Source organism: Ambystoma mexicanum, chromosome 2q (assembly GCF_040938575.1).
Source record: "Ambystoma mexicanum isolate Mex_15411 chromosome 2q, UKY_AmexF1_1, whole genome shotgun sequence".
NCBI classification, from domain to species: Eukaryota; Metazoa; Chordata; class Amphibia; order Caudata; family Ambystomatidae; genus Ambystoma; species Ambystoma mexicanum.
This window is the reverse complement of record NC_090924.1, coordinates 360,553,842-360,625,930: the sequence shown is the minus strand read 5'-3', so window position 1 is coordinate 360,625,930 and position 72,089 is coordinate 360,553,842.

Genomic DNA, 72,089 nt, shown 5'->3' with positions numbered 1-72,089 from the left:
AGTGGGGGCCTGGTGGAGGGTGCCCTGCAATGCTGGGGGGTGGGGGTGATGGGAGACATGAGTGGGGGCCTGGTGGAGGGTGCCCCTGGATGCTGGGGGGTGGGGGTGCTGGGGGCCATGAGTGGGGGCCTGGTGGAGGGTGCCCCTGGATGCTGGGGGGTGGGGGTACAGGGGGCCATGAGTGGGGGCCTGGTGGAGGGTGCCCCTGCACTGCTGGGGGGTGGGGGTGGTGGGTGACATGAGTTGGACATGAGTGGGGGCCTGGTGGAGGGTGCCCTGCAATGTTGGGGGGGTGATGGGAGACATGAGTGGGGGCCTGGTGGAGGGTGCCCTGCACTGCTGGGGGGTGGGGGTGGTGGGAGACATGAGTGGGGGCCTGGTGGAGGGTGCCCCTGGATGCTGGGGGGTGGGGGTGCAGGGGGACATGAGTGGGGGCCTGGTGGAGGGTGCCCCTGCACTGCTGGGGGGTGGGGGTGGTGGGAGACATGAGTTGGACATGAGTGGGGGCCTGGTGGAGGGTGCCCTGCAATGCTGGGGGGTGGGGTGATGGGAGACATGAGTGGGGGCCTGGTGGAGGGTGCCCTGCAATGCTGGGGGGTGGGGGTGATGGGAGACATGAGTGGGGGCCTGGTGGAGGGTGCCCTGCACTGCTGGGGGTGGGGGTGGTGGGAGACATGAGTGGGGGCCTTGTGGAGGGTGCCCCTGGATGCTGGGGGGTGGGGGTGTAGGGGGACATGAGTGGGGGCCTGGTGGAGGGTGCCCCTGCACTGCTGGGGGATGGGGGTGGTGGGAGACATGAGTTGGACATGAGTGGGGGCCTGGTGGAGGGTGCCCTGCAATGCTGGGGGGTTGGGGTGGTGGGAGAAATGAGTTGGACATGAGTGGGGGCCTGGTGGAGGGTGCCCCTGTACTGCTGGGGGGTGGGGGTGGTGGGAGACATGAGTTGGACATGAGTGGGGGCCTGGTGGAGGGTGCCCCTGGATGCTGGGGGTTGGTCGTGGGGGGAGACATGAGTGGGGGCCTGGTGGAGGGTGCCCTGCAATGCTGGCGGGTGGGGGTGGTGGGAGACATGAGTGGGGGCCTGGTGGTGCTGCCCCTGCACTGCTAGGGGGTGGGGTGGTGGGAGACATGAGTGGGGGCCTGGTGGAGGGGGCCCATGGATGCTGGGGGGTGGGGGTGCAGGGGGACATGAGTTGGACATGAGTGGGGGCCTGGTGGAGGGTGCCCTGCACTGCTGGGGGGTGGGGGTGATGGGAGACATGAGTGGGGGCCTGGTGGAGGGTGCCCCTGGATGCTGGGGGGTGGGGGTGCAGGGGGCCATGAGTGGGGGCCTGGTGGAGAGTGCCCCTGGATGCTGGGGGGTGGGGGTGCAGGGGGCCATGAGTGGGGGCCTGGTGGAGGGTGCCCCTGGATGCTGGGGGGTGGGGGTGATAGGGGACATGAGTGGGGGCCTGGTGGAGGGTGCCCCACAGTGCTGGGGGGTGGGGGTGCTGGGTGACATGAGCAGGTGTGCAGGGTAGTCCCCTGTGGTGTCGGCTGCCTGCAGGGTCCGTGGAGGGTGTACAGGGAATACCTGGGAGCACACAGCCAAATTGCGTGTAGAATTTCCCACGTACCCCTGAAATACACGTACCCAGCCAAATCGCGTGTGGGAATTCCCGCGCACCCCTGAAATCCACGTACCCTGCCAAATCGCGTGTGAGACTTCCGGCGCACCCCTGAGATCCACGTACCCAGCCAAGTCGCGATGTGGGAATTCCCGCGCACGTACTCGGCCAAATCGCGTGTGGAACTTCCCGCGCACCCCTGAAATCCACGTACCCTGCTAAATGGCGTGTGAGACTTCCCGCGCACCCCTGAGATCCACAAACCCAGCCAAATCGCGTGTGGAAATTCCCGCGCACGTACCCGGCCAAATCGCGTGTGGAACTTCCCACGCACCCCTGAAATCCACGTACCCTGCCAAATCGCGTGTGAGACTTCCTGCGCACCCCTGAGATCCACGTACCCAGCCAAGTCACGTGTGGAAATTCCTGCGCACGTACCCGGCCAAATCGCATGTGGAACTTCCCGCGCACCCCTGAAATCCACGTACCCTGCCAAATCGCGTGTGAAACTTCCCGCGCACCCCGGAATACACGCACACGTTATTTTTCAGTCAGCGGGTGTCCGTGTTTGTGGGTACCCCTTTGCACGTCATTTGTCCTGGAGGGCCACAGTATAGGACATTCATCATAGCTGTATATAGGTGCTATTTGTTGGCGCACCTTTTGGCGCACATTTATTACAGGCGCAGAGACGCTACCGCCTGCTTTCTTGTGGCGGTCGTGTTTGTGCCTGTGCCCTGGTTTGACCGTGCACTTTTTTGCACTATTCGATTCCATGAATACGTGTTGTAGGCGAGCGTGTGGGCATTCCGTGCACTTGCACCCTGTACTTCCCCCGTGACGCCCACATTTTGGCAAGTTGTTCCCCACTCCGAGTGTTACGCCCCGTGTTCCGCCTACTTTTGTTGTGTGCGCCGCGCTATGTGCGATTTTCGCTGTGGCCTGTGCGATTTTTGCTGTGACCTGGCGCACGCCGTTAGATGGCCTGTGTGCCAACGTGCGCCGCACACTTTTTTAGTGCACATCCGATGGTTTTCTCGCGCACGGCCTTCCATGAATCGATGTGCGCTGCTTTTCGTGCGATTTTCGCACTTGCACTGCGATTTTCGCTATTCCACTGCGAATCGCACGTTTTTGGCCACTTGCGCCGCGCTAATTATTCCATGAATCGGCCTGTAAGAGCGAAGATGAAACACTGTGATTTCAACAATTACTCCAATGAGGAGGCCCTCAGGTCGCAATCATAGTGGGGTGTGAAAGCGCCGACTTCCGCAAACGACTGCTGCAGTAGCCGCGCAACCTAGACAAAATCCTACGACTGGCGCGATCTGACGCGGCCCTCGCCGCACAAGTTGAAGGCCTGGATGACATAAAGATCACCCATGGAAAACACGAGCGCCTCAACAAACTGGAGGGGACCACAAGAAACAGCGATCCTTTCTGCTACCGATGCGGACACGAGTACCCCCACGAAGGAACATGCCCTGCAATGGGCCAGAACTGCTCCGCGTGTGGTGGAGAAAACCATTACAAAGCCGTGTGCCTGATCTTCCGCAGAAAAATGAGAGGAGCAGGAAGGAACTACAAGTCCATGCCGGAACCGGAACAAAGTCAAGCAACACCCCACCATCATCGAGGAGCATGCCAGCCCCATGAACCAGGGTGCCACAAACCCCACGATGAACCAACAGAAAGAAGGCACGACAGGAGAGAATGGAGGGAGAACAAGACCCCACTTCCCAAGGCAAGAAGAAGACCACGAAGATACATAAGGTGCCTCATCGAACAGTCACCGTCTGACAGCCTGTCAAGTGCATCATCCGATGAAAAAGCACACCAACTGGAAAGACACCAGGAAACGCCAAGAAAGAAGGGATATCTATACGCCCTAGGAAACAACACAGCAAAAGAACATAGCCCAATACTCCGAATGCAAGTAAATCAGACAGCAGCAGAATTTCTAATTGACACGGGGGCAACCGTAAATGTGATCAGTGAAGAGGTCTATGAAAATATACCAAATGCCCCCCGCCTGCAACCAGCTCGAATGCTCATTTTTCCATATGGATCAAAAACACCGCTGGCATGCAAGGGGTTCTTCATGGCGTCGTGTCGATACAAGGAACACGAAAAGAAGATCCCCATGCACGTTCTGGAGGCAGCCACTGAGAGCGGATGCATACTGAGTTACCAAGCAGCAATAGAAATGGGACTAATCCACATACTGTACCGCCTCATGGTACACAAATATCTAGACCCCACGGCAAGCATAGACCAAGTCTTCCCATCACTGTTCAAAGGCCTCGGAAAATTAAAGGACAGGCAGATAGAACTCCACATCAACACCAATGTCCCACCCATAGCCCAACACTACCGAGGAATACCCATCAATATTCAAAAACAAGTGGAAAATGAACTGACTAAGCTGCTGGAGGCAGACATCATTGAGCCGGCGGAAGGGCCCACCCCATGGGTCTCTCCAATTGTACCCATGCCCAAAAGGGACTCCCAAGACATCCGAATATGTGTGGACATGAGAAGGCCAAATGAGGCCGTACTAAGGGAACGCCACCAAGCCCCTAGAATAACCGACATGGTACACCTGTTGAATGGGGCAACCGTGTTCTCAAAACTGGACCTCAACAAAGGGTACCACCAGTTGGAACTCCGCAAAAGCTCCCGATATATAACCACTTTCGCCACCCATCTAGGACTCTTCCGCTACAAGCGGTTAAGTTTTGGTGTGTCATCCGCGGCTGAAATCTTTCAGTCAGAAATTCATAACGTCATCAAGCATGTGCCCAACTGCTTGAACTACAGCGACGACATCCTGGTCTTCGGGCAAAACCAAGAGCAACATGATGACACGCTAATGAGAGTGTGCATGGCTTTGGAAGAGGCACGGCTCACCCTAAACAAAGACAAGTGCGAATTTTGCAAGAAAACACTCTGCTTCTTCGGTCACATATTCTCTGAGAAGGGAATGACACCAGACCCGGAGAAGGTCAGCGCACTCCGAGAAGCCAAGCCGCCTGCCACCACATCAGACCTCAGGTCATTCTTGGGTCTTGCAAGCTACTGCACCAGATACATAAAGGACTTCGCCTCCATCAGCGAACCCCTCCGAGCGCTTACCAAGCTCAACACCGACTTCACATGGACACCACAGTGTCAAGAAGCATTTCAAGCAATCAAACACGCATCTCCGAAGCTCGGAACATGGCATATTTTGACCCCAAAAGAACAACAGAACTCATCGTCGACGCCAGTCCAGTCGGTCTAGGCGCCATCTTGACACAACTGGATGACCGAGGAGAAAGCAGAAAACATTTAGTGTCCTATGCCAGTCGAAGCCTCTCCAAAACCGAACAAGCCTACTCCCAGGCTGAGAACGAGGGTCTGGCTGTAGTCTGGGTCTGCGAACATTTTCATTTGTTCCTATATGGGAAACCTTTTGTAGTCGTAACGGAGCATCAAGCCCTCGTCTTCATCTTTGGCAACCCTCAGGCAAAAATGCCACCACGAATAGCTCGATGGGCTCTTCGACTACAAGACTATCAGTTCTCCATCACCCACAGACCAGGAAAGGAGCAGAACCCCGCCGACTTCCTCTCGAGACATCCGAAAGACGAGTATGGGCCAGAACCATCCATAGCTGACCAGTACATAAGTAATGTCATCCACAGCAACACGCCACAAGGACTAGACATGGATCACATAACCCGTGAGTCAAACACGGACCAAGGGATACAAACCATCCTCAGATGCCTAGAAACGGGGCGATGGAAGCATGCAAAACAAATTCGAGAGACCATGAACGAAGACATCAAGCAGGACATCACCTGTTTCTTAGCCGTGAAGGAAGAACTTGCAAAGTCAGATGAAGGTATGCTGCTCAAAGGAACAAAGCTTGTGATACCACGCAGCCTCCGCCAGAAGGTACTAGAACTCGCCCACGAAGGACACTGAGGGATCGTATCCACCAAAAGGATGCTGAGGCAGAAACTATGGTTCCCTCAATTAGACACTGCAGTAGAGGAACTATTACGAGACTGCCCCACCTGTGCACTCGTAAAGCCACAAACCTTACCAGAACCCCTAAACATGACTGCACTACCCGAGGGGACATGGGAAGAGATAGCAGTGGATCATTTTGGGCCCATGGAGGGAGGAGAATACATTCTAGTGGCCGTCGATGAATACTCAAGATACCCTGATCTACAGTGCTGTCGACAGCAGCCCATCACACCATACCGGCCCTGGATCGAATGTTTGCAATCTACGGAGTACCCAAGGTAGTGAAGTCCGACAATGGACCCCCTTTCACCGGACAGGACTTCCAAAGATTCGCCGAATACATGGGTTTCAGGCACAGGAAGGTGACACCCCTATGGTCCCAGGCCAATGGAACAGTCGAGCGATTCATGAGCAACATCAAACGAACCACCCAAATTGCTCGCATTACGGGAGAACCTGTTGAGAAGCTATTACACCAACTCATGCGAGACTACAGAAACACGCCACACAGCACCACCGGGAAAACACCCTCAGAAGTGATGTTCGGACGAACGATAAGAACACGCATACCCCATGTGGCCGTTGAGGAAGATCAATATGAAAGAGACGCAGAAATGAGGGAAAAGGACAAATGCATGAAGGAGAACATGAAAAGAGCTGCGGATAACACACGACGAGCCAAAGCAAATGATCTGGCGCCAGGAGACATGGTGGTAGTCCGCCAGCCCCAACACCGGAAGAACATAGCACCATTCAACGAGAACCCTCTCATCATCGTCCACAAGAAAGGGTCACTCATCACTGCAGAAGGAGACCGCAAGTCCATAACGAGAAACTCATCTCACTTCAGGCGGGTGTCGAGAGCCCCAATGTGCGAGGACGCACATCTGAGTGATGAACTCACTACCTGGGACGCTCCATATGAAGGAGACCGAGAAGACTCGGAAGGAGAAGTACTTCCCGAGGACTGGACAAACCAGTCGGCCCGAATCGAGTGTCGACCCACGAGAACGAGAAAGAAACCCCACCGCCTCATTGAGGAAATGAACTGAGCCGGACTTAATGTTTAGTGACGGGAGGGTGTGATGTCCTCATTCGTTTCCCCTGAGGTCAGAAGTCCTCTGTTTGTGTTCATGGTTATTTCGCGGGCTGCGAAAGGCAGTTCGAGCCTGGTTGTGAAAGAATAAAGCTGTGTTGCACCCCAGCTCTGTGTCGGTCCTCTTTCAGAGTGTAGGGAGTTGAACCTGACAGCAGAACGTGAGGCGGTCCACGTTCGGGCACATTACAGTATTCACTACCCCCTCACTCTCGGGAGTGGGTGCCTTTTGACTGCCTTGTGTCGCTGGCGCGAAAAGCCCATTTGGTTTCCAACACTGGGTTGTCAGAGTGAGGTGCTTCTCTGTTGACGGCGCCCATAAATCACCCAGCAGGTGATGCGGCATAAGAGGGGCGGGCACCCCTTTCGTCCCTTTTAGGTACACTTTTGCAGGTTAAACTGTCCAAATGAATCGGTGTAATCTTTGGCTATGCCAGCGCAGACCAAATCACTTGATAGTTGGAAGGATCCATCGTTAAGCACTGTGGAGATCCAATGAAAAATAAAACTGATGTCTGAATTCCTGTGCATGAAATGCGTTATATTTTTCATAGAGTGATTGTGTGCTGTGTTAAGATGTTAGCCTTATAATAAGCTACATCTACTTCAATTTTTAGTCATACTGAGTTTTAGTGCCAGGAAACTGGCTTTGCCAGATAATTAACTGGTTTTTCTTGGTTCCTGAAGCTGTTCAAATGTATACAATTGTCAGCAATCAGCTCTCAACCTGAAAATGTCAGTTTATTCAAATTCAATCCCATGGGTTGGACGTGGGAGGTCAGGGAGCATTCGTCTTGGGCCATGCTCCCAGCCTTTCCGTGGATGAAATAAGTAAGGTCAATGCGTCATCGATTCTGCAGCGGGCTAACCTGGGTTTCTGAAGTGGGGTGCGAACATTTTATCCTTTGCTTTTTAACAGTGGGAATATGTAGCCTATTTTATCTGAGAGCACACAAATTGCACAACAGGTTCTAACAGTGGAACACGTTAGTTGGACATTGTCCAATGTAGGCGCCACCGTGTACAAGCAAGCCAAACCCAGTGGTCGAAGTAAGAAAAGAAGTAGTGGAACTATGTTCCCTGCTAGCCTGCCCCGCTCTTCACAAACCCCATTGCCCTGCCCCCACCCACACACAATACAAACCCCCAAACACATGTGCTTGCTGTTTAAGGGAATGTTCAGTGCAGTGCCCTGAAAGTTTCAACTGCTTCCTACACTGTTATTTTAAAACGAAATTTTCCGGAACTGTTTCTTTTTTAAATAAAAGTATAGGAACAGTAAAACTTAATTAAAAAAAGTAGAGGAGCACCGTTCCAAACCGCTCCCGCTCACTTCGACCACTGGCCAAACCACACTGTAGCTGAAAAGGTAAACCGTCCATTAAATCGGTATTATAGAACTTGCCAAACGAGAAAGCAGTATTTGGTCAGGTTGTTTACCCACTAAATCCCATTTAGATGGAAGTACCTCAAGTAATGGACTCTTTTAAAAAAAAATGTGTATTGGCATTTCACATCAATCACAATTATACCCAACAACTTCGACCAGCTTCAAAATTGTACTAGCATGCATATTCGGGGGTCGATCTTGTTTCGGGAGCCATAGTTTATCCCTGAGCTGAGGGCCACACAAAGCCCTCTCCATTTGTACCCATCTTTTCCATGAGTCTTCCGCACACCAGTCCTTAAGAACCCTAATTTGTGCTGCTTGAAAATATTTTATTAAATCTGGGAGACTTAGACCCCCGACCCCTTATCTGTAGGAGTCATAAGCGTACGTAGTGCCAATCTCAGAGTTTTTATTGTTCTATATAAATACTGAGAATGCTTTATGTAATTTCAGAAAAAATATGGCGGTGACCCAAACTGGTAAAGCTTGAAACATTTGTAGGGCTTTGGGCAATGTAGCCATTTTTACTGAATTAATTCTACCTACCCAGGAAATAGTCAAGGGGTCCCACTGTGCGAGTTGTGTTTTTATTCCTTTTAACAAGGGAGGCTAATTGGCTTCGTATAAGCCATATGTTGTAGACGTTATAGTCACCCCTAACAATTGAATCCCTTTTTGTGACCAGCCAAATTGTGTGTGCGACTGTAAAACCTGCATGTCTGAGGGAGGGAGGGAAAAGTTTAAAATTTCGGATTTAGATACATTTATTTTCAAACCTGCAGCCTTCCCAAATTTCACAAATTCTCTTGTCGCTGCTAGTAATGTTTTTAAAGGATCTGAAGCCAGGAGAAGCAGATCATCTGCGTACGCCATGATTTTATGTTGAACCCTCTCAAAGTTGATTCCCCGAATATCATCTGTCTGTCTGAGTAGCGGTTCCAGGTGAAGTGCATATAATAATGGAGATACGGGACAACCCTGTTTGGTCCCACGTTGCAGTGGAATGGGAAGAGACAAATAACCATTTATTAACAATCTGGCTGATGGTTGTTTGTAATGGGCCTTGATTTTATCAATTAACTTAGGACCGACCCCCATCTTGGCTAAGGTGAGGAAGAGAAACAACCATTCGACATGATCAAAGGCTTTGTCTGCATCTATAGATACGAGAACTGTCGGAATAATTTTCTTTTCTATTTTTTCTATAATGTAGCACGTTCTCCTGATATTGTTGTGTGTCTTTCACTGCATAATAAAGCCGGTCTGATCAGGATGTATTAATGAGGGAAGTAAATCCTCCATCTTATTTGCTAACACTTTTGTGTATTCCTTCGCATCCAAATGTATTAATGCAATCAGGCGGTAAGACCTGCAATTACTTAGGTCTTTACCTGGCTTGGGGAATAACACTATTTTCGCTTCTTCCATTGTGGCCAAAATTGTACCTGAGGATGCAAAAGAATTATATAACTGGGTGCAATTTGGGAGCCAAAATATTCCGAAATGTTTTATAAAATGACGCCGGATATCCATCGGGACTGGTGGTTTATTTAGCGTGAGGTCTCGAATAACAAGAAGAGCCTCCTCTAGATTGATATCAAGTTCAAGCAGCTCCATATCCACTGCCGCCACTCGAAGGACAACCGTCTCCAGATATTCCATTTGGAATTGCAAGTATGGGGATTCCGAGCGGTATAAATATGAATAAAATAAAAGGAATTGTGAGAGAATTTGAGAAGTTTCTGTAAGCATATCACCAGAGGAGAGCCGAATCCTCTGAATAGTGCGGGACACTGCTCACTGTCGGAGTTGGCCTGCCAGTAATCGGTCTGTTTTATTGGCTTTGATATAGCATTTGTGTTTAAGGAAAAGAAGAGATTTTTCAGCTTTCTAGGGTTGAAACAGATGAAGCCTTCGCACCGTCGACCTATACACTTTTTGTATAGTCGGGCCTGTGTTAGTTTCCAGGTTTTGCATCACACTTCTAAGTTCCTCCTATAATTCTATTTTGATTGCCAATTTCTGTTTGCATCTAATGTCCTCTCCGGCATTCAAGACCCCTTAAAGGCATCCCATGTTATGTTTGGTGAGGTTTCCCCTTTTTGGTTTAAATCAAAGGACTACCCAATTTGCAATGCAATTTTATCCCTGCTTATTTGATCTTGTAAGAGTTCAGATGGGAATCTCCATGCCCACAGTCTCTGCTTGTCCGTAGAAACCTTTAGCTCTACCACTATTGGTGCATGACCCTATATGGATAAGGCATGTGTCGTAATTTACATAATGCTGCCCATCAGCAAGATGAAAGCCCAGACATAATCTATACATGAAAAGGAGCCATGTACATGCAAATAAAATGTATACCCTTTATCTGTTCCCCTAAGCGTCATCCAAGCATCCACCAAAGAGAGTCGTTTAAATTCCTGTTTTAGCGTAACGGATGGAGGAGGTTGGACGTAACGTGTTGTCGTGCTTCATCTCGAGCAGGGTCCCACACTATATTAAGGTCACCCACAAGCATCGTTACACCCTCCATAAAGGACTCCAGATGACCCAGAGTACATTTCAGAAAATCTTCCTGGGATGCATTGGGGGTGTATATTGCTGCCACCGTCAGTTTAATAGAGCTAGGTTCCAGGACTGCAAAGATATATCTGCCCTCTTTATGGATCTTAATACGTAATACCTTAATTTGGGTCTTGGCCTTGATAGCAATAAGCACTCCGTCTACCTTCCCTTCAGCATTCGCCTGTAAAATAACAGGGATTGAGAGATACAGATCTTATCCGCTCTCCGAATATGGGTTTCTTGAAGTGCCACCAAATCCGGTTGGTGCCGCCTCAACAGTCCTTCTAGTTTCTTACGCTTTACCAGAGTTTTAAGCCGCCTAATGTTCAGTGTTAAGAGCTTGAATTTAAAAAAACACTGTGTCCCATTAGCACGGGACGGACAAACATGCAGTCATTTCCACTGTAATATTTCAAAGTTAGCAGTGCACAATGGTTGCCCCTTCCTTCTTTCCCCTCATCTCCCCAATAAACTTTCCCAATCCCCACCACCCACCACCCACTTCCCCTTTACCCTCACCCAACAAGTCCCCTGGTATTGATCCCAGTACCTACTGTATCCTGTGGTACTAACCGCCGGCTGTAAGTCACGTACAATCCCAGGGCAAAGTGTGGGGTGTCGTAACACCCCCATCAGTTACCTGAACAGATGAGTTCCGATATGTCATGTTCCATCCCCGCTGTACTTTAAATACGCCTTCAACGTTTTGCGGTTGAGTCCATAGTCCTTTCCTTGAAACAGCTCTATATAAAAGTTTGGGATTTTGGACCTTTACGGAGGGAGCGTGTCGCTATTCTTTTTCAAATCTTTATTTTTCCTTCTGCAACGTTCCTGTAGAGGCCATTCCCATGGTCTGCCCTGCATAGTCTGTTTGGTGTTATGCTTCAGCTTGGCCCCGCATCGAGCCATTAGTCCCGTATCTGTCTCCTCTTCTATTTGAAGCAATGCCATCCCTGATTCTCTGGAAGTTATTCTATGCTGTTTACCCTCCAGGGAGAAAAGCAGGTCAAACAGAAAAGACCACCTACACCTGATTCAGCGTGTTTGAAGAGCTTTCATGACCACTTGCATGTCTCTGCGTTATTAGTGAAAGGTCTTGATAGAATTGGATCTCTGCTCCGCTATGCATTATCGGTGCCGCTGTTCTGACTGATCTTAATATTTGCTCTTTTTGGGGGTATAGTGCACATGCTGCCAATACAACATGAGGACGAGTGCCTGGTTCTTTTCTCTTGTGTCCCGTCCTATGGACCTGATTTAGCAGAACATTGATATTTTCCTCACTCACTATAAGATCCGCCAAAAAATCTGTGTTATCGCCTCTTTTAGGTCTGGGTCTGTTACTGATTCTGGGAGATTTTTTTTTGTATGTTGGAGCACCTTAATTGGTTCTCTAGGTCTTCACTTTGAATTTCAAGGTTAAATGTCAACCTCAACAGTTGTTCTATTGCGACCTCTGCCTGTTTACTATCATCTACAAGTTGCTGGATAGCTCGCTCATTCATAGAAACAGGCTCCCCCAGATAGGAATGTTCTTACCGAAGTCTGTAAGGGAATGCCTGATTTTGGAAGTAAACGTGTTAAATTGTAACTGAAATGGGGCAGAAAATGTGTCCTGAAAGTCTTGAAAACGTTTGGTAAAGTCTTCTTTTGAGTCGGCCTTTCTGGGTCTTCAGTATTCACTTCAAAGAGACACTGCGGCACAGGTGAATCCGTGGACGTAGTTGTGTCCGAGCTCCTTGCCCAAAGTTTCTCCAATGGATTGGATACGGTTTGATGAGGTTGCGTAAGCCCAACCGGGGTCTGCTTCGTTCTACCTCTTGGCATGTGCGTAGGGTTATAGGCCTTGTGTGGTCTTCCAGATCTCACTGTAGTTCCCCCAGTAGCAAGTCCTATTTGTGGGTTACAGAAGCCGGGTTCTGCTTCATCAATGTGTGCCCTAATTAGTTTAGAGCAATGTTCCTGTAGGCTGTCCTCCTTTGTTTTCTACTCATGGCAAAGCATTCCCCGCTGGCAACGGACCTTTATAGCATTATTGAAGGGTGTGGGGCTTGCTTGCTCCTGACTTGATTAAAGAAATAGCGCTGAAAGGAGGTGCTTTGTAACCAAGGTAAGGATGTAGACCTGCTGTACTCACAGCCACTGACATGCTTCCACGTAATACCACAAAAATATACGTCTTATTTGGTTCCAGTGGAGATGCTGATTGCTATTTTCTTCCACTGTATGTCAGCTTAAAAATATCTGCTGCCTACTTTGGGAAGAGTTTCTTAATGTATCATGTCGCCCTCTGAATGCGTTTTGGGAGCTAACACCATGCGTAACTTGGCTTTACTTTTCCTGTGACTGGGGATCCCTGCTAGATAAGGGCTGAGCCATGCACCTCACCCCGCTCTCGGTCCTCCAAGCCCTGGGAGTGCTTACCACACTGCAGCCGGTGTCCCAGATGCAGAACCCAGTCTGCGCAGCCACCAAACAATCCGTGCTACGCCGTCATCTCCAGAACTCCTCCAGCTCCTCTGCACTAGCAAGGGGGCCACCTGACACGCAGGGGGGCACGCCCAGGAGTAGATGCTGTCTAGCGTCCAAGGATCCCCAGCCAGAAGCCCACACCTCGGTAGCTCCACTCAGACTGCCACGTCCTGCACGCAATCCCTTGCAATCCAAGTGTCCAATAGCCTCTGGGGGTTCAAGATGCACACACGGCCCTCCTCTTTGCAGCATTCAGCATGGCTAGAATGCCAAAAGGCGTCATCTTGGATGGAGCGCTTGCACGCACGTATTTAACATGCGGCAGCCATCTTGGAATTCCAAGTAATGGATTATTGACTGCATTTACGAAAACATGCCATGGAAGTGCCCTGATAAAACGTACCAGCTGCTTTCAATTAACACGAGCATCAAAGAACGGTCCAAACGTCTAACAACTTCCTTCCACCAAATGTACAATCCTGAAGCAGACATTCTAAAATGTATTCTAAGTTTGGGAAAGCCTAACGAATCAGTGGGTAGCGTTCTTTACCCCTTGATTAGTGATGCACATGCGCATTTCAGCTAGAGGGTGTTCCTTTGCTCTTAGCCCACACTTTTTATCTGATACTTCTTCTCACACTCATGTTTTCTCTTAGTCTCTCACCCTTTCTTGCTTATATTTCCTCTTGCTCATGATCGGCAAAGCTATCAACGGCTTCCTCCGTTACACTATTCCCCACCTCATTCCATTGCACACCTGCACCCCTTATCACATCCGTCTTTAAAAATGTGCACTCTCCTCCTTTCACCCTGGTGCCTATAAATACAAAACCCAAAGAACAGTAAATGCCAACACTATTGGCATTGCCAATGCTTGTTCAATATTGCTATATAGCCAGAGTGTGCCAGTGAGATTTGCATTAGTGCAGGAGAATGGCTGTGCTTCGAAATCTGATGTGGATAACACCAACTATTCTGCTACCAAAAATGCACACTGTATTTACAATTATGTAAGATCAATTTAAATTGTGTGCATTTACATTAGTCCAGCTGCTTACTTTGGCCAGGTGAGAGAGGAGACACATTGGCACTTTGAATTGGAACGTTACAGGACGACAGATAAGTTATTGAGCATTAATTTCTGTGACAAGTCAATGAACAACATGACACCTGCTCATATGTTTCAAGGGTTTATTGTAACAGAATGTATACACAAGGTAATGTGGCTTTTTTAGAGTGTGTGTGATCACCTGCACCTTTCCTCGAGCTTATAGGGCATACCCAGCTCCCCAGCCCAGATTCATTATTCTAACACAATGGGCCTCATTATAAGGGTGGCGGCCACGGTATGAACGGTGCTGGTAAGGCACCAGCGCCGTTCATACTGGGCTGCTGCATTACGGGTTCTGTTCGTGGGTTCCTGACAGCCCGCTTACCTGGCGGGCTGTGCGGCATCTGCGAGCAGAACTTGTGATTGCACTGGCACCGTTATGAACAGTGCCAGTCCAACCATGCTCCGCACCCCCATTCTGCCCTATGGGACAGAATGGGGATCGGGAGTCCGGCATTACCGCCACCCGCTAATGGGCAATTACCGGCCATTCATTTCGTAATGGGCCGGTTATTGCCCAATCGTGGGAGGCGGAGACGGTAGCGAGCATGGCAGTAGCTGTGCCTGCCATACAGGCACGGCTAACGCCATGCTCGTGATGAGGCCCAATCTTTCCACAAGATAGGTTGACTACAGTCAGGGTACCCTTACTATCTAGTTCTGTCCGGCAACCTAGGGGTGGGGGCCTATAGGGTGTAGCATTATCCAACTCACTCACTCAGTGAACTTACAGGATAGTCTACTTTTTCAGCCACATTTCTCCTATTGGCCAGCTCTTCAGCTTCCCCTCAGGGTGGCAGGACATGAATAAGGTGAAAAGGGATTAGAGTTGAAGTAATGGGGATTGTCACCATAATCAAAGCATTGACCTAACAACTCCCCTTCAACACCCCCTTCTTGAGTTATCGAACATATACTACAAAACAGAAGGACGGTGTGAAATACACTTGACACGCATTCATGGAACTGAAACACCCTCTTTAATAGTGTACAACACCCATCTTAAGCCATGTTCACCAGTATTACCCCCACTAAGGATCCCCTTTAAGCCTGGACTCAGTGTACAGTGGTCCATGAAATTCGAGGGAGAGGCCCTGGTGGCTGCATTACCAGTGCCTTGTATCAGAACTCCTAATGCCCCTGCCCAAGAAGCTGCCACACCCCTTGTATATCAGTCCTGAATTATTGGGGGTAGAGTCAAGCCCACAACCTTGAAAGCAGTTGGAATTCGTAGATGGATCCATCCACTGAGAGAGGAGAAAGCGGGTTCCTACCTTTCTTGTCCTTGTCAAAAAGTCATAAAATAGCAATGTCATATTTCCAGAATGATTTAGTCCAGTCTATGCAAGCAAAGAGAACCCTGCTAACATCCAGGAGAGGCAATCTATGTTCCTGGTTAGAAGCTTTCATGGACCCCAGACTTTGAAGGATGTAAACTTTATGCAAATGAAATGAAGAGCATATTTTAGGGAGGAAATTGGGACCTGGTCTTAAAACCAAGCATCAAGAAGTACCCTAAGGCGGGGTGACCAAACTGCAACAAAAAGCCCCCAGATTCTCAAAACTCTTGGTAGGAGATATTTCTACCAAAAATAAAGGCTTACAAAATAAAAACCTAATTTTAGGTTGATTAACTCCAGAGGTTCAGAGGGAGCCTCAAGTATGGCCTTAAACACCGTTGGAAATTCACATAGAGAGATTAGCTTCATTCTTTCTGGGTTTAAGCGAATAATGCCCATCACACCTCTGCTACCGTCCTAAACGGAGTGGACACCTCTATGAATGAGTAAAAGGATGAGGGGCATGGAGTTGAAGAAATGGGGATTACCAACTGTAATCAAGGCATTTTCAGTAATGTACAATATTTACAGAGATATACCATTGAAGCAGGTGTACTTTTTAAATCACATAGAAATTTCATAACAAAATAAGCATAAGATCATTTGTGCACTTTAGGGCTACCAAGGGTGTTTCAACCCTCAATAAATAACAAAGAGCCACACAGCATTGAGCCAATTCAGTACTTCTCAATATGGTCATAAGTAGAGCAAAAGAAAAGAAAATGCATTAGCTCTTCAACAGGGCGCCCCACAAAATAAACAAGAACTTTCTTCCGGGTTACCTGACCAAACAGCTTTTACTGCCCTCAGACAGAGGTATGTAGATAAATCTAGCTCTAGTTAGCAAGGAACACTCGTAGAAGTAATTTGAGAAGGTTACATATTGCTGGATATTGTTAGAGGATATCACTGTGTACCTCCAGTAAATACGTTTCATCATTTTGGTTCCTTCTCTTACATCCCTTGAGTAGGACTAACTGTTGTTTCAGATGTATTACCATAGCTTTATCCAAACTAACCATTTCCATCGAATGCCATTGAGCACTGACCTTGGAAAGAGATGTTTTAATATATAATAATCAAGGTATAGACAAGGCTCTAGATTTACAGAGGAGAGACTTAATGGTATCCTGAGTTAGGTCTGCCTTTTTGTGACACCATAGTCTCAGACAGTGTAAGACTGGTTGTGGGGAAAGATGATCTTCTATACAATTCAGGCCTAACTATTGATTTACTGCAAAATTCGATACAGAACTGGGAAGCCAGAACACATCCTTCAAAAATTGGTTTTCCATAGACTGTTTAGAAGTTAATTTCGCAAAGCCCCAAAGAGACATCCCATAATTGGCTATCAAAAGAGCTTTCTTTTGATACACTTCCAAAATCATGTTAATTGGTTGGGACCTGCAAATCTTGAGAATTAGAAAAACATCACTAATGGCGTCTACCTCATTCTTACATTTAGTATTTCTGTATGCCTGGAGCTTGTTAAGGATTTATTCAAACGGATTCCCAAATAGTGGAATTCTTTCACCGCCAGAATTGCAGATGTGCACAGTACATTGATGACCTGTGGCTCATGAGGATAGGCGATTTAGAGGCATTGACTCTCAAATCTAAATTCTTCATAAACCTTTTACACTCAATAATTTGTTTCTGTAAGGCTGGAAGGGTGTGTGCCATCAAGATTGCATCGTCAGCATATCAGCATAAGCTAATAGAGGAAACACTTCATGTCCAGTTCTAGGGGCATCAGTTCCTACTGTAGATAAGGCCACCTATAGGTCAATGATACATAGTGAAAGAAGTAGGGGCGCCAAAACGTGCCCCTGCCGTATCCCAGTTAAAACTGGGAAATGTGGGCGTGGAATGACCCCCTCATCCACTTTTCACACAGGCTTCCGCTCCCTGATGAATATGTACTAGAGTGTTTAATATTTCCCTTGGACAATTGGGTACTCATAATTTAACCCATAATTTGGACCTATTGAATTTATCGAACATGGTCGATAGGTCTAAAAAGGTTACATGTGACTTTAACGAATGGAATTATAATGAAAAAAGAAAATACTGAATTTTTAAATTTTTATTTGGGGGGTCCTACCTTCTCACCACCAGACCCCCTGTTTCCCCACATTTCTAAACCCACCGAACCACACCACCCCTTTTAACCCCTTACCCCCACCCCATATCTATTTATTTTACAATATTTTTTCGTTACATTTTCATTCGTTATTTTAAATTCGTTAAAATCACTGCATACCATCTATAAACGCTAAATAAATGTGTTGTTGTATAAATCTGGGGGGGTGCACCACTATGAGGTATAGGTTTAATGCCTGTTCTGAGGTCCCCGCACCTGCCCGAAAGCCCAATTGTACATTTGACAAAATGTTGTTTTCCTCCACCCATTGCTCAAGTTTAAGTTTAGTAAAAGGTACTTCCCAAAAATTATAAATTGTGTGTTCGGAAGGGAGATCGATCTATAGTCTGTGGGACTATCCCTTTTCCTTTTTTAATGAATGGGATGGATAAGTACCCACTTCCAATGGTATGGTATGCTACCTTTGTTTAGCAAAGCATTAATTCTAATTTCAAAATCAGTGCCCAGGATTCCAGCAGATCTGGAAAGATGTCAGCCGGAATCCCAACTGGACCCGGGCTTCGATCGTTGGTGAGCTAATTTAAATCTCTGGACAGTGGCGACAGATTTCATTTGAGGGGTAAGGAGTTTCTTTTTTTTTTTATTCAACATTGTTTTAGTTGAAAAATCAACTTTTCAATATTTTACATCAAGGTTACATTTCTTTCTTTTTACATAGACATATGCATCAGGTCATATATTTCATTACAATAAGCTATCCAACTTGGAGTCACATAGATCATAGAAAGAAAACAAGTGATATTTTATGTGATATGATACGATGGGAAGACATCACAACAGTTACATGGTATGATAGTTGCATTGGTTTCCCACTAAATTCACAGAATTCAGATATTGCACCGTTGCTATAATTAAGGAGACATTTACTGTGTTAAATATTTCATACCACAATTGTTCTTTCGTGAGTAGTACTTTATGTTTAAAGAACTTAAAAAAAGTCTTACCCTTAGATCGAGTAGAGAAGAGCATTCCGATATTAGATGGAAGGTAGATTCTTCTTTCATAGGGTTTTTACAGAATCTGCAGGTGGTGCTTAGCGTTGGAGTTTTGGAGTATTGGGCCAGTTTGATCTTAGTTGGAACTAGGTCTAATCTAAAGCGCAAAAAAGTATCCGCATATGATCTATCAGGGAAAGTTGAAATGTATTTCGGAATGTCATTCAGTGCTTTTACAATAAACGGGCCTGCTTTAAAGGCTGAGTATTGAAGACATTTTTCCCTTGTGGTGATCCAGTCATATCTAAGAAGCTTGATTTTTGCTTTATCTGGGAAGAGGGCAAGGTCATTGAAAGAAATGTCAGCTCTATCAAGAGTTTTTTTACACTCCTCGACCCATGGGGAGATCGAGTTATCGTTTGAGGATTTCATCCAGTCTCTTACTGCCAGAAATACATTTTTGGCGTTATCTGGAGTAAGCAGGGCTTTCCAGTAAAGTGCTAACATTGCCCATGAGACTGCCACGGCTAAAGAAGACAGCCCAAGTTCATATCTAAGTATGGTTATTGGGAAACTCTGCGGGACTGGCAGTAATGTTTTCCAGTATATACCTTCAATGTAGTCCCAGTTTATTTGTTTATTCATAATCTTGGTGTGACTTCCATATGTTATAATGGGAACTGTTTTCTGTAAGTAAAACATACGAGCAGGTATTAAGGAAAACCGACCATACTTTCTTTGTAAAGCTTTAGCTTGAATTGCCAAGAGTTTCATTCTGTTAGAGATTTCATCTTTGTATGGAGTGTCGGCTATGCTTGCATTGATGTTAACTCCTAGATAGTTATACTGATATATTATATCAAGTGGACAGTTAGAAATGTACGACTTGAATTTGATTTAGGATTTTTTAGGAGATGTTTAGACAGTTAAAATTTTCGTTTTCTTGATATTGATTTCAAGTGTGTTTGTTTCTGCGTATTTTGATAACGCACCTAGTTTCCTCTGAAGTCCTATGGGTGTTTTGTCAAAAAGGACCATATCATCTGCATATAATATGTAGGGGATTGTTAAGGAACCTATCCGTGGTGAGAACAACCAGACGGTCAACATTTCTTTAAAAAAATCACTGATATAAAAGTTAAAAAAGATTGAGGCGAACAGACATCCCTGTTTTAGACCTGTATTTGTTCTTATTGTATCAGACAAGAGTCCGTCAGTAGTAAGTTTTACTCTTACACTCGTGTTCGAGTAGAACAATAAAATTAGATTAAGAATATGTGCCGGGCAGTTGGCATTACCAAGTTTCTCCCATAGCAAGGAGCGAGAAATAGAGTCGAAGGCTTGTTTGAAGTCGACTAGGGCAAGATAGATTGGTTGTTTTAAACGAATGGCTTCAGCTTTCAATATGGCAATAGTGATTAAATTTAGTGATGTACCTATGCATGGTACAAAGCCAGATTGATAGTGATCCATTAGATCCTGTTCGCAGAGTCATTTTGTAAAGTCACGGAGTACAAGTCTTGCTAAAATTTTCCCTGGCATGTCTAAAAGAGCTATAGGGCGGTAGTTAGAAGGGGAAGATCTGTCGCCCGATTTAAAAATGGGGATTATGATTGCCGTTTGCCATGATGGTGGACATTTATTTTGGGTTATGATGTTTTTAAAAATCAAGAATAAAACCTCAGCCCATGCTTCTGGGTTTTCTTTTAAAATAGCATTTGTTATCATGTCAAGGCCGGGGGCACGTGATTATTTAGTTTTTTTATTATAATGATTATATCCAGGAGATCAAAAGCCAGTGCTTTGTTAACAAAACTACTTTGGTTTGTAGCAGAATGAACTTCTTGCAGTTTGAATAGAAGGTTTCCATAATGTTTTACCCAGGTCCTTTGGTCGATGCAGTTTAATAGGATGGATTTTTCAGCTGTTTTGTCTGATGTGTTTATTAGTTCCCATATTTCGCCAGCTTTTTTGTATAAAATTGCTTTTAGCATAGTTTCTGTGTTGTGTTGCTTAGTAGACGCTATTATTTGCTTAATTTGATTTCTATATTTATTTTTTGTTTTTGTTTTGCTGGTGTATTATTTAGAGCCGAGAATGATCTTAAGTCAGACCTTAGTTTTGCTTTGAGGGCAGTTATATCAGGGTTCCATTTGTATTTATGATTAAAGGTCGGCTTGGTGTATTTATTGCTCGATTCGTGAATAATTTGAATTAAATCGTTGTAGTGGGTATGGGCCGACTGCTCTTGTTTTTGATGCAAGAGTCGTGTTAGGTAATTTATACGAGATGAGTTCCACCGGAGTCTTGTCCTTGCATTATTAATTGCAAGCGCGACTTTGTAGTACTCAGTGTTTGATTTAGGATGAGGACTCCAAGAGGTTACCACCAAGTCGTGATCGCTCGAGGAGGTTTCAAGGATTTGAAAGTTATTTATTGTTTTCGTTGAGTTGTTGGAAATGAAAACGTAGTCTAGAGTTGATTGAATATTGCCTTGTTTCCAAGTTGGTCTCGGGGGCACATCCATAGGGAATGTGCCATTTAGTAATGTAAAATTTCTGATTTTCATTAGAGATAGCCATTTGCTTGGTCTAGTATTGTTTAATTTTTCAAAGGACTGTAGCAGATTTATGTTAAAATCGCCAGCGATTATTGTATTGGTTATGTCAGGTTCGAGAAGAATTTGGTCAAGAATAAGCTTAACTTTGTCCGCGAATTGTAGAGCATCAGCAGAGACTGGATTCCAATATATGTTAATAACCGCAGTTTTAGGATAGAAAGGATGGTTTTTATTCTCAGTCATAATTAAGGCTGGTTGGATGCCAGGATCTGGACTTTTCCATGCAGATATGGTTAGTTGAGAGTCAGTTCTTACCTGCAGCAGGTTTCCCCTTAGCTGGTTTAGAGGCGTTAATTGCTACAAGTTGGTGATCCGGCCAAAGAGGAGTGCTGGACATCCATGTCTCTTGTAACAGAATGACTTTGTAGTTGTTAAGTAGTAGAGATTTGGAGTTCAGTAAGTGGGAAAACCCATGGGTATTCCAGGATATGAGGGTGAGTTGGTGAAGAGGGGCCCTAGCTTGCTAGTGATTATTATTCACTAAGGCTCTGGCAGAGGAAACCCATGCCCATTTGAATTGTTGCTGGGGAGGTTGAGATTTGGTAGTTGGATTGCAGTTGGTACATGATGAGTTCGAGGTGGATTGAAGGGGGATTTGATTTTTTTGGGCTCGGTAAGTTCTGGAGGTCAGGAGCCGGAGGAGCAATAGGTTCAAGAAGGAGGCCTTTTTCAAAAAGTAATTGGCGTTGGTCCCAGACGTGGTTTTTTACAATTAGAGATCGAATTTTGACATCAACAATGTCTTTGTGTGCTGGTATGGGATAGGAGACACCGTCAATGTCCTCTGGGTTAATGTGTTTTAACTGGGGTAGGGAGTGAAATATTGTAAGTATAGTAGTCCTGTTTGGAAAGGGATCTGAAAATAATCTGTCAATCATGGTAAGCCTGAGCGTTTCGTTTTATAGAGCTCTAGGTAGCCATTTAGCTTCTTGGGAGGCAGCCACATCATAGAGGTTTGAGTCGGACTGATCAACAGGAAGAGGTGCACTGGTAGGATCGTCTACATTTGTGGTTTCAGTGGGGGGGAAGAAGAAGCATCGTTCGGAGCTATACGCTCTTGGTCTCTCACAGGAGAGTCTTTAGGAAAAGGGGCTCTCCTCACCAATTTTCTTCTTTTTTGTTCAAGGGTCATGAAAGGATTTGCATCATGGTCTAATCCAATGCAGAACATTGGATCTCGAGGGGAGATCTGACTCTGTCATGATGAAGACTTTGGTGTACCGTTTCCATGATAGATATGTTGTTTGGATAGACTGATAGATTCATTAATTCATCTTTTGTATTGACCTTGTGTGAGGATTCTGCCTCACATAGTGGTAATGCAGGCACAGTACACGAAAATATAGAGACAGGCTTCTGACCTGCGAGAGACATCACACCATCAGAGGGCAGCTCAGGATTCAAGGTGGACTCTTTGGAAGGAAGAGCAAGGATAGCTTGGGTCACAGCCTCGCTAGGCTGTGCATTTTGTTGAGGTGGTAGTGAAATATTTTCTACAAACTTTTTAGCTTTAGAAGCTGGTAGTTTTTTTTTTTTAGTCAAAGGTTGATTCTTGGTTATTTTTTCTTTTTTTTTGCGGATTTTCAAATATCGGGTCTGCGTTGTTATTCAGACTTTGGAGTAATGATGATTTGTTGTGTTTTTTACGTTTTCTTCTCTTATTCTGTGAGCGGCGATTGAAGATCTCATAAATTGGACTATGGACTGGTGGAGGAGAGGGGGATGATTCAGACTCAGGACATAGGTCCACCACCGGTACCAGAGATGTCCACGGAGGGTCAGGGATCTGAGGAGTTGGAGTTTGGGTCACAGTCCCATTAAGCTCCTCGACGGGTGTAATGTCTCTCTCAGAGGAAGAGATTGTACTAAGAGTGTTTAACTCAGCATTCACAAATGCTGGAAAGTTTATTTCCATCCAATCAATTTTGCTAATTAAGTTGTTTAGCAAGAGTTCCTGAGAACCTACACGGGAGTCTAAGAGTTCACAAAGTTTGATGAGTGCTAACATCAAAGTGTTTATAGCCATAAGGGCAGGTTCTATAGTGAGGTTGGGAAGTGAAGGGAAGCCAAAAGATGGACGTGGGGTGGGTTTAACAAATGATGGGACTTCAGTGTTGCATGATGAATCAGACACCGGAGAGGAAATAATGTCGTTAGGGCAGTCGGTTGGAAACATTTCTGGGGAATTGGAGAGCCTTGAGTCAGCGAGGTCGTTCAGGGTGACCTTTTTGGTCGATAAGAAGGAAGCAGCACCATTTGCCGATGGGGGATGTGTTGAGTGTGCAATTGGTTCATTGTAGGGGTGGTTCGGAATTGTTTTTTTTTTCAATTTTTTTTTTATCGTTTCTTGCCATTGCCACATTCGAATCAGCTTTGTCAGAGGCAGAGGTATAAGCTCTGTAATTTGACCCACCCACTACCTCTGAATAGAGAGGGGGAAGGTAAGGATTTAAATCATGAGCTGGAATGAGTAGAGATTGCGTGGCAAGACACGAGGTGAAAAAGGCTTGTTCATCGAAAGCAGGGTGGTGGGTCTCATAGCACTCTTGCATGGTTTTCTCGGACATGCAGATTACTGAAGGGGAGTCAGTGCGAATTGTGGAGGGCTTTGCGATCTCCTCTGAAGGAGGGGTCAAAGCTGGAGGATCCTCGAGCGCGTTCACAAGGCCATGAGACGATGAGCCGCCAGACGTTATGGAAAGTTGAAGGCCCGGGCGTAAATGTACAGAAAGGCGCGGGGCATAGCATGGAGGGGGAAGGGGCATTCCAGTCGTTAGCCCAAACATGTTGGACATAGCACTGCTAGCTGAGTACACAGTGTTTTGACTTGCGAGGAACACGATGTGAGTAAGATTCTTACTTGACTCTTCAGTTCTTGGGGTTATGGATATGCCACGATTTAATTATCATCGACGCAACACATCCAGGCGGGGAACGTGTCGGATGATTAGCTGGGCGTCGGGAGTATAAAGCGAGAACCCTGTGAAGAGCGAGTCGCTACACGACTTCCGAGGTGGCACTACCTCAATTGAGAAGCTCACGCATCGGACTACGAGGCACTGGGGGGGTCAAAGAGTTGAGAACGATCAGTGGTGAATTGGGTGATTGTGGGGTAAATAGCACAGCAGCGGTGATGGTTGCACTCGGAGAAGCTTTTAGCTGCACCGCTTAGCGGTTACTAAGTTAATAGGGCAGAAAGCAACCAGAGTCACGGACAGATAAGTAGAAAGAAACAGCTAAGAAAAGAAAAAAAATTAAAAAACAATAAAGAGAGGGGGAGTGCTACAGCAACTCGCAACACTGCGGTACAGCGGACAGCGGACAGTACTTGCTGTGGTGCGCTCGCGCTGGTGCGCGCGGCCGGTTGTTTTTAAAGCCACGCAGTGTTGGGGGCGTGGCTATAACTAAAGATAAGGAAATTAACAAAATTAGCAATTGTGGGCAAGTTATAAGTCCGTATTATAAGTTTGTGTGCGTCTGATGATAAAGGGTTTATGTACCCGAAGCACGACCGTTGGTGAAGCCAATGGAGCAGGCAGGCTAAGAGAGTCAGTCAGAGGCAGCAAGAGCAGCAGGACCCGCCGTGCAGCTGACAGTACTTGCTGGTACTTGCGGTGGTGCGCGCGCTGGTGCGCGCGGCCGGTTGTTTTTAAAGGCATGCAGTGTTGGGGGCGTGGCTATAACTAAGGATAAGGAAATGAACAAAATTCGCAATTGTGGACAAGTTATAAGTCCGTATTATAAGTCCGTGTGCATCTGATGATAAAGGGTTTATGTATCTGAAGCACGACCGTTGGTGAATCCAATGTAGCAGGCAGGCGAAGAGAGTCAGTCAGAGGCAGCAAGAGCAGCAGGACCTGCCGTGCAGCCGACAGTACTTGCTGGTACTTGCTGGTACTTGCGGTGGTGCGGTAAGGAGTTTCGTAAGAAGGGCAACCGGAGTGGAAACGTGAGGCAGCACAGGTTTTGCAAGGGACAGAAAGGTTCATTAGTGCTTGAGGTCAAAGAGTGCAAGGGGAAGAATATTGGCATATGGAGTGAGCTAAATGGTGGAAGGAGTCCATAGGTAGATTTAAAGATGAGAAGAAGGAATTTGAAGAGGCATTGATTGTACATTATCAGCCATCCAGCATACGTGTGATGGAAAGAAGAAGGAGAGAGTGGGGGAGGTTATAGAGGGTGTGACTAGTTCAGCACTTTGTTCACGGTAGTGAAGGAATAAAAGGGAAGGCCCGAGAGGAGGATAAAATGGTGAGAAAATTGACTAGGAACAAGGGGAGAGAAATCAAGGTTTTTGTGGCCTGATAGGACTGATTGATCAGGACACAAAAGGAGTTGCACAAGACAAGTCTGGTGCAGAGGCATGGCACAAAACGAAGGGAGCCGGGTTACAAATTCTCCTTTTTGTGTCCAAAAACAGAAGAAAAAACACCAAATAGATCAAAATGCTTTTAAACTGAAAAAAGCGTTTTGGTTATTTAATCAAATTCGGAAAAAATCAGGGCATGAACAAGGTTAGCTAAAGATGATGAGTGAGGGAGAATGTGGAACTACAAGAGGGAATGGAGGGTGAGGGCTACAAGCAACATTAAAACCAAGCAACCTTTGGTATACAGTTTTCACCCATAATGCATTTAGCAAAGCCCATGGATCCATTCCTGTCTCTCAAAGGCATACCCAGGTATAGATGGGAATAGGAGGTGGTCATTTCAACTCTGGTTTTGCACTGGGGTAGGGTGTCTCCTGGCCCAGCAGCAATTTCTTTGGTGACTAGTACCAATCAGTTAATGTCTAAGAAAAAGGTAGACCCTTGTCTCACCCTCCTTGATGCTATTGCATGGCTTTGAATATTTTTGCACCCATGAAGTCCAGCTGCATCTGTGCTAAAGCATCAGCATGCTGGTTGAATTTAGAGCATCAGACCCCTAAGCAAGCCTGCCGACGCTGTGAGCGTAAATTGCAGCTTTAGTTTGATGAAAATCTTAAGACAGCCTACAAATTGTTAGTGGTTCAATATCAAGAAGTAATTAAGGTTACTAAATCGCAGTATTATGCCAACCACATTTTATCAGCCCCTTTTGTGGCTCGTGAGCTTTTTAAGGTTGTAAAGGAGCTTCCTAGTGTTTCTCTGACAAGTGACCCTTTGCTGTCAGAAGCACAATGTGATGCTATTAGCCTGTTCTTCAATGAAAAGATTAAGAAAATTCAACAAGCCATATTGGAGAAACCACAGCTTGATGCTGCTCTTGCAGTTAATTATAGGCCCATTGCATTGCTGCCTTGTCTCATGAAGCTCATGGAAGCCATTGGCACCCCACAATTATCTCATTTCATAGAATCCAATGCTCTTCTACATCCGTTTCAATCCGGCTTCCTCCCTGCTAGCGGTACTGAGGCAGTGTTGATCTCTGTTCTGGATGATATTGCTCTTCTCCAGGATCAGGGAAAGGTCAGGGGTTTTAATTCTCCTTAACCTCTGCATCGTGTTTGATACAATCAATCATAACATCCTGGTTTAGTGCCTCAGAGCATATAAAACTTTCTCTGTTTCGGTGATCAGAGCATATAAAACTGTTTCTCTGTTTCCTTTTCAATCCCCTCAAATCTCTCTTACTTGTGGGGTCCCCAAGGGTCCTCACTCTCCCCTCTCATGTTTAATCTTTATCTCCGTCCACTTGCAGACCTTATTCAGGAACAATGGGACACAGTTTCACACATATGATGATGACACGCAGCTGATTTTTTGTTTGGATTCCCTAGTACCTGCCTCCCTTTGCAAGCTTTGGAACTGCCTGGAGGCAGTAGGGGAGTGTATGGCCGCTAATTGGCTAAAAAATTAATGGAGAAAAAACAGAAATCATGGTCACAGGCTCTGTCACTGGCCAGTCTGCTTGGACCAAGGATTTCTGGCCTGAATCCCTGGGACCTTGCCCCCAATCTAGTAAATCAGTCAAAAGCTTGGGTGTTAAAATCCTACCTTCTGGTTCACGGGTGCTTCAAATCTCAGCGGTATGCAATTCAAGGTTTCTAAAGTTACAAATCTTGTAAAAAGAAATGCTACCTTTTCTTACATCAGATTCTCGAGCCAAAGTTGTAGCAGCTCCATATTAGGGTCAATAGCATATTGCAATGGCATCTATCTTGGTCAACCAGCCTTCCTAATACTGAGGTGGTAGCTATTGCAAAATGCTGCTGCAAGGCTGGATTTCAGAGCTAACCGCTGGGCTCACACACAGGATCTTCTTTAGTATTTGCACTGGCTTCCAGTTAGCATTTGCATTAAATTCAAGAATCTCTGCACTGCTCATCATGCTTACCCTCATGCCGGCGCGGAATATCTTCAGGATAAATTCATTTCTTATGTCCCTACAAGGGATCTTAGGTCAGCCTCTCAGAATCTCCTGACTGTTCCACGATTTCGTCTGGCAAGGGCAGGGGGTCAAGCATTCTCGACCCTGGCACCGTCGATGTGGAATTCTCTTCCTGGACAGCTGCAGGAGATAAGTCATCATCTAAGCTTTCAGAAAGCTTTAAAAATGTCTTTATTTAACAGAATGTGTTTTTCTTTTATTGTTCAGTGCTGGTCTCATTTTTATCTGCTGTTCTCTTAGCGCCTAGATGCCTCTGGGCCATAGTTAGCGCTCTACACGTTTTTTTACATTACATTTACGGATGATGAGTGTTTGTGTGGCACTTGTGGGCTGTTCCTAAAAAAAGAAGGGTTTTATCTGCATAGGGACCAATACAAGCCCAAAGCATGAGCCTGTTATTTTTTGTTTTGTGGGAGCAGAGGAATAGTATAGAGTCAATGATGACACTGAGAGCTTGGACCTGGAGGCTGTCTTTTGGATGTGTGTGAAGAGGGCATAATGGGTTTAGCATTGCCTAATTGTGTTACAGCCTTTCTCCACCAGCTAACATGAAATTAATTTTAGTACTATTCAGGCAGAGAATGTGGTGAACGCTCAAGTCTTAGCTCAGGAAGCTCAAGGCATAGAACGCTCAGCGTAAAACATTCTTGCTCAGTGGGCTGAGCACCCACTAAAGAGATCTGGAAGTCCCTCATTCAATAGGGTTTCACAATGGCTCAATAAACATTTCAGGAGAATGGAAGATTTGGAAAAAAGGGAAAAGAAACTTTGGGTAGTTCCTGCAGCACAGCACCTTTATCTTGTAGCAGAATCTACGGATACAGGTAAGTGTTTATGCAGATTTCTCCAATTCTACCATTAACAATCATGCAGAATGAGGGCTCTCAGGAAGGAAGACCGTGGAAAGTACAATGCTCACTCTAAAGGGTATGAGACAAATCGGCTTCATGTGCTGCAGCACATCTTGGGGGATAAAGAGATTAGTGGGAAACCCCTTCATACTTCTAAAATCTGATTCAGTCTCAGATTTCTTTCCTACAGTAAACCAGGTGCAATTTCTTGACATCCTTTTATTGTGGCATATAGAGCATGCAGATCTGAATGTACAACCTGTTTCAGACAATTTGTATATCCTGAACGTGAGGCCTCAATGCACTTAACCAGATGTGTGAGTAGCTGGAAGGCCTTCATCTGTTTTAGTGACAATCAGGAGACTTTGGAAGAAATGGATCCATCGTTTGTTCAATTTGGCTTATTTTAAACACACAATTAGGCCTCATTACGGGTTGGGCGGTATTCCGGCAGTAAAGCTGCCGGGTTATTGCCCAACGGAATTACTGTTACCGGCACTTGGTCTGGGGGAATAACTGGCAGATTACAAGTGGCGGAGTAAATGGCAATTTTTTCACAGTCCATTGCACTCTATGGGGCTTTTTCCGCAGAATTACCAACGATGGAAATACTGCTGCGGTTATTCCACTGATTTTGCCGATTCTTCGGCAGACACTGTGAGGATTTACCTCCAGCATGATGCTGGAAGTAAAACCCCCACTCCAGGGCCATACTCATTGTAGGGCGGTGTACGAAAAGTGTCTGTAATTCAGTTCCCGACAATTTTTTCCCACATTGCCATACTTGTAATGAGGCCCAAATGTCTTTATTATCTCTCAAATGAAAGACCACTACAGAGAAAAGTGTTGAAGTGTCTATCCATGTATTCATAAGAGCAATGGCTGTTAATAACGCCAGCATGTGTTTCACAGGGAATACTGTGCTTCCTAAGGGCAATATGTGGTTAGCACAAATATACTTGGCATTTTGAGCCGGGTTATTTGAGCCATAGAAAAACTTATCAAAGTTAAGTCTAAAAATATAAAGCTATTCACCCGTCATGCTTCACAGGGACAGAGATAAGACATGCAGGGTCATCACAAGTTGGGCAGTAACCCTTAAATGCGGCGGTAATGCTATTATCGCTGCATTTAAGGGTCTGCCAAATCACGGGTTTGGCAGTATTTACCCCCAGCTCTGAGATGGGGGAACTCCGCCGGGAATTTGCCAATTTTCGGTGCTATTACCGCATGGTAATACCGCCGATGGTAATCCCACCGAAAATTTCCGAATGGGCCCAATGGGGAATGGGGAAGTACCGTCCCGCCAAACCCGTGATCAGGCGCTAATAGTGCCGGACCGGTTGGCAGTAGCGATATTAGCGCAGGTGGTATCCCATCAGGAATACTGCCGGGATAGCGGCCAACTCATGATGAGGCCCATAGACAGAAGGAATATCGAAGGAAACAATGTACCACCGTTCAGCCCATGGAAAGTGTTTTCCATCACTTCCATTGGAAATGGAATTCCACAATGACCGAAATGGTTTCCTTTGAGAAAATATTGATAAACAAATCAAAATACACAGATTAGCTCTTGATTCATGGACTTTCTTCCCAAACTGGATTTAAGATAACAAGACTACAGAGGAAGCTGTCAGATCTTCCAAAGTAACGTAAACATTTAATAGTTAAAGTATTTACTGTTTAACGTTCTTTTGAATTCAACAAAAGTGATTATTCATGTTTAAGAAAGCCAAAAGGAGAATTCTCTGAACAGAGGAGGAACAGAAAGCAACAGCAAAAAAAAGGGAGTTCATTTATGTATTTAGGGGTACCGAGGAATCTGGACTTCGGTCCTGTCAGATGGTGGTCAGATGGCTTCACGGTGGCTCCACCGTTATCTTGGTTAGTCCGTTTGTTGCAGTGAATCCCATTGATTCTTTGGTGATCAGACACATTGCAGAAAAGTGGCTATTTTACATGATCAATCTCTCAGAGTGTAGCCTCGACCTGAAACAGATTCTTTGGACTACATGTGGTGCACATCTCTGCTCCTCATGGGTCTGTCATGAGGCATTTTGAGAGACTGCCTCCAAGAGTAGATGAAGAGGGTGACAAGTCACTTTTGGAAAGCATGGGCACCAAAGAGGCACTGATAAAGGCTCCTGATGAACGAGATTAGGAAAATATCCGCCAATTTTCCTTTTTAGACTAAGTTCCTGGAAAGGGTTGCTTGTTTTCCAACTGGGGTGGGGTGTTTAAAATAAGCCTGCTTCTGATATACACCACCTAGTTTGGGTTCCAGGAGGGCCATAGGACTGAGGGTTCTGTCATTTGCATAAGGGGTGTCCCGCAAAGATCCATGCACATTGATATTTTATTTGTATCGCGCTCGTACACACGTGTTTCAGAGCATGACGAGGCAAGGGAGGGGAACAGGGGAGAACAAACAACGAACGATCTTACTAGTCCCAGTGACATTGAGAACGCACAAGTGCATGGGATGGGGAAATGGGAAAGTGCATGGGAGGGGGAGAGAGGTGGAAAGTGCTGAGCAAAAGGAATGAAAATAAATAAAAACACAAATAAATAAATAATAAAAGCAACAAACAGTGGTAGTGCAGCCAGCAAGTGGCAAATGCTAGGTTTAAGGCAACAGACAGGATGTGTCTGATAAGTGCAGAAAACAGGGGGGGGGCTGTAGGGTTACAGATACAGACGCCAGTGCAAGGGATTGCCAGGAGGCAGTGCGGGTGGGTGGCAGGGTGAGCAGATACCTGGGCTCGAGTCGAAAGTCAGAGGGTGACCAGGTTCACAATACCGAGACAGAACAGATCAGCAGGGGAGAGGGGGAGAGAAGGCAGAAGCAAAGAGGAAGGTCTTGAGGTGCTTCCGGAACTGAAGATGGTTCTTCTCAAGTTTCAGAGTGTCAAGGAGGCTGTTCCAGAGGGAGGCCCCAGCTGAAGGTATTTTGGGCCCAGGCCCCAGAAAGCCTTGTGGACAATGCAAAGGGTCTTGAATTTAATCCCTGCAGCCACTGGGAGCCAGTGGAGAGATTTCAGGGCTCGAGAGATATGATCCCAGGGCTTGAGGCCAAGGACAAGTCTCGCAGTCCTGTTCTGTATAAGTTCCAAAGGGCAGAGAGTAGAAACAGGTAGATTTAGAAAGAGGCTGTTGCAATAATCCAACCTAGAGAGAACCAGGGCTCGAGTGACCGTGAGCTTCTGGGGGAAGGAGAGGAAAGGCAGCATACCTCTGACGAGGTGAAGTAGGAAGTTTGACTTTTTAGAGACATCAGCGATGTGGACAGAGAAGGAAAGCGTGGAGTCAACCGTGACCCAGAGGTTTTTAGCCTCACAGGTGGGGGTAGGAGGAGGACGAAGGGAGGCCGGCAAAAGAGTGACAGGAAAGGAGGGTGAAGGCATGCCGATAAGGAGGATCTCCTTCTTGCTGGCATTCAGGCAGAGATCATATGCGGTACACAAATTCTGAATGGCAGATAGGCAATCAGAGATGAGAGAAGGAGAAGATGTGGCCAAGGGAAGCCTGAAAATGAGTTGAGTGTCATCAGCATAGCACTGAAAACTGGAGCAGAAAATGGCAATGCAGTGGGCTAGAGTTGCCAGATACTGGTTGAAAAGCTAGGGTGAGAGGTTAGACCCCTGGGGAACACAGCAAGTAAAAAGGGAGATAGATGAAAGGAAGGACCCAAGTTGGACCTGGGAGGGTCGATCAGAGAAGAAAGAGGTCAGCCAGGCCAGAGGCTGATTGGTGATACTCAGGTTGTCATGGAGACGGTTGAGCTGGATAGTATGGTTGACCGTGTCAAAGGCAGAAGAGAGATCGAGTAGGATGAGGACAGAGGGGGTGTTTGAGTGAAGGTTGGAGAGCAGATCTTCACAGATGTTCAGGGGAGCAGTTTCCGTGCTTCTGGCGGCTCTAAAGCCTGACTGATGGTCATGGACACAACCAACAGAATCAGAGTGAAGGTTAAGCTGCAAGATGGCCAGCTTTTCCAGGAGATTGCACAGAAAGGAGTGATGGAGGTTGGGTGATAGCTAGCTGGGCAAGAAGGGTCAGTTGTGGGTTTCTTGAAAAGAGGGAACACAAGAGAGCACTTCAGAGGGTAGGGGAAGGCTCCTGAGGCGTGGTTGCAGAAATCAGCCAGGGCAGGAGCAAGGGTGTCAATGTGGTCCTTGATGGTTTTGGAAGAATAGGGAGGAACCTGTTTTGATGAGACTTTCATAGATCAGACTTGTCTAGAGACCTCATCGGAGAAAAGAGGAAAGGCCGAGAAAGAGGGTGGAGAGGTGACTGTAGGAGGGTCAGAGTTCACAGAAGGAGAGGGGAGAAGAGGGGGAGGGGACGAGAGAGTGGACAGGATGTCCTGGGTTTTTGAGTTGAAGTGAGAGGCAAGAGCCGTGCAAAGGGCCTGGAAGTTGCCAAAAGAGGCAGAGACTGGAGCAGGGTTGGCCAGCTCCTTGCAGATTTTAAAGAGTTCAGCCGAGTTCTTAGATGCCGCAGAGACACGGGCTTGGGTGTGGGCTCTCTTCTTAGTGTGGACAGAGAGTTTGAATTGCCTTTGGAGCAGGCGACAGGCCATTTTGTCAGAGGATGAACAAGAAGTCCTCCATTTCCTCTCAGCCACCCTACACTTACGTTTAAGTGTAGCTAGATCACAGTCATACCAAGAATTGCACTTGGCTTTCGGCTTCAAATGGATCCTCATGACAGGGGCAAGAGCATCAAGAGTACCGGAAATGGAAGAGTAGAGCATAGACAGGGCTGTGTCAGGATGTGAGTCAGCCAGATGGCAGCGAAAGCCTCAACTGACACACGCTTCATGGGCCGGATATCCGAGAAGCTAGGTGGCAGTGTTAGGGTTGGCTTGGGCTGGGGGGTAGAGAGGAAGAGATGGGAGGAGAGGAGGGAGTGATCGCTCCAAGAGAGAAGAGTGGTCATAGGGATGGAGAGGGGGAGGTCAGAGGAGATCAACACATCAAGTGTGTGCCCTGCAGAGTGTGTCGGGCCAGATGGGAGGATATAAAGGGAGAGGGAATCACAGAGGTCATGGAAGAGTACAGAGGAGGAACAAGGAGAGTCTAGGTAGATATTGAGGTCACCAAGAAGGAGGAGTTGAGTGGTAGAGCCCAGGGGGAGGAGGAGAGGTCCACCCACTCAGAGAGAAATGAGGTGATCTGACCAGGGTGCTGATAGAGAGTAGCCACAGTAAGAGAGTGGCTAGTAGAGAGAGAAAGACATGCTTTGTTTGTTAACCATTGCCATGTTGGACCTACCAGTGACCTTCAATGTGATGTACAACTGAATGCTCCTGCATCTGCACCTCACAGGAATTGAGGGTGAAATTGTAGGTGAGGTAAGGGTGTTTGTCCCGCCGACTTTTGTGGCACACCATTTTGTCCCCCTGATTTGTACGGGCCCCTTTCCTTTACATGTCATGTCTCCCCCAACATTTTCAGCAAAGTTACTCTACTGTTCATTCCTGCAAGAGCCATAACAGGTACTGTAAAACTGAGTTATTATGTGTCACTGGTGGGTCCTGACTTTTTGTTTTCCCCAGTGTCCTGCATAGTCGTGAATGGAACTTAACTTGTATGTGAGGCAAGTAGGGGATGGTTTCAGAAGAAATTTCCACAGCCCCAACCTAAAGTTGATAAGAAGCAGATCTAGGTCTTTGCACACAGCAATCTTGAGACATTTAACTCAATACCTTTGCGGACCTTCAGACTGGGGTATACAAATGGGTGGAAGGAATCGTATGAATGTTTTATTTCAGGAAAGGCAGAATTGATGATACAAAGAGCCTAGTGCAGACTCAGATTGGATTGTGGTGTGTTTGATGTCTGGGGCTTTAAGGAGATTTAGTTTTTCATGTGTGTTTTATGAATCATTTTAAGGAGTCGCAGATTATTAACATTTCCACACTTCTTGTGACATCAGCCAAGCTCCTCAGGTCTTCTTTCACCCTGGGATTGTAGTCCTAGAATTATAATGGGGTAATCCAGGATTACAATTATGGAGAATCCTGTCGATCCCCCACTAAAACCCTGGCTTAAGTCTCCTCCCAGGGGACCAGCAGAGGGCAGACGCTTCCTGATTCCAATCCTGGGGGTGGTGTACTGCGGGATGATCACCTGGGTGGAGACATGGCCCAGGGCAGTGGGGTCAGTTCAGAGGATGAGACATGGCATTGTTCCTTTCATGATAGTAAGATAATTCCCAGAGACGTTATAGCATCTTGTCATTTAGATGAATGTCAATCTAGGGTTAAAACTAAGCCAGTAAACTCTTGGCCAAAATATCTAAAGATGTTAACTTTTCTGAATCATTCTTTTATACCCCTAAAATGCCATATCCTCCACTGTACTAAAGGGATGGCAACTGGAGCGGCGAACCTGTGATTTTCTCTACCCCATCTGTCTTTAAAAATGTTAAACATGTTTACTCCTATTATAATAACATCTAGGGAGAGAAATCTTCACTTAATCCTTTTAAAGATGTAGAGAAACTGAAACGTTCTTCAAAGGACATGTCCCAGAATCCCTCAGGTACTGTGAAGAAGAAGAGGGCTAAAGAGACATGCAGGAGTTCAGGTCAGACAGGCAAGCCTGATAGCTTTTGACAGGGTCAGGCAATTTTCTCTAAGAGCCTGCACCTGAATCCAATTAACCCACCTGAGGGGCATAAAAGGCTGCTGCAGGAGGAGCAGTAGAAGGAAGCTGGGGTGGAAGCTGGGAGGTCTGCAATAGCAGAAGTAGAAGAAGCAGAGCATGAAGTTGGCACTTCACAAGGAAGTGTGATCACAGAAGGAACACTGGAGCAGAGGAAGGGCAGATTTCATCTGCAAGCTCTGAGTTGGTCCTGTGTTCACAAACCCTGTTTGGCTGTGGCAGTGTTGGAAGAGACTGGAGGAAACAAGCAGTGTTTCCAGATGCACCTAATTGCTGTGAATGCAGAGCTGAAGTCGTGCATTCACCCAAGACCCATGTGCAGAAGCAAGCCGATGGGAACTGGAGAGGGGAAGTCTCTCCTTTGATGAGGCCAGATCGGAGACACCCATGCAGCAGAGGGGTGTGGATCCCAAGAGTGCCTGCAGCTGTAGTAGTTGAATAAACTAAACCGGAAGCAGAAGCAGCCCACAGTTGCAGTGGCTTTGGAGTTGGTAGAGTGAAGTTCTGTACACCAGATCAAAATACTTTACTGGTAACAGTAGCCAGCTTACTTATCACTTGCATGCATATTTGAGTGAGATAAACTTGTTCGTAGAAGTTGGAAGTCCTATTAACACTGGAAATGTAACACACAATGAAAATATCAAAGCTGAACCACCTGTGTGTTGTAAAAGATGTTTCTTTTCCCATTGTTAAGCATAACTCTTTGCCGAGCGGTCCCATGTCTCTTGTTTACACGGAGAACAGTGCCTGTTAAGCTACTGAATCTAAATGACTCTCCCGAAGCGTTACAAGCACAGTTTTTACATCTTGAGAGGATGTACATGAAACATTATTTCCCGAGTACCATGAAGGCTAAGAGCTGACCAAAAGGCGGGAACGTGCACCTTTGAAGTTGCAGTTAAAATTAAAATTAAATTGTGTGTGCTTAATTTCGGTTTTATTGGAAAACTGATCTCTTGTAACATCCCAAGCAATGAAGCAGAATTTATAAAAGCAGTAGAAGCTGAACAGAGAAGTGCAGGCCAAGCCAATAGACCAAACCCTATTACAGCATATCCAGCTCATTTAAGGACTGAACAATATTGCTTAAGAGTTGTTGAAGCTGTATTATCAGAGACTTCCAACACTATGGTTTGATAAAGGTTATCCAAGGCTGGAAACAGTGGCACTACAACCAAATAACTGTAGTTGGTAACCACAAGGCGGAAAGGAAACGCAAAAAGGCTGCCCTTTCTTGTCACACAAGAGAGAAGAGTGCTGTAGGGGGCACTACCTGAGTGAGTGGTGATGTCATGTGGCTCTAAGATAGAATGTAATGGGATACTTGAGTGACTACATTCCAGGGAATCAGTTGACTGCACAGAACTGAGAAAGGATAGCCTGGGTGGTTGTGCCAGTTATCATATATAAGAACTGCCTACTTAAGTTGTAGCCTGAACCAATAAAGTGGACTTATTTTATATCCCGGTGACCTTGTGTCCAGCATTCAACCCCACAACAATGGCGACGTGTGGAGAAGAACCTGTGCCTTCTTTCTGTTGTGGGGGGTGAAGAGGCTGCCCCCACTGACGACCACCACGCAGGGCTCTACTGCTGTCCGAGCTGTACTTTGCACCGGTTCTTGGAGAGGGACCCATGGCGCTACAGCTATTGGCGCTATATTGCAGGTTTATCCAGCACCCATCATCAAAGGAACGGAAGCGGGCCAGGGCGAGTCCTGAAAGGCTGAGGCTTTGGTGCGGAAATCGGAATCTTTCCTCCATCGATTGGCACTACGGGAAATCCGCTGCTGTAAGAAGCAGCCACAGCAGTGTCAGTCGCATCCCGTAGATGTGGAGAACAGCCGTTGTAACCATTGCTGCTGGAGGGGCTGGGGCAGTGTCAGTGCCAGCCAGTACACCTGCCTGAAGCACTCTGTGGCATTCTGCATGTTTCCCGGATCGGTGTCACTGGGGATTCTGCGCATGATGTGCCATCCTAGTGACTCTCGTGTGCCCTGAAGAGAGTTGCCTGAGGTGTCTCCGGTGTGCCCCGTTGAGAGCTGCCTCTGCAAGCGGCAGATAGGAGAGAAGTCCAGCACAGTGCTAACAAGGCTGGGGGCCTCAATGGAGCACACCAACCTCTTCTCCAGGCATCGCAGGAGAGGCTGCAGCTGTCCCATGAGTTGCAAAGGGGCAAGGGCAGTTGTGCCATGCCATGCAATGTATGAATGTACTTCGGGAGCTCCGTGCCCCATGGCTGCTGAGAAGTAATGATAAGGTCAGTGCTTAAAGTGGGGTGTGAAATTGAGGGGGGGGGCTCATTTGGGGGTGGGGGGGTCCATGATGGGCGTGGCCTGAAAAGTGCACAAACCATAGTAAGGTGTGCAAACAAATATATAAATGTATGAAAGCATTTATATATTTATATGTGTACCTTACTATGGTTTGTGTACTTTTCAAGCCATCTTTTATAAACATAGACAAATGGACCATATTTCTATGTTTACAAATGATGGCTTGAAACACACACAATTGAATCCATATTTTATAAAGCTTTGAGGACGGACCAAACCCAGGTGTCTTTGTCCTTCAACAAAGCTTTATAAAAGATGGCTTGAATTGTGTAATTTTCAAGTAAATGACGCAAGGCTCCAAACCAATAGAAAAAAGTGTAAAGGCCTGATTCATGGAATTATTTGCGTGAAAAACGCAGATTTGCCTGCCTTTCTGCCCGAATATCCCTGTTTAAAGTATGGGGATTTTCGGGCAGAAAGGCCAGCAAATCTGCTTTTTACACGCAAATAAGTCCATTAATCAGGCAGTAAGTCTCCAAACCAATAGAAAAAAATGTAAGTCTTCAAACCAATAGAAAAAAGTGGCTAGATTTCTCGCTGGCTGCTGTTTTACCACAAAGTCGCTAGGGGGCTGTGATTTCACGCTAACTATAGCAAGAAAGTTGCCAAGTCGGCAACACTGCTTGTGACCCCTCATGCATAGGGATGGCAGATTTAGACCTTGTGGGGTATCACAGGAGGAGAAGGGCTCTTTCTTTGGTTGCCAGAGGAGCAATGCGTTTGCCATGGAAGGTTGATAGGAGTTGAAGAGCTTCATCTAACAGTCCCATTTAGACATGGAAAGAACAGATATTGTTTTGAAAGGTTCTTTTTATTTGTGCTCAGTTGTGGCAGGACTGAGCCCACTGGGTGACAGCCTGTGGCAGAAGGAGTTATGGTGGCATGTAGTGTGTTCTCCACTTGGCGTGGTTTGTGCTCGATTGTGGCAGAATCGAGGCTTGGGGGTGGCAGCCCCAATTGGAAGATGCGTAGTTACCTTGTTGGGTTGAGGCTGTTACCTTTTGAGTTCTTAGGCTGTGGGCTGGTGGTGCGTCCTAGATGGCTGTTGAGGGAGAATGAATTTATGTGCCTCATGCATCCTACCTTTCAGTTCTGGGTCCAGTAACCACACCAGCATAATATGGTGTGAGTTCTTTGTTTAAAGAATGTGTTACAGCTTTCATCGTGTAGTAAGTTGTGGATGTTTGAGGGAGTTTGCTGGTACATCCATCCCCGTGTTCCCTTTAGTGTGCTGTGCCCTCTTGTCCTCCCTCCTGGCTCTTGTTGCTTCTCTTTTCATTTCTGCTGTATTGTTTCAATCTGTCACAAACTGTAGGGTCCCCTGCCTTTTGTTTTAAGTCTCCTGCGCTCCCTAGGGCCGGCGAAGCTCAGGAGATTTAAAGCAAAAGACCCGGCAATTATAAGTGCCACGCTGCATGCTGCGATTGGCAAGCCACATTGTATTTATAATTGCTGTGCCTTTTGTTTTAAGTCTCCAGGCTCGGGGGAGCTCAGGAGACTTAAAGCGAAAGTACCGGCAATTTTAAATACTATGCCACTCGCCGGCGGGCGGCATAATATTCATAAATGACAGTATTTTCGTTTTAAGTTTCCCGGCTCAGGAAACTTAAACTTAAAACAAAGGTTGCAGCAATTATGAATACTTCGCTGGCTGCTGTCAGAGTAATTCCCCATTCTATGTTCAATGTCACCCTGGAGTCTGTGGATGATGAGCTCATTCAACTATCATTGCATTGGGCTCATAATCTAATCTCACTGATAACTGCCTGCAAAATGTTTGGGAGTTCACAAAGCATGGCACTTCTGCCCTATATGATCCCGATCCCATTGACATCCCCGGTTTTCTTGTGCCCATGCTCTGACAATTTGGACTAAAATAGCCAGTGTGAACCATTCCCCCAACATAATGCTCTGCACTACAGCTCCTCCTTTTTCCTTCACGTTGGTCGAAAGGAGTGCTCTGTCAGTGTAGCATCACACCCCCACCCACCGTCATCATGCTACCCCCAATGTTTCATAGTTACAGCTGATCGCTTTTCTTGCTCACCCACAGCACTTAAACCAGGGGCCCTTATACGTCATGACTCATCTAAGGGGCCGTTTTAAGAAAGCAAAGGTCATTTCCATTGTAAAACCCACAGAAAGCCTCATATACCTGCCCGAGTCTACCCCACCTCCCGGCCACTTAAAAACTCTGTTGCTTTCAGATGTACCTATTTGGTTCAAAGGTGGGCACCCGTACACTTCGCCAGTGTAGTTATTGTGTTTATGGAACACCTATTACTTTCTTTCCCCATGTTTATCTTGGAGGATAGCTCAGGGGCAAAACGCTCAACTTAGAAACAAGATGACGCGCCATGGGTCCGCGCTTAGAAACCTATGGCTATTACGCGCGTTATAAATAACCAATTACAATTACAACACAGCCAATGCTGCCTGCCCACTTCTAACCACTCCTCTTCCAGGCCACTTAAAACCCATTGCTTTCGAACGTACATGTATGAAACACCAAAGATACTTTGTCGTTGGTAAAATTGTAACATATACTGTGCGCCGTATAAAGCATGCATTTGTCAAATGTTGACACACAAACGGATAGCTTTTCTCATAGTAGTCCAGGTCTTGAAAGCATGTAACCAAAACTGCTCAGTCGCCGCATTCTGGTATTTATAGTCTCCTATTCGAGATGAGAAGAATAATGGCAAACTAGCTCTCTTTTTGTCTAGCGTGTTTCTATAAGCATTCGTATACCTGTGCCCCTACCCCGCTATGACATGTACATGTTTGTATAGGAATTTATATGATCATGTGAATCCCTTACTATAGTTTGAGTACATTTAAGTTATACCTATAAAAACCCGAGTACTTACTTAGGCCTGGGACCTCCCCGAGGCGGGGTGAGTGATTTAGCTTTCCTTTTCGGATCACGGATCCTCGTGTGTACAATCCCCTGTAGGATTTACCAAGTCATTCTTAGAGTGATAATGGTTACAAAACTGGGCATATATATTTTTTTTCTTCCCCCTTTCCCCCTCCTCTTAAGCGCCACCTATCAGCCGAAACTATTGTATTAAAGTGCAGCTGGGGAGAAATGGAAGATGTGGAGGGACACCAAGCTTGTGGGTGTTCTTTGGTTATTTACGCAGCCATTTACTGTCCACAGCCATGCTAATCCCTATGTCCACCCAACCGTAACCCCACCCCCACCCCCCCAACCCCCCTCAACACATCAACCTGGGATCGCTTTGGGCTTACTTTCCCCCGCCTTACCATCAAACTTTGTGCTCAAAGCGTCTGCCAGTGTTTTGCAAAGCAGTATTCGTAGATCTAATCACCTACTTGGAGCTGTAAACGCGTTCAGGTGTAATAAACCGCCCTAACCCGGTCTGCCATCATTCGCCCTATTTATGGGCACTGTGGGTGTCCTTCGCTGAAGTCCTGTTGGCAAAGCTATCAGTTTCAGCCTGAGCATAAGTATGAGACTTTTGCAGGCCCCCAATGTAAGTTGCCAAGATATACTTGCACCATATGCAGCTGCTACCAATGATGGCCAGACAGTACCACTGTGGTAGTGCCCGGAAAATGCATCTCCCCAGCCCATATAAAAAGCCTAAACTAACATTGCCAATGCTCGTTGTGATTCCTGTATGTTTCTTTATGCACCATTGTTGTCTCACATTTGATAACAATGATTGGGGAAATAAAATGATGGTAGGGCAATACTTTCAGGAGCTGACACTGAATGAGAATATTTTCGGGCCTGCACTTTGTGCTAACCTCCACGTTGTGTTAAATGGTGTGTGACTCTCCCCACCCACCTAAAACATGACCAGGTGCCAGTGAGTTGATGCAAGTGTGTCCTAGTGTTCGGCTACCAGGGTTTCGCCCAGGTTACCATAGTGCAAGAGCAGATGCTGCCCACAAAACCACACAAAGGGGTCAACAAAGCATGTCCCCTTACTAGATTTTGCTCCACCGGAATATTATTGGGTTTAAAAGGTGGGCACCATTTACACTTGCCGGCCTAGTTACTGGAAAATCTCCCCTCTCATCCTTCTGGTGTTGGTTAATGCTTTTAAGTGCCCGTGCTATTTTGTCTGGTGCATTTTCTTCCAGTGGGAAAGGTCAATTAAAAACCTACTTGTATGTTACAGTTTCCCATGTGCCCCCTTGCTGTGGGTATAATCATAAGTGCCGGCTTTTCATTTTACTATGGGGCCACACGTTCTCATACCTAGTGGTGCCGTCTCAACCCTCTGGTTCCCTCCTCTTCCCCTTTCAAATATGCACCCCGCCAAACAGTTCAGCTTGCTTACCCCCCTCACTGCAAAACCCTCCCCAATGAAGTATCAAGGGGAGTGCCAACAGCGCTCCCCCTTCCCTCATCCGCCACCTCAAACAACCCCTCCCCCCCACAAATCGGAAACCCAGGCAAATGTCAACAGTGCCAAATCATATGCTGGACACCGCACTGCATCCGTCCCCTTAAACAAGATGGCCCCTGCCTGCGCTCCCCAGCCGGGGTCGAGCGCGGTGCCTCCGTAGGAATCCAGGTGAGGAGGGAGAGGGCTCTCTGCTTCCCGCGCTGCAGTGAGGAGGGAGAGGGCTCTCTGCTTCCCGCGCTGCATACCGATCCAGCGCGGCGAGCGGGGGGGGTCCGGGGGAAGCATATTGGCAGCTCCTTATCTGCTGGTCTTCGTTCCGATAGCAGATGTCGATACCAGCTTCAGGGGGAAGGCCTGGAAACGCGTAGACAGCACATACACACGCAGTCCTATCAAGGGGGCGTTCCTCCCAGGCTGATACTGGAAAAGTTAACCCTGTGTGAACATTCGAAGGCTTTGGTGGCTGTGTTGAGCTCCAGGGTGCTGTACAAGTTACCATATTGCTCAAAGCATCAAGCCAGTGTGTTTTGAACAAGGATATTGATTCTTTTGTCAAGCATGGGGGTGAGATTATGAACTGGATGTTGGGCTGACTATAACCTTGACCAACCTCTCCTCAACATGCAGCACAACAATGCACGTCCGCCTCCTGCATTCTTGGCCAGTCCTGGTGAACCAGCGATTGTGCGGGACTTGTGGGTCGACACCTTCAAGGTGTACCTCAGGGCTGCAGGTGGCGCGAAATTCACGGATGATGAGAAGGAGGTGGCTTTGCTCAATTGTTTGGGGACTGAAGGTCTCAGGCTGTTCAGGCATCTTCCTGGCCCCAATGTGCACGCTGCTCCTGCTGCCCCCGCAGAGAGCAATGAGGGTGGTGATGCTGTACCAGGAGTGGTGCTTGCTTATGAGACGGCTTTGGGCAAGTTGGAGGCGCGATTTGGAAAGAGGGCCAACGTTGTACTTGAGAGGTATCATTTCTTCTCAAGGGCTCAAGGTTCCTGCGAAGGTATAGATGCCTATGTCACTGCCCTGCGCACTTTGATAGCAACATGCAAGTTCAATGGCACCATTGTTGAGTATATCCGTGATCAAGTTATGATGTACGCGTCAGGGAGAGACTTTGGATAGAAAAAGATCCACCCCTGGAAAAGGTCATTGAGATAGCCCGCGCTATTGAAGAGTGCAGGAAGAGTGTGAGAGAAATGGTCGACAAGGGGGAGTCAGTGCATGCTCTGATTCCCCGCAGAACTGAAGATACCAAAGCGAGGAACAAAGACAGCAGGGCGATGCCCTCGTCTAGGGAATTGTGCAGGAGATGCGGTTGGCGTGGACATGTGGCGGGCGCAAAGGAATGTCCTGCTGCCAATGTGGAGTGTAGGAGATGCAAAACCAGAGGACATTATGCCCCCATGTGCAAGGGTGTTGTGTCCTCTAAGGAGTCAGTGAAAATGGTGGACACTAATGATGATGAGGAGGAGGTGACAATAGTGGGGTACATGAGTGGTTCAGACAAGGATGATAGTGGTACGTCTGAAGGATCGTTGTTGAGTGTGGGAAGCTGCAAAAAGAGGGCCTGGGCAACACTCATGGTCAATGGTGTCCCCATGGAAATGATGGTGGACACGGGGTCTCCATACACAATGATATCACCTGAACTGTATATGTCCAAGTTTCACAAGAAGGTGTCTGATTTGTCTTCCTCTGACATACACCTGTGTGCTTATGGGCGAGTACCCATCAAGGTTCTTGTGTTCGAGTAGGCCAATATAGAGTTTGAAGGCCGGGTGGCCAAGGGAAAGTTACATGTGGCTCACAAAGGTGACCCTGTTGTGGGGTGGGATGAGCAAGCAGCTCTGGAATTGGAAATAAGACCAGGGAAGTCAGTCCCAGTGATGAGTGTGAGTGAAGGGAATGGGGGTGCCGTGTTGTCTACTGGACTCACGGCGGAAGTTCTGGAAAGCAGGTTTCCCTTAGTTTTTACCCATAAGTTGGGCAAATTGAAAGGTTTTGCACACAAAATAGTTCTCAAGAGAGGTTCTGTGCCTTTTGTCTATAAGGTCAGAAGGGTTCCCATTAAGGCTCGTGACGCTTTAAAGGAAGAGCTTGATAAACTCAAAGAATCTGGGGTCATAGAGGAAGTGGAGAGTTCGGAGTGGTTGGCCCCAGTGGTTCTGGCACGCAAAGGTGATGGGGGCATGAGGATGTGCGTAGATCTCAGGGATCTTAATTCAAGCATATGGGTTGACAGACATCCCCTGCCCAATATTAATGAGATGCTTTCCTTAGTGTGTGGTGCATCCTGTTTTTCTACGTTTGACCTGTCTTCTGCTTATCATCAGATAGACCTGCATGTTGACTCCCGCCCCCTTACATCCTTTGTTACCCCTTTTGGCGCATTTCGTTTCTGTAGGATGCCCTTTGGGTTGGCGTCTGCCTCTGCAGTTTTTCAGAGGACAATGCAGAAACTTTTTGCAGGGATTCGTGGGGTGGAATGCTTCCAAGATGACATCCTTGTGTGGGGTGAGTCTCGTGTTGAGCATGATTCGAGAGTTCTTGAGGTGATGAGTGTCTTGAAGGCTAGTGGTCTCACTGTCAAACTTAGTAAATGTAAATTGGGTGTTCCCAGTGTGACCTACCTGGGGCATTCTCTGGATGCCAAGGGTATTCACCCTAAGAGGGAGTTGGTGAAGGCACTGAATGACGCATCGTCCCCAGCGAATAAAGACCAGTTAAGATCTTTCATGGGTCTTGCAGAGTATTACAGTAGGTTTGTACTTTCTTATGCTGACAAAACTGTTGGTATGAGGTCATTATTGAGAAAGGGTGTGCATTTCGCGTAGTCGGATCAGTGTCAAACTGAGTTTCTCAGGTTGAAAGAGGAGATTGAGCAGGCCCCATCCTTGAGTTCTTTTTCTCCGGTCAGGAAATCTTTTCTTACTGTAGACGCGAGTGAGTATGGCATAGGTGCTGTGCTCGAACAAAGGGTTGATGGTGAACTTCGGCCCATTGCCTTTGCATCTAGAGTGCTCAGAGAGGCTGAGGGCAGGTATGCTGTCCTAGAGAGGGAAGCTCTTGCAGCTGTGTGGGCTTCTAAATATTTTAGAACCTTTCTGTGGGGAATTGAGTACACTCTTCGTACTGACCACAAGCCCTTGGTACATGTATTGACGATGAAAGGCTTATCTCATGCGTCTACCAGGATCATGAGATGGATGGCCGACATGGCAGAGTTCAATTTCAAGGTTGAATATGTCCCAGGTGTGAGGAATGCGGTAGCGGATTGTCTGTTGTGTTTTCTGAGTACTGGTAGTGCTGAGGAGCCCCATGGTGTGGTGGGGGACGATTGTTTCTTGGTTGCTAGTGTAGTGCCCGAAGTATCGGAGCCAGAATGGAGCGCAGAATGTGCGGTTGATCCTGAGTTGGTTGAAATAAGGACAGCACTCAGGAGTGGTGTTATTAGTACTGGTTTGTCCAAGCTTTATGGGCATGTATGGCAGGAATTGTCTGAAGGTCCATGGGGTGTGGCTATAGGTCTGAGGTTAGTTCCTCCTTGTTCCCTTAGAGGGAAGCTTGTCGGTCTGGCCCATGAGGGGCATTTAGGCAGGTCCATGACCAAGAGGAGGCTTAGAGAGGACTATTGGTGGCCCAGAATGGACGCGGATGTGGAGGATGTAGTGAAGGATTGTGCGGCGTGTTCTACCAGTGATAAAAGCAAGGCTCCTGCTCCTCAACCTATCTATCCACTGGAGGTACCCCGTGAGGTGTGGTCTAAGGTGGCACTTGACATAATGGGGCCCATAGACTCGTTAGGGGGTGGTTTGAGGTTTGTTGTGGTGATGGTGTACTATACATCCAGATGGGTCGAGGCCACTGCCTTGTCTACATTTACAGCCGAGAAAGTTGTGGATTTCCTCTCTGCGGCGTTTGACAGGGAAGGAGTGCCGGCTGGCTTGGTGACTGATAATGACTCTCACTTTGTGTCGGATTACATGCAGAAGTTCCTAGATGATCTTGGCATTCGTCATCATAAGGTTGCGTTGTATAATCAACAGGCAAATGGTTTGGTAGAACGCATGAATCGTTTTGTCAAGGGGGCCATTCAGTTAGCACTTGCAAATGGTCTTCCGTGGAGAAGGGTGGTATCGGAGTCGCTTAAGGCTTACAGGCTGACTCCATCTGTTTCCACTGGTCATTCTCCTTTCGAGTTGATGCGGGGGAGGAAACCCGGTTCCAAGTTGAGGGTCCCTGCGCTGGGTGGTGGTGTCCGGTCGCAGGTGGATATGCAAGGGGTTTTGGATCGAGTTCGCGCTAGGCAACAGCGTTTTTTGCGGGAGCAACTTGCCCGTAGAAAGCCCTTACCAGTGAGGATTGGTGATTGGGTGCAGATAAAAAATCCCAGGTTTGTGGCCAAGGGACACAGCAGGTATATGCGACCACGTGTGGTCGTCAAGTTTGGCCGTGGTTACGTGAAACTTGATGACGGGTCCAGATGGAGTCTCAGGCGTGTGGTAGTGGTAGACAAAGACAAAGTGGTCTCCGCTGGTGGTGAGTTGCGGGACCCCGGTTGTGACGTGAATGATGCTGGGGCGGTGTTTGGATGTCCGTTGAAACGCTCCTCCTTTGGAGAAGCCACTGGGGGGCTGGTTGACACGCAGCCCTCGGGCAGTGGGGTGGCTTCGGATGTCCAGGAGGGCAAGAGGTGTCTTCCATTCCGGTTTATGTTCATGATCTTGTTACCACCGATAGTCCGGTGGGTGAATGTGACGTGGAGGTGTCCGCCACTGAGTCTGCTGACTCTGTCCAGGGTAATGCCCATTCTGTCAAGGAAAGGAAGGTTCCCTCCAAGTACAAAGATTATGTCTTGGGAGCCATAGTTCATTAGTATTCTTCTGTCCTTTTTGTCCTTTCCATTTTTCTGGTGGGATCTGGGGTTTGTGTGTGTGTGTGCATGTGTGCGTAGCTTGCGTGGAATATGTGTCTGTCTGCTTGAGTTGGCCATGTGTTTGTGTGTGTGTGTGTGTGTGTGTGTGTGTGTGTGTGTGTGTGTGTGTGTAAGGGGTCGGTGTGCATGGATTTGTGTGTGTTGTTGGGTAAAGGGGGGAGAAGTGTTGTAATTGATGTTTTGCCCTTGAGTGGAATTCTTCCTCGTAGAATTCCACCCTTGTTCTGATGTTATGTTTACTTCTGTTAAGGTTCTAGATTCTAGTGAGAGCCGTTGAGGACTTCAAGTGGAGAGGTGTTGTGTAGGCTGAGCACTGCTGGGCTCAGGCTGGTAACTAATAAAGGATCTTCACTTACCTGCAGTGTATGCTTCCTTATTACAAACCGCATCACCAATGTGCCAAAAATCACACCACGCGGCAGTGAGAGAAAGGGTGTACTGCAACCCCGGTCCACCAATCCCGGCGTCCCACCTAAAGCCAAGGAGCTGCGTCCACTGCACGCTCCCATGCACACACACAAAGTCGGCCCCCCCCCCCACGGGAGGCACATCCCAACTACATATAAGCCCAATGATTTGCTGCTGTCTCTTCTCACTATTCTCCAAAAACCCAAATGTGATGTTAACATATGTTCTTCAAAGGGTAGATATCAATTTAAACCATTGTGTATATTTTGTTTTCAGGTATGTCCACTTACTGTACGTATATTTATAAGTGATAGCGTTCCATTTTGTTGGGGGACGTGGGGTTACCACACCTCGTTATGCGAGGGAGCCGTAACCCAACCCATAGTCGACACACCACATTTACAGCCCGCCGGACTATATTACCATAACATCTCTGCGATAGACCCGCCCCCCTCCACCCCCCCTGTTCCGTTGCTGTCCCAACATTTAGCACAACATGTAACAAAGCATGTATACCATGTCATGGCCTGACCGACTGCCTAGCATAACAGACATTGAACAACGCAACATGTGCCAGGCGTTCTACTGGACTGAGCTCAGTAGTAAGTTCCCTCGGTCTCTTGGCCATTATGTCACGGAAATGTGGGTTCCCCTCACAGACCACCATACACTGCATAGCACAGCAGGATACCCGACCTACACGTGACATAATGGTGCATAACACACAAACGGGCCTCTCTAACCTTAAACGCTATGTTAAGAAAACCGAACACGGCACCTCATGGCAGAGAATAACATGCTTCAACATATTAAATGAAGCTACCGGCCCACCATAACCGAACCTTTTCCCCATTAGGAGTTTAGCTTTCCAAGCCTGGTTTTTAGGGGAGGTGCTAAACGCATGTCATTGTTCGTTTGCGGGGGGCCACTGTTTGGGGCAGACATTACCTAGCTAAGCGATTCAAAGGGTCACATTTTTCTGGAGCCCCACTCCTTACCAGTTAGCTGCCTGAGTTTACCCCCACCTCTAGGCTCATTTAAATGTGTTCGCACCAGCCGATTTCTACTATCACATTGTTCTGTTGATCCTATTTAGCTCCCCAAATGTAAACTACTTGGTCGCCTGTAACTTTCCCCCGCCGTACATAAGACATGTCATTTATTGAGCGTTAAAGCACACAGGCAACCTTTGCTCTCAATAGACAGTGCATTGCGCAAGAACAAACAAATGTCTGCCCCCACTAACCAACACTCCTTGGCCCCTCCCGCACCAGACTAGAAGGGATTTCTACTCCCAACAATGAACTAGTACATCAGCCACAGCACACATAACCCATGCATCCGTCCATTTTGGACCCATCACATAGCAATAGCTAATTCCCCCCCCCCCAGAAATGTGTAGAATGAGTCTTGCTTTGTTTTTGGCATAAAAGGCTGCAGATTTATTTTCCACAAAATCATAAAAAGCACACTGCACACATTAGTGGAAATAACACATAAGATAAGATGCGGTGACTGCTCCGTGTCCAAATAACCTGCTTCCCCCTTCTTTCCCAAAGAGTCCAGAATAGGCCCAACTCTCCCAACCCTTTGCGTCCGAGCCTCTCCTGCCCCTGCAGGTGTTCTTGGGTGGGGAGAGTGCCGTTTCCTTGGGAGAAGCTGAGCCCTTGTTGTTCGCCCCAGCCGCCCTGCCGCTTAGGCTCCCAAGGGGCGCTGGTCCGAGAAGAGCGAAGACCCTTCCTGCTTTCTCCTGGCTCATCCGGAGTCTGTCTCCTGTGTTTGGTTTCCCAAACACCGCCACACCGCCTGTCGTCCTGCGACATCGACGACCAGGCCTTTCTGCTTGTCCTGTTTGTAGGGTGGGTGGGTGGTAAAATGAAGTCCTCTTCCTGGTTGTCGGGAGGGAGTCCCACTGCCAAGGCTAGATGCTGCCTGGAGTGAGGAGCCCGCCCGTTATAAAGGGGTAGCCCCTCCCCTTTCCTTTGTTGGCCTTCGCAGGCTTTTCCTTCCTTTCACTGCGCTTTCCTGCCGGCGACTCCCCTTTGTCCCAAGGAGGGGGGAGGACAGGAGGAGGACACTGCCCGTGTTATTGGGGTGCCTCCTCCATTTTGGGTTACTGTCGTCGTCACTGGCATAACCCGTGCATCTGTCCATTTTGGACCCATCACATAGCAATAGCTCATTCCCCTTTCCCCCCAGAAATGTGTAGAATGAGTCTTGCTTTGTTTTTTGGCATAAAAGGCCGCAGATTTATTTTCCACAAAATCATAAAAACCACACTGCACACATTAGTGGAAATAACACATAAGATAAGATGCGGCGACTGCTCCGTGTCCTAATAACCTGCTTCCCCCTTCTTTCCCAAAGAGTCCAGAATAGGCCCAACTCTCCTAACCCTTTGCGTCCGAGCCTCTCCTGCCCCTGCAGGTGTTCCTGGGTGGGTAGAGTGCCGTTTCCTTGGGGGAAGCCGAGCCCTTGTTGTTCCCCCCAGCCGACCCCTGCCGCTTAGGCTCCCAAAGGGCGCTAGTCTGAGAAGAGCGAAGACCCTTCCTGCTTTCTCCTGGCTCATCCGGAGTCTGTCTTTTGTGTTTGGTTGCCCAAACACTGCCACGCCACAGGTGGGTTACCGCCCACCGTGGCTCCCCCTTGCTTCCTTCCTTACATTTCTAGGATTTTTGTGCAGAGGTTCCAGTAGAAGAGCTCCATCCCCATTGGTGATAAGTGCACCCCATCTTTGTGAAAACATTCTGGGGATTTTAAATTAATCAGGCCGTGCCTGATCTGCCCAAAGCCCCTGTCCCTGCAGAATTTTGCCATTGCACAGTTTAGCTTCCGCCTGGACCTCTCCACGGCTGCGTGATTATCCGCACCCCTCCATTCTGGCCTTGGGATTATCTCTGACCATAGGATTTCTGTTTACCCCAACTGACCGGCCAGTTCCTGTAATGAGAACATCATTTTGCGCATCAGTGCCCCCCTCTCCAGGCTTGTCAGATCGTTACCACCTAAATGTATGACCAATACGTCAGGTTTCTGCTGTTTCCCCAGCAATCTGTGCACCTGCCCCTGCAGCTGTGCCCATTTCATCCCCGGCACCTCGTGCCACCCAATTTGAAACTCGCCAGCCGTCAATTCATCCTGTTCTGCTGTCCAGCTTGCCCCCGCCCTAGACACAAATGAGTGTCCAATTACCCAGACCGATCTTTTTTTCCTCCGGTCTGCTGCTTGTGGGAGACAAAGTGGCATGTCAATTTCACAATATTTCAGGCCGATATACCTCCTAAAACACCCAGACCTCCATGTACCGATCTGCTTGATTGCCACTTCCCCCATGCCCACAGCTGCGGCTGATGTGGCTGCCCCTATCCGAAATGAGTGTGTCCCGAACACTCCCCTTGTCTCCCCAATTTTCTCCAGAGCTAGCTCCATAACCCTTCTGAATTGGAAGCGGCTCAGTGCTGACCCATCGCGGTGAATGAGCAGTGGTGCCTCCCCTCCCGAGGGAGGTTTCAGGCTGAGGAAGCCTGACACCGCTCTGACTGGACAAACTGTGCTGCGTGGGATGGGTTGAAGAGTCACTGTGCACCCTTTGCCCTCTTGATCCGTCTTTGATCTTTCACCCACAGCGCTAGCTGTTCACCTGAACAATGCACATCTTGCAACTGTAAAAAACCCTTCCCCTGGGCCCCCTTGTTCTCTGTTACCAGTTCACTCACCCTGAATGCCCCAAAGAACGCCAGTGTGAAGGCTGCCCTGAACAGTGCTACCTCAAAACCCCCGTGGCACACTTCCTCCAGGCATGCTACTAGCTTCTGAAGTTTGACTATGTCTATGGGCCGTCTTTCGTCGCTCTTAGGTAGCCCTTGCTTGGCCCAACCCTTCATGGCCATAACGATGTAGTGTTCCCTTGTAGGGTCACCTTTCCCTTCTAGTTTGCAATAATGAGCGATAGCGGCCAAGTGATAGGCCATCCATGACCTGGTTTTCCCTCCATGCCAGCCCCAACCCACAAAGGCCCTCACTGGAAACTCCTGCTGATTCTCCGCAAGTACCACCTGTTTGAAGGTCAAGTACCGCTCCCAGCATGCCTTGTATCTACTCGCCGTGCCTGGTGCTAGCGCCGTCTGAATCAAGGAACTCAGATTGCCCCAATCATGTCCCATCACTGCTTTTCGAACAGGGACATCACCTTGTCTGCTCCCGGACACCTCCCTTGGAATTTTTCCCACTGCAAACGAGAGAAAGCATCAGCAGCTGTGTTTTGAACCCCCGGTATGTTTCTTGCTCGTACTTCGATATTGCGTTCTAGCATGCATTTGTTGAGCTCCCTTAGTAACCGCAAAACTCTTGTGTTGCTAGCAGAACCTTGATTTATGATCTGGACTATCGCTAGGTTGTCTGACCAGAGCATGACTTTGCTGTCCTCCAGCTGTTCCCCCCAGAGTTTAAAAGCTACCACAATGGGAAAGAGCTCCAACAGCGTGATATCCATGGTGACACTTTGCAGATGCCATTCCTCCGGCCACGCCATTCCACACCATTTGGTGTCCAAAATTGCCCCGAACCCTGAGGCCCCGGATGAATCAGTGAACAACCTGCACCTGTCCTTGGTGTCCCAGTCCCCTCTCCACAATAGTACCCCATTGAACTTGTCCAAGAATGTGCCCCACATGGCCAGGACCTCCCGTACTTCCGCCCGTAGCCTGACATGCTGGGCTGCGTGCTGTAACCCCAAAGTTTTCAGTTCGACACTCCTTGCAAACACTTTACCCACTGGAATGACTTTACCTGCGAAATTGAGGTTACCTGCAAGCGCCTGTAGTTCCCTCAGAGTTGCCTTATTCTTGCCCCTTACACCCTTGATGGTTTCCTTCAATTTTCCCACTTTGTCTTGGGGGAGCCTGCACTCCCCTTTCACTGTGTCAATTTCAATTCCCAGGAAGGTCAGACAGGTCACTGGTCCTACTGTTTATTCCCCGGCTAGCGGGACCCCCATTACCCTCATCAACCTCTGAAATGTCTCCATGAGGGCCCCACAGTCCTTGGACCCCTTTTTACCGATAAACAGAAAATCATCCAGGTCGTGTACCACTGCCCCCTCCTGACATTCTTCTTTTACCACAAACTCTAGAAAGGTGCTAAATGCCTCAAAATACACACAATAATACCCTATAGTAATGCCCTATATGTCATAAACAAATTGCAAATACTGCAGAATAATGCTCTTAGAGCAGCCTTGGACATTCCCCGCAGAGTGCATATATCTAATATCAAGAAAGACCATCACTGGCTAAAAATTAGTGACAGAATCCTCCTCAAGACGCTATCTCTTACCCACAAAGGACTGAACAACACTGCGCCCCATATATCTTGGCTAGACTGACCAGAAAATCCTCCAGTCACCATACTAGAGCGTCTAACCATCTCACACTAGAAATCCCCAGATTCAGACTAACAAAAGCAGGTGGAGCAAGCTTCCCTGTTAGAGCTGCCCATGCCTGGAATGCTCTCCCTACTGCATTGAGAGCTGATCAACCCTATTCCAGATTCAGATGCAATGTGAAAAGCTGGCTCTGGACAAAGGATGCACACTAAACTGTCCCCTGCACCAGGCCCTGTATTATGGCATGGCTCCACTATGTTACTCATGAAACCTGTACTATAGACTCTCATACCACTTCCTGTATGTTGTGAAGTACCCACATTTCTTACCTTTACTGTAAATACTGTAATAACTTGTAATGTATCCACTGTATGTACCATTGTATGCAACAAAGCTTTAGTATTCTTGTCACCGCTGCGCCCGGCTACCCCAGGGTTGGGAGCGCATTACCAAATAATAAACTAAACTAAACTAAACAAGAGATGGCGCACCCCATCAGTAGACATTTATCTTAGTAATACAGATCCTGTACCTTGAACCCCAAGAAGTGTTGGCTCTCTTTGTGAATCGGCAACAACCGGAATGCAGACTCGATGTCCGCCTTCCCCATCAGGGCTCCCCTCCCAGTGGCGCTCACCACTTCTACTGCATCCTCAAAGGATGCATAATGCACTGTGCACAGTTCTTCGCTAATCCCATCGTTAGCTGACTCCCCTTCGGGGAAGGAGGGGTGGTGAATCAGCCGATACTGCCCCTCCTCTTTCTTAGGGACCAGCCCTAATGGGGATACTACCAGGTTTGCCATTGGTGGATTCTTGAATGGGCCTGCCACCCTGCCCAACTTGACCTCCTTGGCCACTTTCCTTGCCACCACCTCCGGCATCCATAGCGCTGACCGCAGGTTGAGCGCCCCCGTGCCCTTCTTTACCCCTGCGCACAGGATTTTAAACCCCCTCCTCAAGCCCTCCCACAACAATCTAGTATCCTTACAGTTGTGATAAGTACTCAACCACGGAGTCATTGCTTGTAATTTGACTGGGGTTGGCAGTCCACCTTTAATCACACTATTACACATCTGCCGTTGCGTTGACCTTGGCATACTGTTCTTAGTCTCATTCCCTCTTAACCTTATCCTTTGCTTTGGGGCTGCTCTTACGTTTTCCTTCGCTGGCTGACGAGTTGCGGTCCCTAGTATTTCCCCCTTGGGGGTGCTTGAAGTGGCATGTTTTGCCAAAGGGGCAACCACCTTCTGCATTGACCCTCCAGCAGTCTGCTTGCTCCCCCTGGTAGCTGGCTCTGTTGTTCCAGGAGGAGTACCTGGGAAAGGACGACCTCCCTTGCCTGGTGTACCCCCCTGCCCCTCCAGACCTGAGGCTTCTCCCCTGGGGATTTCTCCCCCCCCTTCTCCTGCTGGTATCAGTTTATCCAAAAAGCCACCCACGTCCATTTCATCCCAAGACAAAGCTGGTTATACTTGCATTTTCAAATGAAAAACCCGATCATATTGCAACCATCCTTCACCCCCATGCTTCAAATATAAATCATGGATGTACTGTTTAAAGGCAAGCATCGATAAAGCATCCTGTGGGTATTACTCTATCATTATGGACGTGTACACCTTGAACGCCTTTAGCCAGTTATGTATAGATGCCTCTGTCTTGGGTTTCTCCCTGTCCCTCTTCTCCTTCTCTTTCTCAGACAACTCCTTTATCCCATCTCCCAGAGGTTCCATTCCCACAAAATCCAAAATCTCAATAAATTATTTCCTCCATACCCTCTCTTTAATGGCCCCCGGTATGTGCCATGATAAGGAGTTCACTGCCACCCTGACTGGGCCAAACCCTGGCATTGCTCTCTCGTACCGGGTCATCGTGGGCCCCCACATCCCCTCCTGCCCGACATTGGTATTGAGACCTGAGATCAGACCCGGTCCAGCAACCCCTTGCCCCCACCATGATGTTGTTTGAGCAGCCCCTGCCGTTGCTACTCCCTCTTGAGTTGCTGGACTGGCACCGCCTATGGGGCTTGCATTGATCCCTGTGAAGGCCTGTTGCCCCTGGGGGAACTGCGCTGGGTTGACCTGACCTATGCAGTTTACTTTGGCTAATGTATTGGCCACTTGACCCTGTGCCTGTTGCGCCGCCCCTCCTGGAAATGCTGAGTTGAGCCATGCCCCGACCACTGGCTTACTTCTACTGGTACCCCATTGTTGGTAGGATTTCCCATATGGTACCCCCCGAGCCCAGACCCCCGGGTCCCAGAGTCACCCCTCTCTGTTGTATTACAGCTGCCCCATTCCCCATTTGGTTAAAAGCATTTATGTTCCCACTCAGCACCTGCACGTTACCCCCATTCCCCCATGCTTGCATACATTGCATTACCATACCTTTCACTGCCTCCAAGGACGTGGGCCCCTCTTCCCTCGCAGCCACCTGTCTGGTTGCAGGCATGCTAGGTGGACCCTGGTTCCTTTGTGCCTCAACAGATGCAGGTGCCGGAAGGGCTACAACCTCCTGTGTCCTTCCCTTGTTCCTTGCCCCAGTGTTCCTGGGTTTCTTGCCATTTGCAGCTTGCTCTTTGTTTGCCTTGGCCTTTTGCGTCATGGTTCTCTTCCTTTTCCTGGCAGGTTCCTCTTCTTCTTCCACCTGTTCTTCCTCCTCTTGTTCCTGTGTTCCTCATTATCCGGGTATAGTATTGGGGAGCTTGGTCCTGCCTGTTCCTCCCCTAGTTGAAGGGTTAATGCCTCCATCTAGTTGGGCCTGTGCTTGGCCGCTGCTAGCTTGGCCATGAATGCCTCCAAGTCCATACTTGTTAGCAACTGCCTTTTGTTCCTCCTTTCTTTCGCAACTCTTCCTTGTGGTCCTGCCCCCTCTGTTGCTGAGCGGCTCCCAATGTTCTTTGCACCCTTGTCGTCGGAGGCTGATGCCTTGGTGCTTTTTGCTGCTCCCAGCCGGATTGGATCAGGCTTCCGGTTTAGCTGGGTTATGTCCCCTTAGTGGTCCTGCCCCCTCTGTTGCTGAGCTGTTCTCAATGTTCTTTCCACCCTTGTCGTTGGAGGCTGATGCCTCTGTGCTTTCTGCTGCTCCCAGCCGGATTGGATTAGCCGGGTTATGTCCCGTTAGTACGAGTCGCACTCAGCGAACCCTGTTCAATTATGCTGGGCTGTCCTGAGGGGGGAGGCGGGCTCCTGCGCCCTGAACGGCTGCCATTGATGTTGCGGCACCTTCGGCACCTTATCCCTGCTTGAGCGCGCGGCTGAGCGGGGAATGATGCGGGGCGTCCCTGGCCTGTTGGGCAGATGTTCTTACCCTCGGTGGCTGCTCCCTGGTCCGCGTCTCCCCTGCCTGTCAAGCGCTAACCTTTTGTTGGAGCCTGGCCCTCCCTCGAGCCTCTGTCACGCAGCACACGGCCTTCTCCTTGTTCCGTCTTCCTCTGCCACTGCTGCTGGATGCCGGTGCTTCGGGGACTAGTCTCGCTGCTGGTGCCCGTACTGTTGTCCACGCCTGGATCCCCGATGCCATGCCACCGCCTTCACTGCTTTCCCTGAAACCGCCGTCGCCGATTCTCCTCCACAACCCGACGTCCTCTTCCTGGAGGTGGGTAGGTGAAACGAAGAGCGAGCGTCCACTGCAAGGACGCCTGCCACAAAGTCCACACGCAGGCGAAGTCCAAGCCAAAGCGAAGCCCGACGAAGGCGAAGTCTTCACGAACGAAGTCCAAACGAACAAAGCCTCAAACAACCGAAGTCCTCTTCCTGGTTGTCTGGCGGGTGTCCCACTGCCGAGGCTGAATGCTGCCTGGAGTGAGGAGCCCGCCCGTTATAAAGGGGTAGCCCCTCCCCTTTTCTTTGTTGGCCTTTGCAGGCTTTTCCTTCCTTTCGCCGCGCTTTCCTGCCTGCGCCTCCCCTTTGTCCTGAGGAGGGGGGAGGACAGGAGGAGGACACTGCCCGTGTTATCGGGGTGCCTCCTCCATTTTGGGTTACTGTCGTCGTCACTGGCTTGTAATTCCATAGGCAGCCGACGGATCCTATTCCCCATTCTGAACCAAAATCACATCACTATTATGGCATGAATAGCAATACTGGGAAATAGGCCACCCTGCAGAATGGGATGTTTGGGAGGTAAGACAGTGTGGCTGGAATCTGTTTCATTCCGAGAGGTAGATGGAAGGATGGCCTCTGACAGGGAAGGAGAAGTCCAATAGCAGGTAAAAGGAGGCCAATGCTGGTGAGTCAGCCTGAGCCACAGCTGCACGCTAAAGTCTGGCGGGATTGGGGCAGCCTGTTTGAGGTGGGGCGGGGAGCTGAGCACGAGCAATGCAGGCCCTGAGGTGGGCTGGAGGAAAACTGCGCAGCGGGAGGCAGATGACAGCTGCCCATAGTGTCCCCCCACAAGCAGGGGGTGGGATGCAGGGGGTGAACCTGGATAGCTGGCTGGTGTTTGGGGGGCACCCAAGGATCTGCCAGCCGCGAGGTGCAGGGTGGAGGTAAGTGGCTGATGGAGCAGCCGGTTGGAAAGCGCAAGGCAGAGAATAGGAAAGCGGGCCAAGGAAAAAGGGGGAGGCTGGGCACACAAGCCCGGCCATACCTGCCTAACCTCTGGGTTTCACCCAGAGACTCCAGGTTTTTACGCTCTTCTCCGGGTCATATGGGGAAGAGCATAGAGTCCCTGGGTTTTCCTGCCGTCCCTGCGTCTCCGCTAGATTTGTGTGCTTTGATCCCTTTCCTGCCATGCAATACCGGCAAGTAACCCTGTCTCCTTTGTCGCTTCTTAACAGCACATCTGACGGGAGTGAAAGTTTCTTTGCTGCAAACTCCCCACCCCCCAAATGCTTTCATGTTTGCCTTCATAGTGAGTTAACTGTATTTAAGGGCACACATTACGGCCTCCGCTATGGCAAACGTGTGCTATGCCACATGTGGATAAATAACAAAACTATTGTGGGGTGTTCGAAAGATTTCATTATCACGTTGATAATGCACTCAGTTTACATACACGTTCAATTTTGAATATATATATATATATTTGTGAGGGATCCTTTAATATGTTTTGCACGTTTGGTGCTTATTCCAATCCTGTTAGTTTATTAAACACATTCAACAAACTTAAATATATTGCAACCTGTGGCCGTGACCTTGCAAAAAAACTTGGGCGGGGCATTCTGGTGACATAGATCTCTGGTGATGTAGATCTCCAGGTTTTTCATTTTGCAATGTAGGCAGGTATGGGCCCGGCCTGCTGTGGCGTGCAGGCCAAGGCAACGCCGATGGGGGAGTGGTACTCCCCACCCCCTTCCATATGTACATCACACTGTCTTTGTGCTGTCGGAGCAGGACCAAAGAGGGCGCAATCTTTGCCCCGGCACCTTATACAGGCGCCTCTCTGTGATGTGGCTTTCACCCCCCTCACCATGGCCAGGGGCTACACAGCCAGCCCCCCCCCACTTAGTTAGCCTGGGGCTCGGTGGGCATTCCCACTAAGGGCAGCACCCGCCAATCGCCGTCCTGACTGCGCGTCCGACTAGCAGAACTGCAATGCAAGTGGGCTCGTCCATCATGTTTGAGATAGTGAAGACCCTGGGACAGAAGCATCAGATGAGTATGAAGTGCTGCAGTCCACGAAGCCCAACAGTTGGGCTTTAAGCCATCCCATAGTACTGAGACGGCGATGTTAGACCTTCAAACAAAGATGCTCAGTATTATGGACAATGGGAAAGCAGGCCTCCTGGTATTATTGGACTTCAGGGCGGCCTTCAATCTTCTTGACCATGACCTTCTCGAAGTGGCTCTGAGTGAAACAGCCAACTGCTCTAAGGCAGCTAAGGGGTGGATAATGTCATTTCTAAAGAATAGGACATCTCCGGTCCACTGGGGTGACAAATTCGCGTCAGAAAAATAATTCCTCTGTGGGGTTCCCCAGGGAGGCAGCATGTCTCCCCTGTTGTTTAACTTGTATCTCAGATTTATCTGCCTTGTATTAGAGCAGCTAAAAGTCTACTTTACGAACTACGCAGACGATACTCAGTTAGTGATGGAACTTTGTGGGGATCACAAGAAGGATAATGAAAATCTACTTAACATCTACTCCAGCATTGAGCAGTGGATGGATCTGAATTGGATGTGTTTAAACGGAAAGAAAACTGAGTTGATGGTCTTCCGCTCCCAGCAGGTCAGAAACTTTCTTTCCCCAGAATATAATTCTTTTCAGATTGACAACACACCGATCAAGGTCCTTGATAAAGTTAAAATGCTTGGTATAATGATGGAAGCATCACTAGGAGCCGAATGCTCAGGCGCAATTCACAAAAAAAGTGCAGATATTATCTTAGACTCCTTAAAAGCATCAGGCCCCATCTCTCAGAGGATAACTGCGCCACAGTGGGTAGGGCAACCATCCCGGCTGGATTATGGAAACGCCCTGTTGGTGGGAGCTAACAATAAATGCATCAAAGCCTTCCAGATTATACAAAACATTGCAGTCAGGTTAATTAAGCGCATACCCAAACACGAGCATATTAGCAATTTTAGGAGAGAACTGCACTGGCTTAGAATAGAGAACAGAATTCAATTCAAAGCCCCTACCATTGCACATCGCTGCATCTACGGCAAAGCTCCTGTGTATTTGAAAGAAAAAATTCACACATACATACCCACTCGCTCTCTTAGATCGGCCGACCAAAATAAAGTGGTGGTAGAGAAGCATAATCGTAAGCTAGGCCTGGGCAAATTCTTCCCGACAGTTACTGCAGGTCTTTGGAACAACATACCGATTAATATAAGAAAAGAAGTGAATTACTTAAGCTTTAGGAAGCACGTGAAGACTCATATTTTCAGCTAATTGATCTTCATTTTACTTCTAGCCGCATTCTTTTGTTTCTCCCGTGTCTCATGATGTTATTACGTGTGTGCATGTTTTCTGCGCCCCGAGACTTGCGAGTTACCGGAGTAATATAAATGAAATAGAAATAGAAAAATAGAAAAATAGGAGGTGAGGATCAGAAGTAAGCAGCAACAACAAAAATGGCTGCAAGCAGACCATCACTGCTAAGAACTACAGACAAGGAGATGGCAGCTGCATCACCAGAGGAATGTCAAAACATTTTTGAAAGGTTCCCGCGCTCCTCTTACACAGGGCGGGCGAAGGATGCAATGCAGTAAGGGAAGCAGAACAGGACAAGCCATGAGAAAAAGAGTGCTTACAAAGGAGACTTGGTTTCTTCCAATACTGAGGAGGATAGTGACGACCAACTCAAGAGTCAATAACCAGCAGCAGTGACGAATAGAAACAGAAACATCTAAGAGCTTGGGTGACAAGAAAAGGAAAGATCAGTCATAGTGTTAAGAAAAGTAAAAGCAGTAAGAAACAGGGCGGTTCAAAACGAAGTACGCAAGACACTCAGTAGGAAAGGACATGAAAAGAAGAATAAATAACACTCTGGCATGGCACATAGAGAAGAAAATAGAGAGAAAAATATGGAGGAAGCAGTTTATAGAGATCTGCTCCCGGTTAGAATTTGAAAGGAGAGGCTTCGATATAAACAAGTATAAGAAAGGAGACGAAAAAAACAGCCCCAGAAAAGTGGCCATCAAACAGAATGTTCAGAATTGGTTAGCTGCATTTCACATATTGGCAACAATCTTTTTTGGAAAAATCCCAGAAGAAGGGTCGACCCCCTTAGCGCATGAGCACAAGATGCAGAAGGTACACACAACATTTGGGGGGTTGGGGGATGCATGGCTCAATTATGATAAGGAGTTCAGAATGATGATGGATAGTTACCCTGATTTTGGAAGGGGAAGATGCAAACCTCTCTATATTTAACGTATTGAAAAACAAAGGGAACAACACCCCCTTAGCCCCCCCACTACACTCTCTGGTAACATATAATGGCAGACAGAATTTTTATAATAAGCACAGCAAGATTAGCCAGCAGCAATACAAAATGAACCATTCCTTTCGGAAGAAACAGTTCGGAAGCAAGAGATTTTACCACCTTCCCACACCCCCTGGCCAATGCTCCACTGCAGGGGGAGAAACAGCAAGAACACAACATTCTGTTGGAAATTTGAGAAAGGGTTTCGTAGCTGGGGAAGTGAGTACAGATGCCATCATCAGTGTAGCAAGTGCGGGGGCGGGCATAGTTGTTTCAAGTGCACCACCTAATTTCCAAACAGCCACAGGCAAGCTGAAATCAAAAATCCATGAAGGGGCCAGGGATGTCATTTCACCAAAATGCCTGGGGTAGCGGAAATGACATCACATGACCCTTGATCTCTGATGACATCACAAGAATTGATGTCATTTGACCCCACCCCAAAGTGACATCACGGGAAACGCTGAAACACGACCTTTCCACCCCTTGATAAAACAGGAAGTGGCATCACACAGCATTGTTCCTAAGTACATTACGAAAAATATGGTTACGATATCACTAATGTGATATAACTTTAAGATCACCATATGTATCGTTAATATCAGTGTGTATAGGCCCATATTACTGAATTACTGTGAATGCAAGCAGACATCCAAGGCGAAATGACCTGTTACATAGCAAATTGCAGAGTCTGCTGCAGAGTCTTTTGGTCAGTGACAGTGCAGGACTCTATTCCTTTTTGCTCCAGTTTTACCAGAGGAACTGAAGACCTTACCTGTCCTCTTTCTACAGCTACCACTTTTTGACTTTAAAATACCCAGGAGGCCGCGGAGTGGCCACAGAGTCTGCTGCAGAGTCTTTTGGTCAGTGACAGTGCAGGACTCATTTTGCTCCAGTTTTACCAGAGGAACTGAAGACCTTACCTGTCCTCTTTCTACAGCTACCACTTTTTGACTTTAAAATACCCAGCAGGCCAGGGAGTCTGCTGCAGAGTCTTTTGGTCAGTGACAGTGCAGGACTCTATTCCTTTTTGCTCCAGTTTTACCAGAGGAACTGAAGACCTTACCTGTCCTCTTTCTACAGCTACCACTTTTTGACTTTAAAATACCCAGGAGGCCGCGGAGTGGCCACAGAGTCTGCTGCAGAGTCTTTTGGTCAGTGACAGTGCAGGACTCATTTTGCTCCAGTTTTACCAGAGGAACTGAAGACCTTACCTGTCCTCTTTCTACAGCTACCACTTTTTGACTTTAAAATACCCAGGCGGCCGCGGAGCGGACACAGAGTCTGCTGCAGAGTCTTTTGGTCTTTAGGCTCTGCAGGCTCTGTGGCGACGCTCTGCTCACAAAGAACAAAGAACAACAAAGGACCCTCGCAAAAAGAAATCCCTGTTGTCCAGACTCGATCAGCATAACATCAAACCTTTGCCCCAGTGTTGAGTGCTACCACCCCCTTCCTCCCGATCGCCTACTGCCTCCGCACCCCTTCCCTCCCCAACCCACCTCCTTCCACTAGAAACTAACCCGCTCAACTGCATAGTCAGCCGCACCCGCCATGCTGCTGCTCCATTCCCGGTGCCGCTCCCCCACTCGCCCGCAGGCCTCGCTGTGAGCGGCGGCGAGACCCTCTATTTGCCTGCAGCCCTTCACGACACGTCCTTGCCAACAACATCGGCACCATCCATCACACCCAACACCCCCCCTGTGCTGCCCCAGCGCTCCTCTTTCTGCAACCCTCCATACCTGAAAGATCAGAACGGAACCCCCGTCTCGCAACAGGAAAACAACGCCCGCCCTCTAGTGCCTACTGCAGCGGGGGATGCTCCCTGCTGTGTGCCTCCGGAACTTGACTTGCCCACGCACGATGGCTCCCGTTGATCAACTGTGGGTGGACGAGCCGCAGGCTTGTGCTCGCTGCTGCGTGGCATCTGCAGGCTTGCGCGGCACGTCTGCAACTCCTGAACTGCTTGTGGACGTTGCGGGCAGGCAGCGGGCGAACGCCCGGTTTCACGCGGGGGACTGCGAGCACCACTGCATCTGTGCCCCATTAGAAGCGTGGGCTGTATCCTATCATTGCTTCATCAACGTCGCAACAGACACCATCTAGTGGCAATCTGCCAACAATCGCCAGTTAAGAGAACCTATCTCTAAACCTTCCCCTGCGTTCGCCCAAACAGTGTCATAACAGAGACTGCTCAGCATCGACTGCACATCGACTGTCAAGTGCTGCAATTAGAGAACAAAGAATCTCAAAGCTAAAAGAACAGGCGATTACAAGGGCCCCACCTGAAGCAGCCACTTCACAGGAGAATACAGAGTCTTTCTACATTTTGATCCTATTTGCCATCACTCTCCGAGCGCTGTACAAAGAAAACATCTCGCAATTACAGAAAATTCGAACTCTAGACAAGACAGGAGTCAGTCGGGGCACCCCCCCTTCGACCCTGCCTACCTTCACCCTCCAGGTGTCACACAAAGAAAACTACGCTCAACAAAAGAATAACCGAATCTCAAATAATGCAGGAGACTGCTGGGACCTTCTCCCCTTTGATCCTGCTTTTCACTATCCTCCGGTGCCGCACAAAGAAACACATCCTCAACAAAAAAAACAAATTTTAAATAAGGCAGGTTACTGCTGGGGCTTTCTCCCGATTGATCCTGCTTTTCACTTTTCTCTGCTTGCTTCAACAAGAAAACCACTTCCGCAACAAGAAAATTCAAAGACCTCACAAGGCAGGAGACTGCTAGGGGCCCTCTCCCCTTTGATCCTGCTCAGCACTGAACCTCCAGTGCATGTCCAAAAGAAAATCCAGTGCTAAAGCAGTCGGAGCTTCCAGGAGTGATTCAGTGCAACACCGAGAAACCAACACTACACAGGAGACTGCAGGGGCCTCCCCCCTTTCATCCTGTTCAGCACCAATCCTCATAGTGCAGTATTAAGAGACCTATTCCCTAAAAGCCAAACCGGAACATCCCCAACACAAGAACTGGCAAAAGCCCAAGAGATGGCAGGAGCCCTTCTAACTGCCTCAATGCAAAAATAACAGACAACAGGGCCAAATACAAGACTCAGAGGAAAGCTCCACGCAGACGCTGCACAACTGACGATGGAACAAGTATTCCAAAGGAAGAAGACAAACAAACATGTCACTGAAAATCGATCCCTTCGAAACAATTCAGAAACACACATCTCTGAGCACGAAACAGATAAACAACCTGAAGAACTCATACAGACTTCTTCAGAAAGCCTAAGCGAACCTCTATCCCAACCAGAATATGTATGTACAAACCAAATACCCAGACCGAATAAATCAAAGCAACACACTATTGCGACCGGGAAAGCAAAACATCCAAGGGCCACAGATCCCAACCAGTTGGGACCGAACTGGAAATTTGTCAACAACAGAGAAAAAAAATGACCATACACATCAACTAACCCCTAAAGCTCACACGGAGAAAAATGAGAATCATCAAGGTAAAAAACAACCTGAAACGCAACATGAGATGAAAGATACAAATAAACAACAGAGCGAGACAACCATAGAACCAAACTTCGCCAAAATTCAGCCAAATCCACCAGCGTCCGCCGCCAACGGCTCCTCTAAAGACACACGACCAAACACAAATACAGACCCCCCAACTGCAGAAGCAACACCAAACACCCAGCACTGAATCGTGGCCCCCAACAATGAAGAATCATTAAAACAATCAAGCCGAGTGCAAACTCCAGGAGCACCAACGGCTGGGATGACTAAAAAAGAAAAAGCAAAACAAGCAAAACTACAATGGCTATAAGCACATACAGCTCAAAAACTACTGAAAGAACCCTTGAACCTTCACTTGAACACAGCAACAGGTAAAGCAGCTCGTTTATCCTTAGACATTACCGAAATAGAATCTATCATGAACAGTGCGGAAAGAAGGAAAGAAATCTTCGGCGAACCAACAAACCTGGCAACACCAACTTGCACTTCGACGCCCCTGCCAAAAAACACTAACCAACAGAACTGCGAAAGTCGCGAAGACCAAAGACCACACAGTGAACCACCATATCAACCACACCCAAAAATAAAAAAAGGAACAAAAAACAATGCAATTTGAGTATGAAGCTGAAGAATCTTTCCACACGCCAGCACAGGGGAATGATACTAACTATCCAACCCCGATAATCAGCGACACAGGTAAACACTTTCCAATGAATGATGACGACCAAAATCAGAGATTACCAACAACAATGCTAGAACTGCAAAACATGTTGCTAGCAGTGGTATCCCAATCCATGATACCTTTCCTTAAATTACATGAAGTAATAAAAGACAATATACAAGACCAAGCGACACTCTTGGCAATGATCCATACTAAACAAATACACACAGAAGACTTCATAAACACGATAGAAAAATTCCTAGATTCCGAAGCAAAACAATCCCGCAACTGGCAACAAAGACCATTCGCGATAGCACGAGGAGACAGAGAAGAAAAAACCCAACTTAACAAAGAACTCATGGCAATGCTCAAAAACCAACAACTAAAAGCGTCTACACCTCAGAATATACTAAAAGAAAACACACCAATCTGCATGATACCAGAAAAATTGAACCTTGACCAACAAAAATCTACATCACCCAAAGCATCAACCTCCTCACCGACTCAAACAAACCCTCCTTGGCACGTAAAGAAAAAACAAAGCCAACAAATGACCAAAAAGACACGACCGCCAATGACATCTTTGATATCTTTGGCCTAGCAAAGAAAACCGATAAAGAAGCAGCAAAAAAACCAACCAAACAAACGCAAAATCAAACAGGCTTGCGTGCATTTCTACGAAACTTATCAATACCAAAGCCGGCCACAGAATTATACCCAAAAACCAACCCAAGAAGTCCATACCGAACCCACCCAAACAACCGGACCCACTCCCAAAAAACAAAAGTAAAAAACCGGCACCTGCAATTGCGATAATACACAAGGAACAAAGCCTGGAAACCGGTGATCTACTCGACCTAACGACGCATGAGGACCTATCGATATAAGAAAAAATGAACGCGAAAATACAAATGAACGATCCAAGTCTAATAGTAATCGACGAATATCAACCAAACCACTCTATCAGCTACATGATCTTGTGTGAAGAAATCGCAGACAGATCAATGACAGATTCAATCCACAACCCAAACAACTACCCAACATACGACGAAATCTATTTAACCTCACTAGCCAACGAAACAAGGTTTAGCACCGAAAAAAGTTTTTCCACAACTCGTCCAGCACAAGAAAGTCCCTGTACGGAAAAACCAAAAGAACATACAGATCAATACCAACCAATATTCCTGAACCCCTTCCAGTCAACAGAAACTTACACGGTGCAAATAGAAAACATCATCAACAGACCTTCTCAACTGGTTGTAAACAGGGCGAACGTCTTAATACTTTTTCAAACAATCCCGAACCTGAACCAACTTTGCTCTAGAGACATCGAGCTAGTCAACTTTGTAGATGAAAAATCTAGCAATAAAATATTGTTAAAACTACACAATAAAACAACTATTGAACAAATCCTAACAGCCAGAGACGCATATATAAACTCGGTTTTAGCTGTACGCTTGGCACAAAAACAAAGAACGAAGACATCATCTTAAAAGAAAATCCTAGGAACGCCTCTACATCAACTAAAAGGCAAGAACATCCCAAGAAGCAGCAAAAGGAGCAAAATGGTGCGAACAACCTTGCAACCGTGTTCGCCAGTCATCCCAAGAAGCCTCTGAACTACAATCCCGAAGCCGACATAACCCACAATAATGACGATCGCCAGATCAGACGACAGTACGCTTCAGAAGACAGTTTAAACTACTCTGATGAAACAGGGCTGAGCAACATCTCATAACCACTAACCGATTCAACAAACACCTGGACCCTGTGCTCATGGAATACACTGGGAAACTCTCACCTGTTTAATGACCCATCACCTAAATTTGATTCGTACCAGATCATTTGTTTTCAAGAAACCTGGCTTTCCAATACCCCATGTTGTGATGGCTTCCTAGCATTCCTCAACCTAGCCCCAATAAGATCAAAAGGAAGACCATCATCAGGTCTATTAACGCTAATTAAGATCGACCCGCATGGTCTATACTGCAAACCACAAATATCAACCCGGGGATACAAAATACAGTTATAAAAATAAAAGCATGCTTAAACTCTGACTCCTCAAATCTTCACCACGAAAGAAAAATCTCAATTATGAACCTCTACTGGAACCCTGCTGCAATCAACAACGAAGCTTTCCTAGACTGTGTCTTTCTAACAATGGACAACCTCATCCTCAAGTATGCAAGAATTGAATTCATACTATGCAGTGATTTAAACCTCCATCTATGGCATAAAGACGGACAACCTATCCCTAATGGAAAACTAACAATCCGCGCTAAAAAATGGATAAAAGAAACTAACATCTGTAACCTTCTACTTATCGATTACCCTATGGACGAGACAAGCAAACCCCTACCCATCTGGTCCCGAGGCAAATCGTCTGCCATAATCGACTACATCTACCTCTCGAAAGAACTGAGAGCCACAGTAGAAACAGCCAGTATAATCACAACGACAAAGAGCGACCACAACCAGCTAGTCATACATGGACAAAATATTCTACAGAAAACTCAGCCCAATCGACCCACTGCGCTAGAAGTCTGCACAGCTGACAGAAAACTTCGCATAACCGAACAAGCAACAACCTCACTCACAAGACAATTCCTGCAAACCGCACTACCTGATGATCAGAAATTAAACTATCAATGGCTACTCCAACCCTATTATAAACCAACTAGCCAGCAAACCACGAAGACTCATTGACACTGCTACAATAAGGAGCTTACTGAAAGGAAAAGGGCGCTAAGAAACACTGTGCGACAACTAAAGAAAAGAAAAGATAAAGACTTGTTCATTAAAATAAAAGCGGCTAAACAAAACTATAATAACTGGACAAAAACGCATCCCATGACTCTACTACAAGCAGATGCAGAGGCAATCCTAGAGACTTTTAAAACACATAACCTCCGAGATATATGGAATTTGTTGAACAACAACTCAGCATATGTGAGCTGGTATTTTTGGTGTTGTATGACCTTCTCTTGTGAGTCTTATTGTTATTGAGGTGTTTGAGTAGAGTTGTCTGATTGGCCCCAAGATGTCAATAGGACACTTCAATTTTTCGAGTTTATTCCATAGTTTTTGCCGGGATATTCCATCGAAGCCCATGTGAAGGTTTATAAAGGCCACCCCTCATTGCATAAAAAAGGGGTAGAAATTTTAAAGATGAATTGGTGAAAGCAGAAAAAACAAAACAAGATCAACAACAGACCTTGCAGAAGAGAAAGACAGGCACAGTGCCATGCCTAAATTGTTGCAATTGCAACAATGTGATGAAAGGGAATAATGTGAGACACCCCAATAGTGAACATAAAATCTGTCTCAATGATTACACCACTTGTGATACGAAATCAGTGATTTATGGCCTGAGTTGCCACTGTGGCATCTTTTATGTGGGACAAACGATCAGAAAGGCGAAAGAAAGGTGGAACGAACACAAAAGTAACATCCGTACCAACAGTGTAAAATCTCCTGTTGCTAGGCATTTTGCCCAAAATAAACACACCACAGCCCAACTCAAAGTAATTATCCTCGAAGAGGTAAAAAAATCACCAAGACGGGGTGATCACGGCAGACATATGAGTCAGAGAGAATTATACTGGATTGAGAAACTGAATAGCCTCTTCCCCAATGGAATGAATGAAGAGTATAATTTGGGTGTTTTCTTCTAACGGTGATAACCAGTTAAACAGTACAGTTACCAAATGCCTAACACTGTGGGACAATTAAGGTGCTTAAAGCTGTTTAAACCATGGTTGATAAGTATGGGCATTGCAAATAGAATGGAGAAGGTTGATGAATTGGGAGTGTATTGATAAAGGAGTTGTCAATTAAATTGATATGCATTGAGTAATGAAGAGATACATTAGTTTGAATAACTAGGTGGACACTTGAATGTCAATTTTAAGTAAAAACATTATGCATTTAATAATGTAAGTACATGCAATATTTTGTAAATAATTAGTATGTATATCTCTGGGAACAGTAGATAGATTGTGAGCATGCTGGACTCCAATATAATCATCATATGTGAAACAGATGCTGATATCTGTTAACTAATACCACTGATGAATACAGCTCCTTTATACATTTGTTTACTATTTCGGGATGTAGCCACGCCCATTTTCTATCAGGTGACTGTGGCATTACAATTTAGAACCTAAAGTTAAATGTTAACATTCAGTTTTAATTTGGATTTATGTTTTTTCAAAAATACATTTCATATACATTTAAGAAGATATATTTCGAATGTATTACCGTAGGCCTAAACAGAGGGGCGATAAATAACCAATGCAGTGTCACAGATAGAGAGGAAAAATGTAAATAGTGTGACGTCTTCGCACACTGACGCGATGACGTTGTCGCGCACTGTCGCAATGACGTCATCGCTTCACGTAAATATAACGGCGGCCATCTTGGCGATACCGCTGGTACAAGCTACAGGAAACGCAGTTTAAACAAGAGCATCCCTTTTGAGGTAAGATATAGAGCCCCTTAGTCATAATGGACTTGAGCACACTTAATGTAGAGAATAGCACGGAGAATGGCCTATTGGCCTATTTAAACAGGATTTGGATTTGTTCTTATATTTCTGCAGGCACGCCCCGTTATGGTTGTGGATGCCAGAGTTAGACATTTTTCCAACATTTAAAAAGAAACTGCTTCTAGAAATCTTGTGCGTTTCTACTTCATTACACGCGGAAGGACAAAAGTTGACCACACAGGTAAGCTGGTAGTTACCAGCTCTAGACCCACAGAATGTTTTTAACGGCATCAACAGTAGCTGTTTATATCCTAACGTTAAGTGTATCAGATAAGGGTATCCTTAGAGGATCCTTTTTTCAACCCACAGGAGCGCTTACACTTTGGAGTGGGCCGTTTTGGCTACATAATGGAAGACTGAACATGCGCAATTGGCTAGAGCCTATACTTTTCCTTCGGCCTTGAACATCTGATGGTTCAGGTAATTACTGGTGCAGACTTTCTAATTGTATTATAAAGACCATAGAGTTGGTTATTTTTAGATAAACACTCCCCATTAAGGCTGGGACTCACAATCTCTCTCATCCCCTTTTTAGGATAGAAAATGCAAATCAAGATGGCACATGAATATTAAATTGCGAACAGACCAAGACACAAACAGGTCATTATATATAAGGTATTATCCAGTCATGACAGACAGGGATTGATTTACATTAATATTATCAATACGGTAATACTCTTCATTTATCTATTGTTTCATATAGACATATGAATAAAGAAAAGTCGAGTAGACATCTTCTGAAGAAGGGGCTATATTCTCCCCGAAACGCGTAAAGAGTTTTTGCACGCCAAAGGATTGGGCACCTTAAATAACACTCAGAACAAAACAAGTCACTGTGAAAGTTTGACTAAGAGTTGCTACAAAGTGCAAATTGTCTACTTTTTGACATATGAATTGTTGTATATAGATTGGTTTATTGAGACTATGAATTAATAGCCATTATCTGAATTGTGAATTACATATGACAAATTTGATTTATGTTCAATGATACTGTTGAAAATATACAATTGAATTGCTGTTCTTTTTTTAAAAAAAAACCTTGTTATGGGCAGAAAATTCAGTGATGACAAGTTCATCTTTATATAAAAGTTCTTTATTTTAAACATTTCATGAGTATTTGGTTGTCTTTGCAACATTAGGGTGTGCAGGGGACGGGAGTGTTCCACAAGTTTGTGGACACCTGCTGTTCTCACATAGTTTGGTACAATCCAGTGTCAGGGTTGATATTCTCCCCCGCACCCCACTAAATATCTTAACACAGTTACTTAATATAAAATAGGTGTGCTCTAGGCAACATATATTGCAGTTTTCAACAAAACTCAGCATACCAACAAAAACTGACAGGAAATGTGACAGAACAGCGATGGATCCAACACTATACGAACATATACAAAACCCGGCCTTCAGAAACCGAAATAAAATCACAGACACAGAAGGCAAAGTGGACAATAATATGTAACTACCAAGACATCTCAAACGCAATGATCAAAAAAGACCCACAATCATGGGCAAATCTCATGAGTAACATCATGATACTTATCAATAAGCTCAACCGAATACCTTCATCATGGAAAACTGCAACCATTGTCCCCATCCACAAACAAGGACCGAGAGACGACCCGACAAATTTTCGCCCAATTGCGCTACTTGACCCTCTAGGGAAGTTGTTTGCATCGATCCTTTTAAAAAAAACTCAACCAGTGGGCAACCGATACACAACGTTTTTCAACAAGACAAACTGGATTCACCCCAAACGTGGGCACAAACATCAATCTACTTCTCCTAAATCTGATAAAACATGAGGCAATTCACAACAAAACAAGAATCTTCGTGGCCTTTATAGACCTTCACATGGCCTTCGATGGAATATCCCGGCAAAAACTATGGAATAAACTCGAAAAATGGAAGTGTCCTATTGACATCTTGGGGCCAATCAGACAACTCTACTCAAACACCTCAATAACAATAAGACTCACAAGAGAAGGTCATACAACACCAAAAATACCAGCTGAAATCGGACTAAAACAAGGATGCCCTCTAGCAGCTACGCTATACAACCTCTTTACCGCAGACATCGACATTCATCTACAAACCGATGCCCTCAACCCTCCAAAGGTCAACTCAATACTAGTTAAAATCATGACATCATCCTCCTGGATAAGACACCCTCAGGCCTGCAAAATAGTCTCTCTCAACTAAACCATTACATGAATCTCAATGAGCTTACTATCAATACAAAGAAGACGAAAATTATGCAACTGAGCAGAACGGCCAATAACAATGGAAAACAACTAAAAATCAATCTTAACGGTAACCAGCTTGAGGAAGTAACAACATTCAAATATCTGGGAATCCATATAGATCAATCTAAATCTGAAAAAGAATGGACAGCGAAACTAGAACAAAAGATCCAATCCCTGGCAAGACAAGGATGCATGATCCAGCGAATGTATGGCAAATACTCATTCAAACCCATAACAACATATTACAAACAAAAAGTGATTTCAACAATAGTTTATGGAACAGAAGCCATGATAAACGCAACGGATTATGGCTGGACAAAACTAGAAGCCTTCTTCTGGCACAAGATCCTACATCTGCCACCCTCTTTCCCGATGCCCAGAATCAGACATGAAGTAGCAGTACAGTCCATCAGCTCAATTGTCCTGTGGAAACAACTAGATCTTTACTGCAAGCTACTCACAGACGAGAATGAAAACAGAAGAAATTTCCCACTAAATGCTCACGCTACGCCCTCAACATGCAAAAATAAAAATAATGAGAAATGACTGGATAAAAACCATTGAAGAAAAAACAAAATACAATCTGAATATAGAATGTAAAACAGATATCAGAT